This window comes from Desmodus rotundus, chromosome 6 (assembly GCF_022682495.2).
Source record: "Desmodus rotundus isolate HL8 chromosome 6, HLdesRot8A.1, whole genome shotgun sequence".
NCBI classification, from domain to species: domain Eukaryota; kingdom Metazoa; phylum Chordata; class Mammalia; order Chiroptera; family Phyllostomidae; genus Desmodus; species Desmodus rotundus.
The window spans coordinates 93,932,356-93,993,303 of record NC_071392.1 but is presented as its reverse complement, the minus strand read 5'-3'; the positions used below and the strand labels follow the sequence as shown (position 1 = coordinate 93,993,303).

Below are 60,948 nucleotides of genomic sequence, written 5' to 3'. Positions count from 1 at the left end.
GCCCACAGCGCTCATCCAGTTCTCAGAGATGCCAAAACATACACCATCACCCCCACTACCTGCAGATCTCAAGTGACCCAGTCTCTGTACTGGATGCCCCCTCATGGCAAGCCCAATGGGCTGGACTTGGGATCCGGCCTCCTGGCCTGGAACACTCGCCGCAGCCCGGCCCCACCGCCCACAGTGGGCAGCGCAGGAGGACACATGGCCATCAGGTGGGGGTGACGGATGCGGACGGGCACCAGGAGGGAAGGGGCTTGCAGAAGGCGCAGGGCGCCCTTCGGCCAGGCGCACAGCCCCCACCCGACCCAGCAGCAGGCGCACACGCTCTGGGGTCGCTCAGTTTATTGGTAAAACGGGCACTGAGCGTGGCGGAGGCTGCAGGCGGAAGCCGGGGCGGCAGGGGCGCTTTTCCTTTTGAAGAACTTCCACTGGACCTTGATGGCGAGCATCCAGTCGCTGACGGAGAGCCTCTGACAAGCGGAGGTGCAGACATGCGCCGGGCGGGGGAGCTGGGCGCCGGGGCAGGGGCGGGGTCGGGGCCGGGGCCGGGGCGGGGGTCGGGGCGCGGCGCCAACGCTGAGGGTAGCGCCGCGGGCGCCCGCGCTTCACTTGCCCGCCTTCTGCGCCTTCTGCGCTGACTTGGTGACTTTGCCGGCGCCGCCGCTCTTCTTCTCCACGTTCTTGATGACTCCCACGGCCACCGTCTGCCGCATGTCACGCACAGCAAAGCGGCCTGTAGGGAGGAAGCGTGAGGGTGGGCGGAGCTCCCAGGCCCCGCCCTGCCCGTCGGGATGCAGCGCGCATGCGCACTCACGCTGCAGCATCCTCCCTGGTCCCCTGGTCCCCTGGTCCCCGGGTCCCCGGGTCCCCCGGTCCGCGGGCCAAGGAACCTCGCGCTGGGCGCTCAGCTCCCGCATAATCATTGGGTTATCCTATGGCATCTGTGGGGCAGCCCACTGGATATCGGCAGTCAGTCCCAATTCCACCACTAGACTAGCTGTGGGCCTTGGGTGAGCCACTTAAGGACCTTCATCTGCCAAGGGAAACACTATCCCAGGCCTCCCTGGTGGGGCCACCTGAGACTAGGCCCTGGGTCTCCTACTAAGTGCTAAGCAAGCAGAAAACTAGAGGCCCCCTCCCCCACAGTGGCACCTTCTGCCTGGATCAGCTGCCTGTGGGCTGGGCCTCTCACACCCCACTCACCAAGAGGCGGGTACTGGGAGAAGCTCTCCACACACATGGGCTTCCCCGGGACCATCTCCACGATGGCCGCATCACCCGACTTCAGGGACTTGGGGTTATCCTCCAGCTTCTTGCCAGAGCGCCGGTCTATCTTCTCCTTCAGCTCAGCAAACTTGCAGGCAATGTGGGCCGTGTGGCAGTCGATGACCGGTGAGTAGCCAGCGCTGATCTGCCCAGGGTGGTTCAGAATGATGACCTGTGGGCAGAGTGACATGAGGCCATCAGTGACAGGCGGGCACCAAAGCAGGGAGGGGCTAGAGCTCACCTGTCAGGTCCCTGGGGCCCAGAGTGCTCACCAAGGAGGGAGGTCCAGCTATGAGACAACCCCCCTCCAGACTGGACCCTGAGGGCCTCACTAAGCATTTGAAATAAACAGCAATAAACAAACCACAAGAGACCATGAACAGACAGGTGCACAGTTTGAAAGGGCCAGTGGGCCACTGGTACTGTCAACCTTGGCCAGAACTAAGGCAGGTGGATGACCAAGTAGAACTTCAATTTTTATATTTCAGTTACCTATCTATAACGCCAACTTTTAAAGCCTTCCTCATGTGAAGAGGGGGTCAAAGAGGGTGCAGTGAAAATGTGGCAAGTGGAGGAATTACAGTGACGTCTCCAGCAATAAATTGATAAGCACATTTTCAGGACCCAAGTGGGACTCGGTGGGACCCTGAGTGGCAGGCCTGGGCCCACCCCGCATCCACCCTAAGTGGGGATGCTCAGCCCTGTGTGCCCCTCCCCAGGCCTCCGGGCCACACGTGTAAGTGAGGGTCTGAACTCTCCCCAGCGCCAGGCCACAGGGCATCTGGCGCTCAGCTGGCTCCAGGCAGCCACTTACTTCACAGCCGGTTACCACCCCTTCAGGAGTGGGCCCCAGTGGCCACCACACGGCCACCCACCTGGGAGGTGAACTGGGCAGCCTCCTGGGGTGGGTCGGACTTGCTGTCCCCACACACGTTGCCTCGGCGGATGTCCTTGACCGACACATTCTTCACGTTGAAGCCGACGTTGTCTCCGGGCAGGGCCTCGCTCAGCGCCTCGTGGTGCATCTCCACTGACTTCACCTCCGTGGTGATGTTCACAGGCGCAAAGGTCACCACCATGCCGGGCCGCAGGATGCCCGTCTCCACTCGGCCCACAGGCACGGTGCCAATGCCTGGGCCCAGAGGAGGGGGCGGTGAGGGGTGGGGCATGGCCGAGTAGAGGGAGGGAAGGGACAGGGAGACCCCAGGCAAGGCAGACATGTGAGAGGTTGACACAGAAGTGGGGCCTCCCCTGATTCCCCAGGAAAGGAAGAGACTTAACAAGAGAGTTTCCAGAACCTCTAGGGCAGGGAGGGTCGGGGGCAAGAAGAGGGCCATCTGGACTAGGGAGCCCTGGCCTGCCTGCTGGTGGCAGCTGTCCCTGGAGAAGGTACTGTGGGCCTCGCTCTGGGAGACCCCTCCTGGAAGACCCTTCCATGCTGCTGGCCCCGGCGAGTGTGCCACCACACCCCTCATGGGTCTGCTCACACTGCGTGGCTGCCCTGGCAGGTGTCTGGTCTCCCCCACAGTAGGGTCTCAGGACGGGGTCTGAGGTGCAGAGCTGGCCGATGTGGGCTTGGGGCCCGCAGTGGACCAGCAGGGGAGCCCTACGCCCTCGCTTACCACCAATCTTGTACACATCCTGCAGGGGCAGGCGCAGGGGCTTGTCCGTGGGGCGCGTGGGGGGCAGGATGGTGTCCAGGGCCTCCAGCAGGGACACGCCGCTGGCGTTCCCTTCCTTACGCTCCACTTTCCAGCCCTTGAACCACGGCATCTGGGCCGGAGGAAGCAGGTGCCCATAGAGACAGCCCGCCCCGGCCCCCTCACCCCAAGCCCCATCCGGGGATCCTGGTGCAGGTGCTGGACCTGAGGGGTCCCACTGCCTAAAGGCCCACTGAGGCCCTAAACAGCTGGCCCCCTCCCAGCCTACACCCCCAGCATCGCAGAGACGCTGGACAGGGAGACAAGGCTGCAGGGCCACCACCTTGGACCAGACCAGATGAGGGCTGACCTGGCCAGGACAGGGGCACGGGGTCCAGCCTCCTCCCCAGAGACCACTGTGCCCAACATCTCTAGGTGTGTCAGCACCCCCCCACCAGGGCCTCTCCTGACAGCATACCCAGCACCCTCCTGGCACCAAGCCCCCGGCCCGCCAGCCCCAGATGGACACCAGGGGCAAGGGCCTGCAGCACCCTGCCCCATGCCCATTCCCAGGGACCATGTCCTTGACAGCCCAGGTCAACAGCAGGTCAGGCACGGGGAACATGGGGAACACAGGGTGGTGTCCTGCCAGCCCCCCGGGAGGGCGGAGGCTGCAGTCAGCTCCCCAGCACTGCATGAGACCCCATGAGGAAACGTGCAGCCCACAGCGAGCACACTCGCAGCCCATCCAGATGGGGCGCCCTCCAGCTGCAGCCCAGCCACAGGGCTCTCCTGAGAGCCCCACCTGGCCCGCTGCCCGTAGTGGCCAGTGTTGGCCAGAGTGAGCGGCCACCCTTATGGGCCAGGGTCCCCTCTGGCCTGACAACGTGTAGGTACTAGGTCTTGGGTTCTACAAACAAAATCAGGGCCCACCCATCACCTCCTGCCACGTCACAGTTCCTGGACACCAGCTACCTGGGCCGCAAGCTGCCCCAGTGACCAGTGGAGAGCCGGCACTCGGCCCTCCCAGAGCCTGGCCGGCTCCAGGCTCCCAGAGGAGCCTGCAGGACACGAAAAGTGATCCTGCCACAGCACAGTGCATGGCCTGGCGGCTGCTGTCCCTGCAGCGTTGACCTGGTGGTGTGCTAGCCAGACAAGGGGCTACAGAAGCCTCTGCCAGCCCCGTGTGGACCCCAAGGACACCCACGGGGGCTGGTTCCCACGCTGGCACAGGTTAAGGGAGACTGGGAGGGCTGAGGGGAGCCTGGGCACAGGCCCTCTGACCTGCGCCCCACCCTGGCCCACCCCAACCTGAGATGGGTGGTCCGGGCCCCCAGGGAGGGTCCGAGCAGCCCCCGCCCCCGCAGGCACTCACGTTGGGCGAGGGCTCCAGCATGTTGTCGCCATGCCAGCCCGAGATTGGCACAAAGGGCACAGTGGCCGGGTTGTAGCCGATCTTCTTGATGTAGGCGCTGACCTCCTTGACGATCTCGTCATAGCGCTTCTCGCTGTAGGCGGGCTCCGTGGAGTCCATCTTGTTGACGCCCACGATGAGCTGCTTCACGCCCAGCGTGTAGGCCAGCAGTGCGTGCTCCCGAGTCTGCCCATTCTTGGAGATGCCCGCCTCGAACTCACCCACTCCCGCCGCCACGATCAGCACTGCGCAGTCCGCCTGCCCCAGGCCCCACAGGGTGAGCTCTGACCCACCTGGGGTCCAGGCCTCCTGGCTACAGACAGCGGCCTGGTGGCCACCAGGGGCTGGAACCCGGGAATCCCGACCTGAGGGGCGGCGGTGGGGGCCCCTCCACTGTCTGTCTGTCTGTCTGTCTGCCCTCATCCCGGCCCCTGATTTGTCTGACTGCAAAGGTGGCACCGACAGTGGCTGTCCTTCCCTGCACCCTCGCCTGGCTGAGGTGCTGGGACATGTTATCGGCATCTCTTTGGGCAATTCTACACCCGGTGGGGCATGTGGTCGCAGAGGCAGGGTCTCGTGCCCTGACGAGGAAGCTGGGGAGACCCGGCTGCCCCCTGATGCCTCCAGTGACCCTGCCTCCCTGGCCACCAGGGCCCCAGGGTCACCCACCTGGGACGTGCCAGTGATCATGTTTTTGATGAAGTCGCGGTGGCCCGGAGCGTCGATGATGGTGATGTAGTACTTGGTGGTCTCGAACTTCCAGAGGGAGATGTCGATGGTGATGCCACGCTCCCGCTCAGCCTTCAGCTTGTCCAGCACCCAGGCGTACTTGAAGGAGCCCTTGCCCATCTGGAGGGGTGGGGCGTGGCTCAGGGCAGGACCCGGGATGGCCAGCCTGGCCAGCAGGTACCAGGGCCGTGGAGCAGCGTGTCACAGCAGAGATGCAGGAAGCAGGTCCCAGCCCCTCTCGCTCCCCTCTGGGACCCTGGGACTCTGGACCCAGCTCTGGAACCAGGGAACCCTCAACCCTGCCCTGCCCAGGCCAGGCCATCCCAGCTCCGCTGGTCAAGCCTCCCACCGCCTCAATGGGCACAACTCAGGCATCCACCAGTAGGTGGCGCAAGGGCCTGGGACCAGCTCCGGGAGAGAAGCCGCTGCCAAACCCCTCCCCTGGCTGGGGGCTCCCCTTTATCTAAAGCAGGGCCCCCCCACATCCCTGCCTCAGCCAGAGGCCGACAACAACCCTGGGTTTCAGGCTGCCAAACCAAAACCCCGTCTTTGATTTCTTTTTAAGGGAAAAAAAGAAGTCAGATGAGGTTGCAAGGAAGGGCCTGGCTTTCCAGCTCTTTCCACCGCTGACCAGGCTCCGAGCTCCTCCTCCCTTCCCGCCCCACCTGAGGCGGGGGGGGGGGGGGGGGGGGGGGGGGGGGGGAGGTAGGCAGACGCTCTCTGCAAACACCTGTGCCCTGATCTGAGCGAGACCCCAGGCCAGAGCCAGGCTGCTGTTAGGGCAGCAGCTTCCGTCATCGCCCGGCTGATGGGAAGGGTACACAGCTCCTTTCCAGGGCTGAGTGCAGATGGGGCCCTCCCCGGAGGCTGTGCAGCCAGGAGGGACCACCCAACAGGGCCCAGGAGACCTGACCCAGAGCCCTGGATTCACCTCAGCACCCTGCCTCCCACTCCAGACCGCCAGGGAGGAGTGGCACAGCTTTGGGGCCCAGGCATGGAGGGAGGTAGCTCAGAGCACCCCCACCCCACCCTGAGGCCAGAAACGTCTCCTCCCAGGCCCTGGCCCCAGGCACCCAGTCATCCAGGCAGACGGGGGACTTCTCACAGAGCTCAGGGGTGGGGGTAAGGGGTACAGAGAACAGACCCCCACTGCATAGCCACTTCCCACCCACAGTGGCCAAAGAGCAGCTGCAACACACAGGAACACATCCCACTGGGTCCCTCTCATTACCAGCAACCAAGCCTCCGCCCCACCACCACCAAAGGGTGATACTCTGGAGAAGCAGCCTTGCCCAGCCTTGCCCGGGAAAATGGAGCTGATGGGCTGCATGCCCATCAATCAGCTATTAATAGACACCCTGAGTCCTGGCCCAGCCTCGGAACAAGGGAGGGCAGTGCCACCTCCGGCCCTGGACCTCAGCGCTGGGGACATGGGAACCCAGCCCTGGGGGGCGCGAAAGACAGACTCCGGGCTCTTGAGTCTAGGGCGGCAAAGTGATCCAGAGCTTGGTGGGCGGGGTGGACATGCCGCTCCCGGGCCTCCCCTCCCTCGGGGCCAAATCCACAGGCCGTCAGCCTCCCTGCCCAAGCACATCCTCGGGGAGCAGCCGCCTCTGCTCCCCCCACACCACTCCCACATGGGGTGCCGTAGGGCTCAGGCCCCGCTGGCTCTGGAGAAGACAAGCCAAGCCACACGGGGCCAGGGAAGGCAAGCCCAGCCTCTGAGTGGGAGCCTGTCCTCATGTCCATCCTCACACCGCCCATGGGTCGTGGGCAGAGGCCCCAGCCCCCACCCCAGGCTCACCTCGGCAGCCTCCTTCTCAAACTTCTCGATGGTCCTTTTGTCGATGCCCCCGCACTTATAGATGAGGTGGCCTGTCGTGGTGGACTTGCCTGAGTCCACATGGCCGATGACCACAATGTTGATGTGGGTCTTCTCCTTGCCCATGGCGCCCGGGCTGTGGTGAGGGGGCCGCACGACCTGGGGTGTTCTGGCTCGGGGTGGGGGAGGCTGAGCAGTGAGTCTGTGGGGTCACGGTATGGGGGTACAGGTGACAGAGAGCCTTCAAGGGCAGCCCAGCCGAGACGCAGCCCTGCCCGGACAGACAGCACATCTCTGCCCACAGACCAAACACCCGAGGCCGAGCCAAGTGCCCCGGTCCGGTAGGCAGGAAAGAGCCCCCCAGCCTGTGCCTGACCCAGCAGACCCAAGCAGCCCAATCTGCGGTTGATATCTAGGTCCAGAGAGCCCCCCCTCCATGAAAGAGTTTAACCCCCATGTGGGGACACAGAGAAACACAGACCGGGCGAACCCCGTGACCTGTCAGGAGCCTGGTGATGAGTCACCCTGCCCAGCTCTCCGGCACCCTGTTCCGGAGGCCGCTCCCTCACCCAGAGGCCTGGTCTGCACACTGCCCCCCGCGTCATCCACCCCCAGCGCAGAGCTGCCCGGGGAGGATGGTCGGAGCTCCCCACGCCCCTCCTGGAGCAGGGACGGCGCCATCTTCCTCTCATCCCTGCCTGGCAGGCACCAGGGGACACAGGCTGGCCCAGAGCTCCGGCAGCACGACGCGGTGCCCAGATCAGGGGCCCAGAATAGCCTGCCCTCCTCCCTGATCTGGGCAAGGGGGGTGGGGGTCCCTGTTCTGCCCACCGGAGGGAGAATACGGCCCAGGGGCTGCCCTCAGCCTGGTGGGGTGGGGGCACACCCCTCCCCTTTCCCTCTGGTCAGGGCCCAGAGTCAGCCCCTGCCCCATCCTGGAGGTCAATGGAGACTCCTAGGCAGCCCAAGAGGGGACGTCTGGGGGAGGGAACGCAGCACCAACAGGGACACTGGGATGTGGACACCAGGTGGACTCCGCAGGGGCAAGGGAGCGCTGCTCACCAGGGCCCCCAGGTCTCCCCGCCTCCCCCTCCCCCATCCTGCCCCAGGGGCCCTACCCCCACGAGCCCACAGCACTGACCGACGACCCTGCCCCAAACCCGCAGGGCCCCGGGCGGCCCCAAGGTCACGGTAGCTGGGCGATCGCCACCGCCCAGGAGACCGGCTGCTGCCGCTGTGTAAACAAACGCCACCGAGGAGCCCCCACCCCCGGCCGCCCGTGGGGACCGAGCCGCGGTGTTGGGGCCCGGCGCGCGGGTGGGCGGCCGGTCCCCGCAGCGAGCAGCGCAGCTTCTTCCCCAGGCGCGGGGCCCAGCGCCTCTCTGCCCCCAGGACCGGTACCCGGGCGAGGGGACCCTCTACGGAACGCTGGGGGCGGGGGCGGGCACTCGGGGACCGAGCGTCCTTACCCGGAGCCGAGGTCTCAGCCAGAGGGGCTGGCGGCGCCGGCGCGACGGTTTTATCTCTGCAGGAGGGGTCCACCTATTGACGGAGCGGGCGCAGTGCGCTGCGCCCCTGCAGTACGGCAATGCGGTACCGGCGGGCGGGGCCGGAGGCGGGGAGGAGAGGGACGCAGGGGGACAGGGACCGCGGGCGCGCGCGGGCGCGACGGCGACGCGGGAGCGGGATGCGGAGAGGGAGCGAGCTACAAAGGCTCAGGGACGAGACACACTCGTGGGGAGCGCAGGGAAAAACAGGCGGAGGCGGCGGGGGGTGGAGAGCTGGGGGCAGGGAGAGGGAGGGAGGGAGGGGCCGAGAGGGAGACAAGCGCCCGGAGAGACCCACAGCTGGAGACAGAGAACACATGAAGACGCCGGGTTCGAGCGCACGCAGAGAGAGAGAGGTGGAAAAAGGACAAGGCAGAAAGACACTTCACACACAAAAGGAGGTTCCCAGGGATGGGGCCCACAGGGACAGGGTGCAGGGACGCTGGGCAGAGGAGCAGGTCAGCCCCCCCGGGGTTGAGGGACAGCCCGAGGGGGTGGTCCCAGCTGCTGGCCTGCCCTGAGCCTCCTGGGGTCAGGCCTAGCCCTGTGTGGTTTTGAGGCATCTCCAGCATATGCCCAGGGGCACAGGCCCTCCTGGTGTGACGCTATCTTCTTGTTGGCAAGCCCCCCAACCCACTGGCCTGCCACCTGGGCTCAGCCCAGCAGGCCCCGAGGTGTGGCCCGGGAACGGTGGCCTCCAGGGTCCCCTCAGCTCAGCCAGGTGGACTGAGGTTCCACCAGCAGATCTGCTCAAACCATCCTCCCTTGGAGGCACCTGGAGAGAAGCATTTTCCACTCTGGGCCCCCCTCAGTGCAGGGACACTGAAGTGTGTCCCCAGAACACCGTCCCCCAGTATCTTAAAGGGCCACCCCGCTGTTTGCACTTGGGCGGGGCTCACCAGGGACACAGAGTCTGCCGACACAGCGGCCAGCTCCTGGAGTCCTGGGCTGTGGCCCCTTGACCTCCCTTGTTCTGGGGGTCCGAGTGCCAAGCCACAGGCTGCCCCCTTCTGAGGGAAGTGGGGGATCCCTGAGGGCACTGGGCAGACCAGGGTTATGGCCAAAATGGGTTTCAAAGAGGGGAATGGGGCAGCCCTGTGCTGTGTGGAGACCTGAGGCATCCTGGGACCTTCGCCCTGTCAGGCCAGCTCACCCTTCACCCCATGACCCTGTGGCCGGCCCACACCCATCTGGGCCTGGGGGACACCCACGTCACTCTCATCTTTGTGATGCAGGGTCCAGGAGAAGGTGGGGCAAGAAATGTGTGTGGAGTGAGTGAGAGCAGAGGCCAAGCGCCCAGCCCCTTCTGCTGGTGGGGGTGCTGTGGGGAGCCCCCAGTGGGTCAGGAAGTGAAGGGAGGCCAAGTGCATCTCCCAGACCTGTGGGAAGGTCTCTCAGGGAAGGTGGGGCCCAGGCTCCGGCTCTCCCGGGGTCTGCCCCACCCTCAGACCCACAGGCCAGGCAGATGACGGGGCACTTCCCAGCGCTGCTAATACCCTCGAACAGGAGCCAGGAAGTAAAAATAAACGCCAGGCGTGAAAGCGAGACCCGCCCCACCCCGCCCAGCTGGTCGCTATATTTAATGTGTCCCCTCCTGCCTGAAGGTTATTCGGGATTTGGGAGACGCTGGGATTGGCCGAGGTTGGGATGAGCCAGAAAGAGGGCAGGTGGCCAGGGTCCCCGGGCCAGCCACCCCAACTTCCCCTGAGAGAGCCCCAGCAACCAGATCCCTGCACTGCCTGCAGCCTCGGAGGGTATTTATCAGGCACCCTTGCACAGTGGGCTGAGCCCCACCATTCCGATGCTTTCCTGCCTGGGCTCCCCCACAGCTGTCAGCGAGTGGGAGCCAAATCGCCCTGGGGAACCCGTGCTGGGGCTGTGCTGTGCTAAAGGCCACGCTGCCCAGAGCACTGGCTGCTCCTGCTGGGAGGCAGCGTCCTCCTGAAGGCCCTGTGTGCTGACCCTAGGGAGGTGTGTGAGGTGGTTTCTTCAAAGGGCCTCCGACTCCCGCCCTCCACCCACCGCCAGGCAGCCCTGCGGGGTCCAGGAGCCCAGGCGACTCAGCCACCCGGAGGTACTCGGGCCACTCGGACTGTGACATCAGTGGCTGGGTGGTCAATTCTAACACAGCGACAGTGCTGAACAGCTGCAAGCCATCGAGCGGTGCCTAGTGACCGCAGCCGTGTCCGCCCAGCCCCAGGGAACGACCAAGTGAATTGTCCTAGCTGACCACTCACTCCCGGGCAGTACAGAATGACGACTAAATACTCAGCAACACCGCACCGTGCATGACCTACGAAACGGCCAGTCACCGAGCCTCGCTAGTTCACCGAGTGCCGGGCCGGGCTCCCCGAGACCCATGGATGGAGAGCCAGCTGAGCACAGGCAGTGCCCAAGGTCACAGAGCCAGGAGGGCAGAGTTTGCGGCCAGCTTGGGAGGTCTGAGCCAAAAGGCTGCCCAGGTCCCACCGGAGCTGCCCCGTCCCTCTTTGCCCCTTCTCCCACGTCTGAGGCCCTGGTGGCAGTGGGCCCCACAGCAGCTGGAGGGGGTGCTTTAGCTGGTGCTGCCTCACAGCAAGGCTTTCAGAGGGGCAGGAGGAAGGGGTACAGGCCCCGCCCCCTTTCTTGGGCCCCAGGCCCAGCCTGTGAGCAGCTTGGGGAGACACAGGCAGCCCCCTCTTGGGTGGCTGGGGCTGGAACCTGGGAAAGAAGATTCTGCTAAAATGAACCGCTCTCAAGCTGTCGGCCCTGGAAATAAAGCCGCCTCCCATTGGCTGCCGGTGACGTCACTGCTGGTTAAGAATAACCTGCGGCGGCATAAAAAACCACCTGTGCGTGCGCCATCCAGCGGGGACCAGGCCGGCAGGGGGCGCTGGCCAGATGACGGCCACAGGGGAGGAGACTGGGCAGGGCCGGGGCGTGGCTCAGCGGGTCTGCGGCCTCAGGCTGTCTCAGACTGACCCCGAGCCCTGGCCTCGGGCCGTGGGCTGCCCTCTGACCCCAGGGCATTGGTGTGCACTGTCCCGTGCCTGCGGAGTCAGTCTGTCTCCCAGTCCACTTGGGCAGCAGGCCCTTTGGCGACAAGCATCCCCCCACCCAGCTCTCTGGGCCCAGCACCCACAAGGGGCAAATTAAGTGGTCTCCTAGGCACACAGAACTCTTGGCTACGGAGCTTCCCCCAGAAAAGCAAGGTCATGGCCCCTAAATCAGAGAAGGGCAAGAAAGTGGGGGGCAGGGGCCAGAGTAGGGGGACAGTCTAGATTCCCAGGGCCCACCAGCCAGCCAAGTGAAAGGGGAGACGGCATGATTCGCAGAACAATCCAGGCCCCCAAACAAGCCACCCCACCAAACCCTGTGTCTAGGAGGGCACGAGGCCCCCCTGAGTCTGCCAGGGAGGCCCAGAGAGGGGGACACAGCCCCTCAGGGTGGAGGAGGGCAGCCCGGCCTGCACCACCTCCCCTCCCTGGGGCTCTTGGGCCACCAGAGCTAACTGGGGCCCACTGATACCTGCAGAGGGCAGGAGGGAGCCGTTGCCATGGTGAAGGCTCAGGCTTCTCCACAGGCTCCGCCCCCCAAGCCCTCACCTCCCAGGAGCTGGGGTGGCACCTGCGTGCAGCGGGCACCCACAGTAGAGCTTGGCCTCTGCCCTGTACTCCCACCTGCTTCTGGGGGAGGGGGCACATCATTCTGCCTACTGCAGACTGGGAGGCAGGCAGGGGCAGCCCCTGCAGTGGTCATAGAGACAGAGCAGCAGCAGGAAGCAGCAGCAGCCAGGCTTCTCCACCCCCCCCCCCCCCCCCGCCCACCACCAGGGATCCAGGTCCCCTGGGGGGCTGACCAAAAGCAGAGCCACCCTCCTGAGCCCCTGCCCTGAGTGGCTGATGGGGGAGGCCACCGTGCTCAGCCAGCCTCCCCAACCTCAAGTTCAAGGGGGCGTCCCTGGGCAGAATTGCCCTTGGGAGCCAGAAGCTCTTTAGCGACTGAGAGCCATGTTCGCACCTCCCAGCACAGCAGGGCTGCTGGGAGCCTCCTGCCTCAGGAGCAAGAGACCTCGCCGCCGGCCAGCATCTCTGGGATAAGCAGACACAGGGAGTCAACAAGACCCAGGAGGCTGGACATCGTTGGGGGGTGGGGGGAGGACAGGGCCCTGAGGGAGATCTTGTCCTCAGCCTCTGAACATCAACACTTGGTTAGTGTTTTTTAATCAACTGTATTCTTATATTTCAGGAAAGCTTTAGTTGTTATAGTTCATTTGTCCTTCCTTCCACACATTGATTTTAGGATCTACTCGTCTGTATCTTCAAAACGCTTGCTGGGATGTTCTCTGGAATTGCACTAAACCCAGACATCCATTTGGAGGGAAGGGGCATCCTTGCTGTGCTGGGTCTTCCTTTGCAAAGGCCTTCTTTGATCTCTTTCGTTAGCTTTTCATTTGGGGGCATGCGAGTTCCATACGTGTGTGCTTGGGTGTGTACCTGAGTGTTTCGTGGGCAGAGTAGCTGTTATAAACAGTGTTTTTAGAAATGTCTGCTTCTCCGTGTAGATTGCGAGTGTGCAGAAATGTGACTGGTTTCTGGGTGCTGACCTTGCATCTCGCTGTCATTCTTCAGTTAGCGGTTGTGTGGGTTCCGAGACGCCAGACCGCCATGCAGCCTGTGACCAGGGGAGCCTCGCCTGGCCCGGTCCTGGGGCAGGGCTCGGCCTTTCTCCACCCAGGCGGTGCTGGCCGCCCCTGCGCGAGGTGCCCCCCGATGCTGTCCAGTAGGCCTGAGACGTTCTCTCACTCCCTCCTTGGCTGAGACTGGTCACAGCTTTCTCCATCCCTCGCCGTCACTCACTGGGGTGTTCCTGCCACGGTGGCTTCCAAGCCCCCTCCGAACACGCCAGCAGCAGGTCACCTTGGCGCTGGTATCAGTGAGCATGTTCTCCTGCCAGCTGAGAGACGCCTGCTCTCTCATGCTGAGGAATGTGGCACTTTATCCTGAAGTTTAGTATTTTTGATGAACAGACACTTTTCGCTTTGTTGTGTGCCTGGGATTGAATGCCAGAGTGCCGGTGGTTGCTTTGGACGGCTTTTCCCAGTTCCAGCACTTGCGTCTGAGGAGAGATTTTGCCAGCTTCCTCAGCCCTTCATGCTGAGAGCCTGCACTACCTTTCGTTACATAATTCACCCCTCGCCAGACACAGCCATGTGGTACCCTCTGCGTGGCCGGCTCTGCCTCAGCCGCGGAGGGCAGAGCAGATACTATCACTGTTCCTGGAGATTCTGCTTCACCAACAAGTAAACAGATGGCATTGTTTCCAGTAATGAAAAGTGCTGTAAACAACAACTGTACCTAACTTTCACTGTGCACCTACTACATGCTAGGTACTAGTCTAAGCATTGCAATCCCCACCTCACAGATCAGGTGACCAGAGGGCAGCAGTTACGGCTGCTGCTCCCCCAGGACATCCCATGTGGCCACACAAAGTGCCTCCCGCATAGCAGGCATTTATTAACTATGACTCAGGAGTGGCATTTTTTCTCAAATGGTGACATTACCTTCAGCAGCTCCAGCTTGTGCTTGAGAGCTGGGCGGTGGCTGCCACCGGGGACGGGTCTTCCGAGGGTGACGGTACGGGGTGAGGCTGCTGTGCTCCTGGTGTGGAGCTAACCCTGACCCCGTTCTCCCTTCTCGGGGGGCAGTTCAAGGGGCCCTGGGAGCTTTGGCAGACTCTGGCCTTGCCCCCAAGTACCAGTGGCTAACAATGTGGGGAACCACAACAGCTCAAGCTACCAGGTGTGAGCCACCCCTGAGAGCCTCCAGCCCAGGTGCCAACCCCTTCCCTGTCCCATCTGGTCTCCCAGAAGTACCCTCAGGAAGGTGCCACACCACCCCCTTGGGGCCCTGCTTTCCTGGACTGATCAGTGAGAACTTGGGCAGAGGCCCAGGAATTCTGGAGGGCTTCCTGAGGGTATTGAAGATGTGGAGAGCCCCATGGGGGTTGTGGAGTCTTCTGGCAGCAGCCCCCTGAAGACCCCGCAGGCTTCCCGAGACCCTCCCAACCATGGGGGAAGAAAACTACCCAGCTAGCCAGGGCCCAGTGAGCAAACAGCAGAACTTCCGGAGCTGCTGACTCTCCCTCTGCAGGGGAAGTTGGGGCTTCTGCATGGTGAGGACGCTGGGGGTGGAGGGGCTGGTCTCCACATCCCAAAGGAAGTCCATCTCCTGATTGACGTGCCAGGGTGTGGCAGGGCCCCTGGCACCGTGGGGAAGTATTCTAGGGTCGCCCCAAACAGGGGGCCTCTGTGTCCAGCTACTGGAGAAACCCCCAAACAGAAGCTCTCCACACTCCCACTCTGCCTGTGCCCTGCCCGCCACACCCTACCCTGGCCTTGCAAGCCGCTGGAGGCAGGCTGCAGCTGAGGAACTGGGATGTGCCGTCCAGAGCCACCAGAGATGTGAAGGGGTCACGGTGGGTTTCACCAGCTGTCAAGCCTGTGAAGGGCCGGGCAGAGCGGGCCCCTGGCTGGAGCGCTCCGGGCGCAGAGCAGCCTCTGGGTCCTAGCCAGCGCCCACGTCTGGTGGGAGGGCGAGCAGACGAGCAGAAGCCCCGTCTGTGCGGGGTGAGAGTGAGAGTCGAGGCCGAGGACGGGAGCCCGGTGGAGGCCGGGCTGCGGAGCTCGGCCCAGGGCTGTAGAGCTCGTCCCAGGGCTGTGGGCGGCAACTCAAACGTGCAGGGGCCACTGTCCAGCGCCCCCGCCGCATCCGCAGGGCACGCAGGTGGACACAGGCGGGGCCAGCGGGCATCCGAGAGGACGGCCGGGCCGCGGAAGAGGGGACAGGCCCTGCTCTGGGACTGGGCAGAGGGTCACGTAACCGCTGCAGCTCCAGGCCAGGCCGGCCGCGCTGCCCGGGCCACCCCAGGTCGGGTGGATGCACCCCGGATGAACTTCCGCCCCTGCCGAAGGCCTGGCGCGGCCAGGGGGCGTGGCTGCGAGCCCTGCCCCCCGTGATGCGAGCGCAGCGCGGAGATAAAAGCTGGCCTGTTCGCGCCTGCGCACCCCTGTCTCGCTTACTCGTAGGTCGGCCTCCTGCGCTCTCCTTTGTAAATGGGCTCCGAGGCCTAGCGCCCCGCTTCCCGCCACCCGTGATCGCGCGCCGAGGTCCGCGAGGGGTCGCCGCCTAGGTGAGAGCCCCGGACGGCCGTGGGCGGCAGAGGTGGCTGATGCCCAACGCTGGGCGGACAGACCGTGGGCGGACCGGAGGACTAGACCACGGGCGGGGGCGGGGCGGCGGGCGCGGGAGGGAAAGCTCGAAGGACGGGGAGAGGGCTGCAGTGCGGTACGGGACGGGTCCTGCGGCCGAGGAAGCGGTGTGGGCTCCTTGTCCCCACGGCGCCCGGCCGATTCCCGGAGCCCCAGACGGCGGCTCCGCGCACAAAGCGCCATTGTTCCACCCGCGCAGCCAGTTTGCGCTGGTTGGAGCCGCCCTGTGAGTGGTTGGCGGTCGGCTTGGATGGGTAAACAAACCCGGTGCCACCGCCCCTCCCGGGGATTCAAGGGGGCAGACCAGGAGCCCGAGTACGGACCGCCCTTCCCGAGGGGCAACCGGTTACCAAATGGACTCCCCGGCCCCGTGTGCGCAGGTTTCCACCAGTCTACAAGCAAAAGCATGGCAGCCATCCCTTCCAGCGGCTCACTCGTGGCCACCCACGACTACTACCGGCGTGAGTAAGCCCCTGGCTGTGCCCCCGCAGAGCTGCCTAGGGCCCTGCCGGCTCCAGCCCTGGAGAAACCCTGGCTGCGTGGGGAGTGGGCTGCGGGCTGGAGCTGACTACCTCTCCCCTCCAGGCCGCCTGGGCTCCACTTCCAGCAACAGCTCCTGTGGAAGTGCCGAGTGCCCTGCAGAAGCCATCCCCCACCACCCTGGTGAGTGCAGGTCTGCTTCTCTCCCGTCCCTTTGGCCATCCGGAGGGGTCCCCAGGAATGGGCAGCAGCCTGTGACCCCACTGTGTTTCTCCCAGGTCTCCCCAAGGCTGACGCGGGTCACTGGTGGGCAAGCTTCTTTTTCGGGAAGTCCACTCTCCCATTCATGGCCACCGTGTTGGAATCCCCAGAGCAGTGAGTCCCCCTTCCTGGGGAACGTGGGAGGCGGGGCCCCCGGGGAGCCACCTCTGACCACACTCTTCCCCTGCCCCAGCTCGAAATCTCCCCAGGCCTCCAGCAGCGTGATCACCTGTGACCTGGAAGCCACAAGGAAGTCACCCAGTGGCCAGCCCAGCAAAGTCAACATCGGGCCTCCATCCTGAGTTGCCAGCAGCAGCCACCAGACTTCAGAGGCGCTAGGCTCTTTCGAGCCCCTCCCCCACCCCTCCTGCCCAGCCCCTCCCCTTCCTCACTCCTCGGGGAACACCAGGCAAGCTGTGGCAGGCAGAAGCAGTTCCAGCTGGCTTTTTTTCAGATCAAAACAGCAAAACACCAAAAAAGAAGTTGAGAGAGCCCTGCTCTTTATTACCCAAGCCACACATGAGCCTTCCCGACACCCCATAACCGCGTGCCTTGCACCAAATGGGAAATAAACAATAAGCAGCCAGCATCCCTAGTGCGCCTGAGCTGTGTGTCCCAGGCTGTGGGAGACATCGACGTCGTCCAGCTGCCACATGTCCTGGTGGGGGTGGGAGCTGGCCCCATCCCCTGGGCCTTGCTGGGAGTCTACTCTGAGGCTGACCAGGCTTCCCCTGCCCCCCAGGAACTATTCTGGTGAGGAGGGCGGGGTACCTGGGAGCAGGCGGTCCAAGAGCTGCCCCTGACGTCATGTTGTCTAGGGGGATGCAACCCCGAGATGTCACCTCTAGTCCCTTGTGGGGCCCCCCAGCCCCATATGGGCAGGTCTATGGCCCCAGGCACCCAAAAGTAAGGCTGAGGGTACGGACGAAAGGTGTTTCGGAGGGGGCCTTCCCATCATGGGCAGCTTGGCTTTGGGCGAAGTCCGACTCAGAGAGTTGGGAAGGGCGGTGGGACCATCTCCCTGGCTTGGGTCCACTGGCCTCCGGTGGCCAGGGGAGGGGAGCTCAGCAGGCCCATGAAGGAGCCCCTGCCCCCCCCCCCCACTCCGTGTGTGTCCACTGAGAGGCAGCAATGCTGCCCGCCCTGCGTGGGTCCAGGCAGGGTGGGGCAGCCTCACCCAGGCTCCCCTGTCTGCTGAGTGCTGGGGAGACCAGGCCAGGGTCTCCACCACAGACTGTCCCAGAAGGCCCAGCCCTGGTCTTAGCTGAGCTGGTGGCTGGGGGTCAGAGCCAGGGACAGTTCCACTCCCTTTGGAGAGACGTTGGCCCTGCTCCAGACTTGCAGTCAGTTGGGAGGGCCCGGCATGCTCCTGGTCCTGGGGTTTCAGAAGGGGCGGCCTAGGCCCCAGACTGCAAGGGGGTCTTCTTCCCTGGGCAGGGTGGTCCTGGCTGGATTTGGGCCTGGTGGTGGGGTGGGCGCCCCCTCAGACAGGGTTCTCGTACCTGGTGAAGCTGGAGAGCTTCTCCTGCAGGGCCTTGAAGCTGGGCCTCTGCCCTGGGTCCCTGTGCCAGCAGGAGAGCATCAGCTTGTACGTTGTGGGGGGGCACTCCAGGGGGCGGGGCATGCGGTAGCCCGCATCCACCCTCAGGAAGGCCTCGTGGTTGGACATGCCTGCGGGGATAGGGCCATATTCACCCTCTGCACACCCCCACACTCACACCTCAGGCCCTCTGGGCAGCGCCCAGGCATGCAGAAGGGTGTCCAGGTACCTGGATAGGGCACCTGCCCCCTGCTGAAAATCTCGTGGAGAAGAACCCCGAAAGACCAGACGTCAGATTTGACAGAGTAGAGGCCCTGGGAGAGTGCCTCGGGGGCCGTCCACTTGTAGGGGACGTTGCGGTCGTGGGAAAGGTAGATGTCCTCCTGCAGTGAGACACATGCTGGGGAGGACGCCTGCGTCCCCAGCACGGATGGCATGGGGAGCTCTGTGTGGTGGGCAGGTGGGAGGCCGCCCCGCACAGAGAGTGGGCACTGTCAGAACGTGGGGGACACAGGCTGGCCGTGGGCCTGGGGGTGGGCAGGAGGACAGGCAACTGGCAGCGCTCGGAAGTGGGGGTCAAGAAAAGCGTGGCTCCTCCTAAAGAGGGCCCCGATGGGGAGCCATGTAGGCCCCAGTGGGACAGTGGCCCACAGACACGTCCGTGAGTTCACACACGCCCAAACAATAGCTGGGGGGCCACCATCAGATGAACTCGGGAAAGGGGGCAGTCATGGTCAGCCCGCCCTGCAGATGGCCTGTCCCCCCACCACCCTGTGTGGCTTCCCTGCCTCCTGTGGCTCTGGGACCCCCCCGGGGCCCGGGCCCCGGCCCCGCCTGCCATGGCCCACCTTGATGAGCCGGGCCAGCCCGAAGTCCCCCACTTTGCAAACGTTGTTCTCCCCCACAAGGATGTTCCTGGCGGCCAGGTCCCGGTGGATGTAGTTCTGCGACTCCAGGTAGCACATGCCCTCAGCCACCTGCTCGGCGATGTCCAGCAGCTCCGGCACGGGTAGCTCCTCCTCGTCAGACTCTGCAGGGCAGCAGGGCCAGGCCAGTGGGCCCTCAGGGCTCCTGGCTAGACCGAGGGGCAGTTCCGCGTCAGCCCATACGTGTCTGCACACTTCCCTTTGGGGAACCTGCAGGAAGGGGGCGGGGCGCCAGGGGCAGGTGCAGAGACACCTGTCACAGTGACAACACAAACCTCGGGTCCCACGGGCCACCAGCTCTGGCACGGGGTGTGCAGACTGTCAAAGGTCTCATTCCTGAAGGGTCGTTAATGACAGGGACACTGCCTGTGACCATCCTGCTTCTGTGAGCAGGTCTGCCTTAGAGTTTCCCAAACGTGGGTGGGTGAGAGTTGACCCCCAGGCGCAACAGCCCGGGCTGGATGGTGCTCGTCTGACAAAGCCTCAGCTGTTGGAACCAGAAGTGGGGCCACCTGGGCCCCTGGGCCCCCGAGCCTGTTGGCAGCCCTGTCTGCGGGGCAGTTAGGAAGATCACGGAGCTCGTTGCAGGAGACGAGACAGCACAGGCAGCCTGGGGGTCGGGAGTCGGAAGGCTTGTCTCCTCCCGTTTGCCTGGTCTGCACGTTCTCTGGTTCCCACAGCAAACACGCTGCACTCCCCACGAGGTGTCGGTCTCACGTGTTCGCACACCGCAAAGGCCCGACAGAGATCCCTGGCTGTCCCATGCAGAGGGTGGGATGTTCCCCCCTTCCTTCCAGCAGCCTTCCCGCCACTGCCTGCTCACCTCTCAAGAGCTCCAGCAGGCTGCCCTTGGCCATGAGCTCCGTGATGATGTACACAGGGTCCCCCACAGACGCCACGGCGTACAGAGCCAGGACGTGCTTGTGCCGCAGCTTCTTCATGGCCCGGACCTCCGACTGGAATGCGTGCTGGTGCAGCAGGTCGTCTGTGGTGGGGCGGCCTCGGTGGGTGTGGCTCAACCCACCTACCCTCTGCAGACGGGGGAGCCCTCCCGGGATGCCCCGCTGCCGTGACCGGGGGCCGGGGCCCGACGCAGCCCAGTCCCCCCATGCCCCAGCACCTCCACCCGCCGATGACTCTGTGAGCCTTGACCACACCACACCCTCAGGGCCACACTGGGCCAATGCCCACCCAAGCCAGGTGTGCCCCCATGCATTCTGGGCACCTGGTTCCCGAATGGGGGACCCCAACCCTGGTGCCTCCCAAGGAGGCTGCAGATGAGCCTCTATTTCCTGCAACCCAGTGATTTTGACAGCTCTCTGTGTATGTTCAGAATGTAATGTACAAAGGGTCACAGGTTCAATTCCAAGTCAGGGCACATGCCTGGATTGCAGGCCAGGTCCCCAGTAGGGGGCGTGTGAGAGGCAACCGCACATTGATGTTTCTCTCCCTCTCGCCCTTCCCCTCTCTATGAACATCAGTAAAATGTTTTTTTAAAGAAAGTTTTCAACTCACAGGAAAACGTCACCCCTATACTGCTGGGGAACCACATGCAGCCTGTCCCCCCACCCCTGCGTAAGCGAGGTCAGGGGTCCCTGTCAGTGGGACTGGGGGGGCGGGGGGTGGGGCCTGGGGCCACTGACCTCGAGCTATCACCTTAATGGCCACTCGGACCTGGTCCTTCCAGAGCCCTTCGAACACCTCCCCGAAGTAGCCGGACCCCAGCTTCCTGCAGAGCGTGAACTCCTCCCGGGGCCGCTCCCAGTCGGCACAGTGGGGCAGGGGCTCTGGCTCATGCTAGAGGGACAGGCGGGGACACCCCATGGCCTAGCCATCCTTCGGGGATTCCCTCGGAGCCCAGTAGGGGGAGCCCGTGGCCAATCCTCCAAGGTAGGACTGCCACCGGGTGGGTCCCAGGGGCCGCCCCATTGTGTCTGCAGACACGGCGCCCTCACTGCCTGCTCTGGGCCTGTGACATGGGCCCAGCTGCCGCTGGGTCAAAAGTCCTGTGCAGCTGCGGGCGGGGGCGCACGGCCTCGTGCGAGAGAGACGCACCGGACACAGCAGGAGAGCCATGACCGCTAGCGGCCCGCAGGTGAAGGACCGACCAAGGAGGGACCACCCTCTGCCCGACCCGCCACTCCTAGTTCTGTAACCTCAGTTTCCAGGCATCCAGAGTCCCCCGAGTCCCACACCCACCCTGCGTGACCCTGCGTGATCTTGCGTGACCCTGAAGGACCGGTCACTGAGGAGAGAGGGCCCCCATTGGGTGGGGGCGGGTCTCTACCTTCCAGCAGGGCAGAGCCAGCCGCAGGCCGTGCGACAGGCTGTGTGACTGGTGGTGGTCCACGAGCCCCGCCAGGCTGGGGAAGGACACGGCCTCGTTGAGGTGCAGCCGGCCGGCGCGCCTCCAGATCTTGTAGTGCCGCACGGTCTGCCTGTCCCGCACTGGGGCACGAGGGCGCGGGCAGAGGGGGCGCGCATGAGCGGGCGGGCGGGCGTGCGCACCCCCGGCGCGCCCCCACCCGGTCTCAGAGAGCAGTGCGCAGGTCAGGGGGTACGAGTGGGCGCCACGCCCAGGAGAGAACCACAGAAACAGCTGCCGGCCACGGGGGCCCTGAGACTCCCAGGGAAGGGCTGCGGTATCCTGGATGGCACAGCCAGACGCAGGGGACAGGCCAGAGAAGCAGCAAGGAAGGGTTTGGGGGCAAAAAGACACCAAGCCAAGCCCCGAGACCCCACGGAGCCAGGACAGGGGCTGCTATACCGGAGAGGACATAGTCAGCGCCCGGCTTCTCGCTGACCCGGATCAGGAAGGCCCCCGACTCGTTGCCATCGGCCTGAAGCCGGTGCAAGGCTTCTGAGCGGGAGATGCGGCCGAAGAACCACCTGCGGACGGGTAGGGGGTGCAGAAGAAGCCCTGACCTCACACTGACTCCATTCTGACCCCTGCCCTGCCCACCCTGAGCCCGAGCTGCTCTCTGATACTGTCTCGGACCCGAGGCCCCTCCTTTGCCCACCACAGACCCCAAATGTCCCAAGTGGCTGGTTCTGGATGCCAGGAAAGGTCCTAGTGACCCAAAGAGGGGAGAGCAGGTACCTCCCACCACCCTGCCTGGACGGGGAGCCCTGTCTGCGGTCAGAGCCCCCGTCCCAGGGACCTGACATCCGTCCACAGGCCCACGCTGTTCTAGGGTGCTGTGACCACTTGTGTGACCCAGGCCACAGACGTGCCCTCACACCAGGGGCCTGAGCAGCAGCTATGCACACGTGACCGTGTTCACACCCACCCACGTGCTTGTGTACATGCATGCAAACACATGCGCACACATCCACAAACACGTCTGCACACACATGCATTCACACACATATTTGCATGCACACACGCACACACTCGCCCGTCCCAGCACACCAGCAGCCAGCACCGGACGTGGGCGAGCCTGGACTCTGGGTGTCAGAGTGGGGCCCACGATTCCCTGGGTAACCCCCACTGCCAGCGGCTCTGTCCTTTGCACCCCAACCCCCCCTCCCCACGCTGTGGAGACACGGGCCCCACACAGAAGACCGCTGTGCAGCGCAGCCCATCCTGTGCACTCGGAGGGCTCCCTGCCCGCCCTCCACCCAGGCTGCCTCCCTCCACACCGCCACCCTCGGGGCCCAGGTGTCTCCTCCAGCGGAGTCCACCCTGCGTCCGTGCCCACGGTGCTGCCTGCCATGCAGCATGAGCTTGGGCAAGGCAGGCCGATGGCGAGAGCCCCTGGGATCAGGGAGCACAGACGGGCCTCAGGGCTCCTCCTGCTAAGCACCCCTCCCAGGAACCAGCTCAAAGATCACAGTTCACTCTCCACAGGCTGCCCCCTGGGGTCCCCACATCCTGGGCGGCCCCTTGTGGTGGCTGCCACCTCCCAAAGCCCCGCAGCCAGGCACGGGCAGTGGGGAGGCCGGGAGCAGACACCTACAGCCCACGCCAGAGAAGGGCATGTCGCAACGACCTTCCTCCCTCCCCAACTAGGTCACGCATCTGGTTCCAGTTGTTTGAAGGCAGCTCCCCAAAGACCCGGCCCTGCCCCAGGTCCCACACTGACCCCACCACTGCCAGCGGGACCCGCTTCAGCCTCTTCTGTCCTCTCTGAGTCCTGGCTCCACCAGGTGCCCATGGGGGGCCCCGGGGGAGGGGCCGCATGCCTCTGCTGCCCCCACCCCCAGATGTCACCCAGCAAAAGTGCCATCACACTCCTGGGACCAAGATGGTGGGGTCCAGCCCTGAGTCCCCACCCTCCTTGAGGCCACCTCCGCACCCTGCCCCTCCCCGGAGCCTGGCCACAGGTGCGGAGCTCTGTCCCACAGCATCCCTGCCCTGAGTTCTCAGGGAGCTGCGGGGCCAGGGAGGAGGGCAGCTTGGTGGCCCACATGGACCACAGAGACACTCACGGCTCTGACTCCACTGTCTCCTCCTCAGCCAGGTAGTTGTGGGGCACGTAGCCCTCTGCCAGGGCCCCGCCCTCCGCGTCCAGCCGGGTGGCCCACCACCAATCCTCCTCCTTCCTGGTCACCTGGAACAGGTCCCCTGCCCGGAAGCTCAGCTCCTCATCCGTCCGGGCCTCAAAGTCCCAGAGTCCCACGTACCTGGGGCCCCGGGGCACCTGGTCCCGAGACACCATGGCCACTGAAGCAGCAGGACTGGGCCACCTGGCCTCCCCACCTGTCACTGTGCTGCTACAAACACCATAGCTGGGAGTGGTGGGTGGGCGGGGCCTACTCTGACAAGCCATCCTCCCCGCCCCCCACCCCGCCCAGCATCCAGCTACTTCCCAGGACTGGCTGACAGGGTGACAGGCAGCTCTCTGAGCATGGTGGGCCGGTGGGTGGTCAGCCCCAGCTCTCACCTGTTCCACTCACTCCCTCCCTGGGGCCAGGTCCATCTGGGTGCTGCTCTTGCCCACCTGCTGCGGGAAATGTGCCCTCTACGGGGGCCCCATGGTGAGGCCTGAGCTCTGAGGGAGGGACGAGGGGTGCTGCCCTGCTGGGGTCCACTGTGGTGGGACTGGAACCTCGGGAGTGAGTCTTGGAGCTGTGAGGGTGGAGACTCGGATGAGCCACTCCCTCCCTTCTCCTTCAGGGCCACTGGACCACTTGGGACAGATGGACAGCAGGCTCGGAGCAGGTTGCTGCTGGAGCCCGGCTGGAGCCGCCTCTCTTCCCTCAACGAGGCGCCTCCTGCAGCCCCACACCACCTTCACACCACAGTGCCCACACTGCACACTCCCAGACTGTGGCCACAGTGGCCACAGTGGCCACAGTGGGCAGCCCAGGACGGAGCCAGGGTGGGGCTCTGGGTGTGGGGTCAGCCTGCTGGCCCGGCCTGAGCTGTGTCCCATCGGGGGGCTGCCAGGGGCTCTGCGCCAGGCAGGAGGACGGTGAGGACAGAGGGCTGTGACTCCTGCCTGTCGGAAGTCTCCATGGAGAAGACAGTGACGGCCCTGCTCACCCCCTCCCCCCACCAGCATGTGCTGTTTAACAAGGTCACAGATGTGCTGTGCTGGGTGGCCTCACTCAGTCCTGACCTAGCCACTTGGGGAAGGGGCAGCAGGGACTGCAGAGGGGACAGGGCTCCAAGGGGCGGGGCCACTGGGCTGCTCAGTGTCTGCTGGGCCTGGGGCTCCACCCTCCATCTGCTCACCAACACCCTGCCATTCCCTCAGCCCTGGGCCTGGCCAGTGCACCCACACCCAGAGGCCCCGAGAGTCACTGGGTGCAGATGTGCCAGAATTCTGCCTGAGTCACACCAGGAAGCGAGAGTTTCGGACTGAGTGTCCTGGCTCCGCCCAGAGGCTCCAGAGAGCAAACCTGTCCAGCATGTGGTTGGTGAGATGCCCAAGATGACCCCCACGCATGCCTGCCTCTCGGGGCAGCCACCACTCCCAGCACACGCCTTCCCTCCGAGGCTGCCTGCCCAGCCCGCCCACATTCACAGCAGCTCCAACCAAAGAGGCTGAGCCGTTTCTGGTGGCCAGAGACCCTGCCCAGAGGGGGCCCTCGGTCCCCCAAAGTGGAGGAGCTCAGCTCCAGCCCTCACCTTCTGCGGCCTGCACGCCCGAGCCATCCCCTTGGCCCAGCACAGGATGGAGGGGTCAGCGACTGCAGCCTGGGGTCCTAAGAAACTCAGACCAAACCTTCCTGCCCCCACCCTCCACCCAGGCTGGGGCTCCAAGAGGTCCCTGTCCTCCCCCAGCCAGACATTTCTACCTCAACCCTGCTGGCTGTCCCCTCCGCCCTTCTCCCTGAGGGAGGAGCAGACGTGGGCTCCACGCCACCTTCCTGCTGAGTTCTGCCCTCTGCTGGGGACACAGTCATGCAGGGCAGTGGACGTCAGCCTCCCTCCTCTCTGAGCGGGTGTCTCTGTGTGTCAGCCTGTGGGCACCCAGGTGTGCGTGTCAGTCCATGAGCCCTGTGGCCAGGGGCCCTGCGGGCCAGTGGTCCCGCACCCAGGACAAATTGAGGCAAATGTTGCCCCATGGGGAGGAGTGGCCCAGCCCAGCATCCCCAGTGTCTCCAGCGTCCAGCGCCTGGGTCACGTGAGGGTGGGGTACAGGTGCCTGCGGAGCGTGCCCAGCCTCTCCCACAGCACGGCGAAGGCAGGCCGCTCCCCGGGGCTGTCCTTCCAGCAGGCCAGCATGAGCGCACAGGCCTTGGCCTGGCAGGCGTCCGGGCGTGGCAGCCAGTACCCCCTGGTGAGCTGCTGCAGCATCTCCTGGTTGCTCATTCCTGGGGCGGGGGGGGGGGGGGGGGGGGGGGGCGGCGGGCGTGGGTACCTCTCCCTGCCACTCAGGCAGCGTGGAGGCCTGGTGCCCCTCTGGGGTGAGCCCCCCCAGGTCAGGGTCCGCCCCCACAGGGGCTGCCTAGCAGCCCACCTTCGTAGGGGCCCTGGCCATAGGTGAACACCTCGTACAGCAGCACCCCGGAAGACCAGACGCCCAACTTCGGGGAGAAGATGTGATAGGTGGCGGACTAGGGCACCATCCAGTTGTGGGGGTCCTGGCGCCACAGCTCAGCCAGTGGACGTTGTCCTGGCCAGGGGGCACAGAGGAGGGGAGGGGGAAGCGGCGATGTCCTACCCGCCCGGTCCACTGCCCGTGGCGGCGTCTGCAGCCCGGCCCACACTGACCTTGAGCAGTTGGGCCAGGCTGAAGTCGGCTACCTTGCAGACCAGGTCGTCACCCACGAGCACATTCCTGGCCACCAGGTCCCGGTGCATGATGCGCTGCTCCTCCAGGTGCTCATGCCCTCGGCCACCTGGCAGGCGAAGCCCAGCAGGACCAGCGGGCTCAGGGCTCAGCCCTCGGGGCCTGTGGGGCAGCCGGCAGTCAGGGGACACGCCTCATCCAGCTCACCACCCTCTGTGCCCCAGCTTCCTCCTCTGAGATGGGGAGGCCCTGTGAGCTGCAGTGGCCGCTCAGGGCCAGCCGGCCCTTGGCACCCTGGCCTGGGTCCCCAACGGGGAGAGACAGAGAAGGGGCACCCAGGAGGGGCAGGGTCCACGCTGACCTTGCCTAGGGACCGCGCCACCCGCGCTCCACCAAGTTGAGACCAGCGCTCTGAGGGCCCCTCCACAAAGCTTCCTGCACAGGGCGCAGCCACTCCCACTTGTCCTGCTGGCGGGGCGGGGGGGGGGGGGGTACTGGGCTTCTCCCGGGACCAGGTCTCCACCCCTGTGCCTGCCCCAGCACACGCTCGGGGCTGACTCTGGCTGGAACGCGGGGTGCCAGGGGCTGACATCCCCGGACTGGCCCCACCTGCTGCCAGACCCAAGCTGGAGGCAACATCTCCCACAAACACTCCTTACCCGCCCCCCCGGTTGGGCCTTCGTAACGGCACCAGAGGAACCGGGTCACAGCCCCGGTGCTGGGGCAGGGCAGCCGCTCTGAGGCAGTGGCAGAGACTTGCGGGTCCAGCCCAGCTGTGGGTCCCAGTGTGCATCCTCCAGACCAGCATCTCTTCTCACAGCTTCCCCCCACCCAGAACTCTCAGAGAGCAGACCCAGCCGTGGGCAGGGCCCCAACCAGCGTGGAGGTTTCGCCATGGGTGGGCTCCCAGGCCCCACAGACCCCGGTGGGCAGGGACGGGTCCACCTGGGGCACGCAGGGCCACAGCAGTGGGTTCTGGATCAGCTCCCAGTGGGCCTTCTTGTAGACGAGCAGCTCCTCCAGGCTGGGGAAGGGATAGCCCTTCTGCAGGCAGAGGCTGCCGTCAGCTGTCGTGGAGAAGCGGTAGTGGCGGACTTTGGCCTGGGCCCGGACTGTGAGGGTGCGGAGATGGAGGCCAGACCAGCCTCTCCTCCAGTCCAAGGGCCACCCTCCACCACCCTCCTTGGGCCTGAGCCACTGGAGCCACTTGGAGGAGGAGGGCATGTGGGCAGCGACAGGCCAGGAGGGGCCTAGGGCTGTGTTCACAGAGCAGGGTCGGTGCCCGGTGGGTGCTGCTGACCGAGTCCTCCAGGGGGACAAGGGGGCCACGGGCTGAGGAGGTGAGCTCGTGGGGGCAGCGGCCAGCAGTGGGCACGGGGTTGGGGGCCTGAGCTCCAGAGCGGTCTGCCTGGTGGGGGCCACACAGGGTGCAGGCGGGGCCAGGGGCCCTGGGGGGGTGGGGGGGCCTGGTACCTGACAGTCAGTAGTTACCTTGGCTGCTCTCGCTGGGCCTGAGGAGGAAGGAGCCCAGGGCATCTTCCGGGGACAGGAGCAGCTGCTGGGCTTGGGTGCGGCTGAGACCACTGAAGTACCAGCTGTGAAGGGCAGGCGTGGTGATCACCGAGCCAGCCCAGCCCTGGGGGCTCCCCCATCTGACACCCCGTCTGGGCCAGCACTCCACCTGAGTCCTGGGAGGTGTGGCTACTGGCCCCACCCTATCACCTGTGTCTGTTCCCCTAGGTGCAGGTGGAGCAACTTCACACCTGAGTTAGCACCCCTCCCTGGAGCCTCCCGATACCTGGCCCAGTGGCAGGAGGTCCCTAAGAGGAGCCTCAGATGCCAAGGGACAGCCCTGTGAGACCCCATCCACCCTGGGGCCAGCGCAGGGACTGGCTCTCAGGTCACCCGGGCAGCCGAACGTGGTTCGAAGCGAGTCGGCACAAGGTGGGGGTGCCCTGAAAAGAAGGGACCAGGTGGGCAAAGCTGTGCAAGTGGGTGCTGCTGGACCCAGGGCCGAGGGCAGGGCCTGGTGGAGGGGGGAGCAACCTGTGCCCACCCTGGGGGGTGGCTGTGAACCAGTGACCAGAGCTGTGGGGCTGGACTGGGCAGGAGGGAGGAACAGTCAAAGACAGGAGGGGAGCCGGTGGGTGGAGGGGCAGAGGCCTGGGGAATGCTGGGGGACAGACTCAGCAGATGGGGAGGGTCGAGGACCCGTGGACTGATGTGGGCTTCCCGGGGGACACCTGGTGGGCAGCAAGCCCAGGGGCACCTTGAGTGGGGAGCCGAGGTGCAGCCCTGAGGCTGCCGGGCCCGCCCCCCACAACCATGGAGGCCCTGCCTTCCGGGGCTGTGGGCCCGAGGTGGGGAGCACACACACCCCAGTGTGAAGGGGCTGCAGCAGGCCTCCCAGGACAGCCAGGCCAGGTGAAAGCTGAGACCCCGCGCATTCCCTGGGGTGTGGGGCCCTGGGTGTGACAGGACTGTAGGGGGCCCTCAGCGGCTTGTGAGCGAGGAGGCTTCACCATGGGGTGAGGGGCCGGGCCCACTCAGCCAGTCTGGTGCAGGGACAGGTGTCTGGGACTAATGACCCGGTGAGTGTGGTCAGGCCTTTCATCTCCAGCCCAGCAAATAGTCATTAGCTCTTCCTCTCCGGGCCCCTCTCCTGCCCCAGCCCTGCCAGCCTCCTCCAGAGGCCCTGGCTTTGTCCAGGACAGCGGAGTGGCTGCTTGGTCCCAGGAGTGGGGGGTGGGGGCCAGACGGCACCTTCCTGTCGCTCAGGTTTCCCCCGAACCTGCAAATCCCCCAAGAGGCAGGAAGAGGCCGGAGTAAGGCCAAGACCCAGAATGTCGGCACAGACAGGCCACCCCAGGCCTGGCCCAGCGATAACTCCCGCAGTCCCTGGTCACCAGCTCCCCCACCCTCTCAGAGCACAATGGGATGTCCCAGGGCGTCCCTGCACACGGCTGTCCTCACCAGGAGCTCTGGCAGGATGAAGACTCTGTCCACCTCACTCAAACCGCAACCCAGGCCCATGCCCCCTGCCCTCCAAGCGATGACCGCTCAGCCAGTGGTGGAATGAGAGCCCCCTAGAACGTTCCTTCCAGGGCCCACCTGACCACATAGCCGGACAGAGTCCTAGCGGGACCTGCCAGGGGCGGGTGACACACCAGCCAGGTGACCAGCTGCCGGACCTGACCGTGCCCCAAGCTTCGGGCTTCTGGCTCCCAGCTCTACGGCAGCAGCACGGCCACCGAGGGCGAGATCGAACTGAATGCATGAGGACCCCAAGCGGGCCACCCCCAGGTTTGGTCCGCTTATCCCTGACCCCCAGAGCAGGCAGTACTCACGGTTGGTCTGAGAGTGTCTCGGGGGGCCTTGGCCACGTAGGCGAGGGGCATGAGCCCCACACTGGGCCAGCCAGAGAGCCTTCTGGGCAAAGATGTAGCCACCCTCCTCCTTGAGGGCAGAGCCTGTCCCCACAGCTGCCACTCAGCTCATCCGCACACGGAGCGGTGAAGTAACACAGCAGCCGGAACACCGGGCCTGGGGCCGGGGGGCGGCGGGGCGTTCCAGCTCAGCGTGGGCCTCAGGGTCCAGGAAGCGGGGGATGCTGTGGTCCGGGGTGCCTGCTGGCCAGATCTTGTCCCACAAGCAGCTCAGGAAGGCCAGCTGCTTCCTGAGAAAGGGTTGCATGCTCCAGGAGGCCCACGCAGCCCAGGGCCCTGCAGGGGAGGGAAAAACTGGAAGGGCTGATGGGTCGGCCCTCCAGGGAGCCTCGCCTGGTGGGTCCTGGCAGGTCACCCCACAGGCCCCTGCCTGGCTCCGGGCTGCTGTTCAGATGGGGCTGGGGGGCAGGGTAGCCCTCTAGCTCCCGGGACACATGATGGATGGCCGCTGCTCTCCCCAGTTGCTGGGGCATCTGGTGGGCAGGACTTGTTCCTCAGTGCACCAGCCACCTGGGGCTCGGGCAGGGGCAGTCCCAGAACTAGCGTCAGAGCGGGGCCTCAGAGAGTCCCGAGGCTGGGTGACCCACCTCTGCCCCTCCCCCAGGCCCAGGCAGAAGCATTGCTGCCCAGCCCAGGATATGAACCCAGTGCCAGCGGCATGGAAGGGCTGGGCGGTGTGCCGGGTGAAGGATACGCCCTCCGCACCCTGAAGCAAACTGCCCCCTGCCCAGGTCTCCCTGTGCTTCTGGGTTGGGCGCAGGGAGCAAACCCCAGCCAACCAGGTCCCAGAAGGGGGCCCTGGGGCGGGGTCTGTGGGTGGCCAGGTCCCAAGCAGGTAGCCTGCTCTTTCTCCCCAAGCCTGTCTCCCCCAGCTCAGCCCCTTAGGCACCCAAGGTCACCATTGACGCCAAATCCCTTACCGATGGCTGCAGGGGTGCAGCCGTTCCTTCCACCCCAAACTCAGTCTACACCCAAATGTTCGCTTCCTGTGCTGAGTGGGCCCAACACACAGGCATGAGATTGTCCCCCACAGGCCCCAGAGAGGCAGCAGGTTCTCTTCTCTGCACTGCACCTTGGGGGCACCCTGCCACACACCTGGGGAACAGCTAGTTTACAAACTGGTGAGGCAGCCACACGGTGAACTGGAGGCCCAAGGGGCCGGGTGCTTGGTGCAACTGAGATTCATCCTGTTGGGGGGGCTGTTGTTAAGACGATATTTATGAACACAGAACTAGGGGTCTGGAAGGGCCTGCAACCCCCGCCCCCCACCTGCTCCTCTGAGTGCAAGCCTGGATTTTGGCAGGCAGTTTTCCCTCCATCCAGATACAAGGCTCCTCCTCCTGGGAAGCCACACCCCGGCTCACCAGGCGCCTGGGCCTCCGCAGGCTGAGGGAGGCACAGTGCTGACGGACTGTGCTGGGCGCTCGGGGTCAAGCACTCAGAACGCTGGACGCATTCCTCCTGCAGACTGCCCATCCCCCAGAGCCTCGGGCTGGGCCTCCAGCGCTCAGCACATTCCTGCTGGCCGGGGCAGGTGGGGGTTGGGAGGTGGGGGGTGGTCTCCTGCTTCCTGTGGCCTCAAGCCCGCCCAAGCCCCACCCCAGGCCTCCTGTCAGCCCCCCCAAAAAAGCCCAAAGACCCCCATGGTGGGCTGAGGTCTTCCTCCTCCTCCAGGTGAGCAAACCAGGTTCTGTCCATCCCTCCTCAAGGTCACTGTGTCAGGAGGTAGGAACCAACCCCCAACCCAACTCAAAAAGAACGCCAGCTGGTCTGTCTCCAGGTGAGCGGACAGAGAGAGGCAGACTCCTCCTCATCTGTGGGGGCAGAGGGCTCTGCAGGGAGTACCCCAGGCACAGCCACGCCCCCACAGGCTTCTTCCTCCAGGAGCAGGGCCTCTCCCACCCTGCACTCCAGGCCCTACCTGGAGACAGTGTGGGTCGGGGTGGGGCACGGCGCCCCCGAGTGAGGCGGAGGCCCCCCATGGCTCTGTGTGTGGTCAGACAACAGTGTTCAAATCCTGCTCTGGGGCTCACTAGCCATAAGCAAAGTGCGGACCTCTCTGCCTCGATGTCCCCACCTGCAAGGACACTGAGCTCACAGCCACACGGCGAGGACTCAGACCAGGTCTGCCAGACTGAGCAGGGGCCCCTGCCATTCTGGCTGAGTACGCCCCATGGGGCACACGATGGGGCCTCTGTGCTCAGGTGCACTCCCCCCACACCAGGTCTGTGACCGCCCTTGGGGTCCAGGGTCGCTCTGCCAAGGGCAGCACAGCCTGTTGGCTGGAGGCAGAAAACAGACAGGGCTGTGCCCAGGAACGTCACTCAGAGAGGACAGGCTGACGAGGGCCGCACACAGCCCACCGACGGGTACGGTTCCCAGGCCTCCAAATGCAGGGCATCACGTACACAAGGTTCTCCCAGGAGACGGGTTCAGGACCGGGTGGTTGCCAGGGGCTAAGGGGGCAGGGGGTGGCGGGAGTGGCCACAGTGGGACGAGACGGTGCAGGGCCCCCGTGAGGCCAGGTGCCCTGCCTGGGTGGTTAGCGTCACCGCCCTGCTGTCTTACACGGAGTTTCTGCAAGAAACCGGCAAAGGGCTCCCGGGGCCCCTATAACGACTTACAACTGGGAGCGATCTGCAATGATCTCAAATTAAACGTTAAATTGTAGCCTGGCTGCTGTGGCTCAGTGGACTGAGCACCGGCCTGCAGCACCTTTCCGTCAGGTTCGACTCCTAGTGGGGCGCAGGCCTAGGTTGCAGGTCAGGTCCCCAGCAGGGGGCGCAGGAGAGGCAACCACACTTTGTTGTTTCTCTCCCTCTTTCTTCCTCCTTTCCCCTCTCTCTAAAAATGAATCAATAAAATCTAAAAGAAATTTTTAAAAGTTTAATGGTAAAAAAAACTAGCTGTAGCATGAGAAATTAAAAAAGGGGTGGGGCCAGAGAGATGGCAGAAGTCCAGGATGTGCCTGCCCCAGGAAGGGGTACTGCTGTGCGCCCCACCCCCTCTCTGCAGGTGGGCTGCAGCTCTTCCTCACCCCTCGGCCTTCAGATAACACCCCCTCCAACAGTCCAGCCCCTGCCCCAGACCCTTCAGTAACAACAGCCCTCCTTGCTGCCTGAGAGCCCGGAGGGGAGGGGTGCAGGGGGGGCTCTGGCTGCAGAGCAGACTGGGAGGGGACTCAGGGACAGGGGCCACATCCTGGAAAGGACCCCACCTCTGACCTCTGAGAGGCAGGAGACAAAGACGCACAGGGTGCCCCTGCCTCCTCTGTCCTCCTCCCTAATAAGGTGGGCAAGGTTGGGGTGTCAGACTGACCACTGCTGGGGGAGACCCGGGCTGCTGAGCACATTTCCAAGGGGCTTCCTGGGGCTGGGGACACTCCATTGGTCCAGCCCCGTTGAAGGGGCACCCGCGTGGGAGAGAAAGCCTGCAGTCCATTCACTGGGGCGACATGTGCCACTCACCTGCCAGTTCCCATGGTCCCTGTCTCTGGGAAGCTGCCCAAAGGGGTTCCCAGGGACTCTTGGCCACGGGCAGAGCAGGAGCACCCCTCGAAATTCCCCACAGGCTGCCACCACCGCCCAGAAACCCCCTCACGGCAGCGCTGCGCCCGCAAGACGACCCAGGGCCGGTGCGCGCTCAGTTTATTCCTCTGGCGGAGAGGACCCGCCTGAGCGCCTGGCTTTCGGGTGGTGGGTGGCGGCGGGAGGAAGAGAGCGACGCCCAGGGACAGCTCCTCTGAGCCGGGACCCAGTGCAGGGCCCGGGACCGGGGTTGAGCCTCGCAGTTCCTTCCTTCCGGACCCTGGGAGCACGTAGCGCGCCCCGCACCGTCTTCCGGCAGCCCCTCAAGGACCCGACGGCGCGGGGTCCCCGCGTCAAGCCGGGAGCCTCCGCCGCCCCCCGCCCCCACCCCAGGACCCTGCAGGACGTCACAAAGGCCCGCGATCCCCATGGCAACACGCTGGACGCCTCGGCGAGACGCCGGGCGCCCCCGCTCTTTGCGCAGTGGAGCCTCAGAGCGCCGCGCTTTCGGGGCGGCAGGGCGAGAGGACGCGCGGAGTGGCTAGGTGAGGGCCAGGAGACGGGAAGGGGGCCTGCGGACGAGGGGGGTGATCAGCGGGTGCAGAAGGCGGGGCCTTTGGGTAGGCGGGCCTCAGGGCGCCTGGCAACTCCGCCCAGGGGTTCACGGAGAGCTTTTCACCTGAGAGACTTGTCGACTGGAGACACCCCTGACCCGTGGCCAGATCCAGGGGTGAGAGTTCCCTCCAGAGGCCAGAGCAGGACTTAGGGCCGTAAGTCCTGGGGTCCTTGTCTGGGCTGGTAGCTCACCCCAGACACCCTCTCTGCTGTGCCAGGGCCTGGTCTGGCTCCTCGGCTCCAGGACGGTCAAGGACTGACCTTTGGGGAGGGAGGCAGCGGCCTCAACCTTACTCTGCCACTTAGCGGTGTTTTCTGAAGCCAGCTACTCTCCCTGTTGGATCTTCCTGTGACTTGTCCACCCTGGGGTTGCTGGGACACCCCAGGCTTTCCCAGGTGAAGCCGCGGGGCCCTGTGGACAGCAGGCAGAGAGGCTGGCTCCTCCTCCAAGGAGCCCCGGCTTGCATGGACAGTCCTTGTGGCCTTGTGGCCAGCCCAGCTGGGCCTGGGCCCCCAGCTGCACCTGGTGGTGGGGTACGCTGATGCCCAGACCTGGGAGCCGGGGATGGGTTGTGGCCCAGAAGGAGGATACGCTCTGGGGTTGATGGCCGGCCTCAAACCCAGGACCGAGGGCAAGCTGCAAAGCGTTGGAGCCTCTGGCTCCCCATCTGTAAGAAGCCCTGGGGCGTCTCCCTGGAGTTAGGGAGCTCCAGGCCACAGCAGAGGTTTGGTGACAGGGGCTGGCACAGCTCTTCCTCTGGGCTGAGACCTGGGGCCACCCTGCCTCCTGGCTGGGCCTGGTCACCAACTGGACCGGCTTGGGGTGAGCCTGGCCTTGGCTCCGTGCCAGCAGTGAGGTATGAGGGGGCCTGAGGGCTGTAGTGACCCCACGGGGACCCCAGGGCTGCTCAGACAGAGTCGCACTGAGGAGCAGCTTCCCCCATTTCAGACAAGGACCTGAGGCCTTTCCCAGACCTCTCAGCTGGTCAGCAGCTGGGGTTTCTGCCCGAGTTGTCCTGGCCCCAGAGCCCAGCCCTGTGTCTCCATAGCCAACCGTTAGTAGCCTTTGCCCTGAATGCCTACTTTCACTGACTCTGCAGCCTTCCCACCCTGAGAGGTCCTCCCCACGAGGCCCCCCGGGAAGGACTGAGAGCCCAGCACGGGGGGCAAAGGGACTGAAGCCACCTGCACACACAGACATTGCCCCGAGGGAGCCCGGAGTGGGGGGTGGTGGACAGCAGAGGCCAGCCCAACTGTTCCTGCTCATACCTGGTCCCCTGCCCGTCCCTGCAGACGATGGCCTTCCAGGTGACGGGCCTGGGCCCGGACAAGGTGCAGCCGAACCGTCTGCAGCCCTTCCTGGACCAGGAGGAGGTGGAGGAGGCTGAGGACGGGCAGCTGCTGGAGCCGGAGGCTTGGAGGACCTACACGGCACGCCGCAACACCCTGCGGGAGTTCCTTACCTGCGACCTGAGCTCCCACCTGCTGAAGCGCCACCATGCCCGCATGGAGCTGCTACGGAAGTGCTCCTACCACGTGGAGATCCTGCCCAAGCACCTGGCCCTGGGCGACCAGAACCCGCTGGTGCTGCCCAGCACAGTCTTCCAGCTCATCGACCCCTGGAAGTTCCAGCGCATGAAGAAGGTGGGCACCGCGCAGACCAAAATCCAGCTGCTTCTGCTCGGAGACCTGCTGGAGCAGCTGGACCAGGGCCGGGCCGAGCTGGACGCCCTGCTGGAGTCGCCAGACCCGCGGCCCTTCCTGGCGGGCTGGGCACTGGTGGAGCGGCGGCGGGCAGACCTGTCCGCCGTCATGGACAGCTTCCTGGCCTTGATGGTGCCGGGGCGTCTGCACATCAAGCACCGCCTGGTGTCCGACGTCGGCGCCACCAAGATCCCACACATCCGGCTCATGCTCAGCACCAAGATGCCTGTCATGTTCGACCGCAAGGAGTCAGTGGCCCACCAGGACTGGGTGACCCTGCGCTGGTTCGTCACCATCCAGCCGGCAGTGCCGGAGCGGTTCGAGCTGCGCTTCAAGCTGTTGGACCCGCGGACGCAGCAGGAGCACCTGCAGCGTGGACTCATCCCCGTGGCCGCCTGCAGCTTCGAGGTCCACAACCTGCTGCCCAACCGCGTCTACAAGTTCACCGTCAAGAGGGCGGAGAGCTACACGCTGGTATATGAGCCCTGGCAGGACAGCCTCACCCTGCAGACCAGGCCGCGGACCCCTGAAGGGCCTGTCCCCAGTCGGCTGGGCAAGCCGGGCCGCCCCTGATCACAGCTTCCAAGAGATGGTTTTTAGTCTTTAGCCGCTAATAAAGAGGAGTAGAAACACACTCGCAGCTGGAGAAGCAAACCTACTTCACGTCCCAGGGGCAGCGGTGGCCACAGCACGTGGCCCCTGGCTCAGCCCGGCCCACCCATCCACCCCAGGCCCTGAGCTTCTCTGGGGGTGCCCAGGCTGGGCCTTCCAGGACAGCGCACCCCTGGAGCATCAGCGCTGGCATCTGGGTGCCACCGCCAGCAATGACAGCAGCTCCCAGGGTCTCTGCCCCTTCACCCCAGCCTGTCCCCGTCACCATAACCAGCCGTGTGACCTCAGCAAGGTGCTGGCTGTTCCCCCAGGGGACCCACAGCCCCAGGTCCTGCAAGGTCAGACCTCTCATGAGGCAGGCATGCCCCAGCACTCTCGACCCCAGCTTCATCGGGATCAGGGTGCCTGAGGCCCAAAGGACGTTTTCTTTATCTTTTAAAGATTTTATTCATTTATTTTTAGAGAGGGGAAGGGAGGGAAAAGGAGAGGGAGAGAAATATCAATGTGTGGTTGCCTCTCGCACACCCTCTACTGGCCCCCAACCCAGGCATGTGCCCTGACTGGGAATCAAACCAGCGACCCTTTGGTTCGCAGGCCGACGCTCAGTCCACTGAGTCACACCAGCCAAGGCTGGACATTTTCTTTCTAAAATAGCAATAAAAGTCTTATCTTTTTTCCAAATGAAGCTGAAATTCATCAGCACCCCCATCCTGAGGTCCCAGGCATGGAGGGGTCCCAGGCATGAAAGCGTCCCAGGGACACAGGCTGTCAGGAGCTCCTGTTTGGGGGCAGCCCGCCCTGCAGCCCATGGCCCCTGCCCCTAACTCCAGGTGTCATGTGGGCGGTGACCCCCTGGATATTGCCTTGATAGTCTGTCCTTGCCCTGCGGTGTGGTCATGTGACCCAGGGGCAGATGGTAGCTTCCCTCCCTGTGCACACACTCACTTCCGGACGAAGGTGGTCACGTCGGTGCCCCTTGGTCCCACAGCCCAGCCACGTCCAGCCCCAGGGGGGCCGCGCTGTGTGCCCTGGCTGTAAGACAACAGGCCCTCCGAGAACAGTGTGGCCCGGGATGGGCGGTCAGAAACAGGGAGCCCCTCTCCCACTGACAGAGAAGTGGTTTGGTGGAAGGGTCCCTGACTCTGCCGGAAAGGCCCAGCACCCGCCCCCCAGCTGTGGACAGGGCTCTGTGAGACAGGTGGGGATTCAGCCAGGTGGGGCTCCCCCAGCCCATCTAGCCCCTTGCCGTCCTTGTGCTGGACATGCCGTCCAGGGTCAAGCCACTGTCCCGCTGTGGCCCTGCGTGGCTATGGGGTGCTCTCCTGGACGCCCTGCAGGGCTCCACCTGAGACACAGGGTGGGGGACACGGGCCAAGGATTGGGGTCACAGCAGTCAGAGAGAGGGACAGCTGCTGTGGGGTTCACCCGGGAGGTGCACACAGGCACACCAGTGGGGGCGTCCTGGTCCCAGTGTCTCCAGCTGGTGGCCTGGCCTCCTGCCCTCACCCAGACTGGCGGCTGCCCAGAGGCCGCAGGTCCAGTTCTGCCAGCAGCTCCCCGGCACCCTCTGTGCACAGCCGTTGAGGCCAGAAGGCTGGTCTGTGCCCGCCTGGCCCCAGCTGCCCTGTGACTCTGGGCTGTCCTCTGCGCCAAGCTGCCTTCCCACCCCCTGCACTCCCAAGTCCAGCCCCACTTCGCCGCCGCACCCTTGGGGCTCCAACACCCCTTCTTCTGGGAAGCCCTCCCTGGTCCCAGGCTGATGGGGCCTCAGCTCCCCACCTGGAGGCACCATGGCTGTGGCCACACAGCCCTTGTCCAGGTGGGGGCCCTCCGGCCCCCTCGAGGCCTCAGTGAACACGAGGGACCCAGAGGCCGGGGACCCTTTTCCCTTCTACTTCTCTGTCTCTCCGTGACCTCCCTGTGGCCACGCCTTCCCCTGCGCAGCCGGGCCAGGGGGTGGAGTGGGGGCACCGGGGGCTCGGCCACACACATGTGAGTAGCCCAGGTTGGCACATGTGGGGCCCAAGGTTCCAGACAGCAAAGGACCTGCTGGCAGCCTGGGGGACTTCGGACTTAGACTTTGGGTCCAGACCTGCCTAAGGTCATAGTTCAGAGAGCTGGGCAGGCCTGTGCACCTGGGCAGAGCCCTCAGCAGTGGCCTCTCCTCCCAGCTGGCCTTGCAGCTTCCTCTGGCCAGGCAGTTGGCGTTCAGCCAGGGGCTGTGTCCTCAGCTGCAGCCTCACAGCCTCAGCAGCCACTTCACAGCCCAAAGCAAGAGGACACAGCATCTGGGCCTCTCCTGATGCCCCAGACAGACCTGAAGACACCCAGAGGTGACAAAGCAGAGCAGCCTTTATAATAAAATTAATGTGCGATCATATAAGATACAAAATTGGAATGTAAAGATTTGATTTGTACAAAACACCAGTATCAGACAGACACAAACACAGCCCCGCCCCCGCCCATGGTGAGGAGCCGGGCTTCCTGGTGTAAACGACAGTTCGCAGTGTCCTCCAGCCCGTGGGGGCGGCAGAAAATTGCACTGAGACCCAGGGGCCTCGCAGGTCGAGAGGGGACTCCAGGGGGACACGGGGCTGTGGGTCCGAGTGAGCCCGCAGTGGCAGCAGAGAAGGGGCCTCTACCTAGCTGGGTCCTCTCTACCGAGGACCCCGTCCCCGCAGGACAGAAACCGGGTTTGGTCTCTTTAAAAAGAGGAAATAAAGATGAGCCCCACGGCCGGCGCCCAGTGGGGGTGGTTGGATGGCAGCAAATGCAGGTCAGCCGGGAGGGTGGGGCTGGACCCTCCTGCTTCCTCTCAAGCTCGTGCTGCCTGCTAGGGACAGCCAAGACCTCAGAAGGTGGGCACTGTGCACGGCCACAGCGGGCGTTGGGGGCTGGCAGGGACCATGGAAGGCACATGAGGTTCCACTGAGTGGGGCCGAGGCAGCTCGAGGGTGCTGGGCAGCAGAGGCGGGTCCCTCAGGAAGAGACAGCCGACCTCCTTCGGACCCGCACCTGGCCGACAGGCACCAGGCAGCCCTGGGCCTCACAGAAGTCCACAAGCCGGCGCCACAGTGGGCAGCACCGCAGGAGGAGGTGGTCTCCTGCGAGAGGGGGGCAGTCAGCGGTGCCCCGGAGTGCGGGCCGGTGGCCCACCCCCGGGGGCAGCCCTGCCCCAACCCCCGCAGCACTCACCAACAATGCAGAGCCCCTCCTGGGCCCGAGTGATGGCCACGTTCACTTGGTTGGGGTCCACGACGAAGCCCAGGAACCTCTTCAGCCAGCTCTTTGTCGGCCGTAGGTCCAGGTCGCTCTCAGGGCGGGAGCGGACGGTGCTCACCAATACATAGCGCCACTCACTCCCTGGGGACAGGGTCATGGTGAGGCCCCTCCCACCTCAGCCCTGAGCCCCGCCCAGCACCAGCCCGCAGCCTCACCCTGGCTCTTGGTGATGGAGCACACAGTCACCCCCTTGACGCCCCTCTGCGCCAGGCACTTGCTGATCTCCGCGGCCTGTGCGTTGTAGGGCGTGAGGATGGCGATGTCCTTGGGGTCCACCGTTCTGTCCAGGGTCAGCTGCTTGGCGATGCGGACCTGAGGGGCAGAGGCGCGCCAGTGAGACCAGCCCTGGTGCCTCCCTCACCCGGTGCCACCTGCTCCCTCAGCTCCTCCACCACCTCATCCAGGAAGCCCTCCAGGAGCAAGGGGCACCGCTGGACACTCACCACCTCCTCCACCTCATCCAGGTTGGCCTTGGAGTTCTCGTTCCCTTCATCCGTGGACACCAGCAGGCTCTGCTCGTGGCCCTGCACATGGCCGAAGATGACAGGGCAGCTCTCCCTGTCGACGTGGCCCAGGACGCTGGGCGGTCGCCGAAGGCCCTGCCAGGTCTTCAGCTTCTGCTGGTAGAACTCCATGGAGGGGAAGGCGCAGATATCTTTGTGCTGCGGGGAAGAACGTGAGCCAGGGGCCAGCCAAGGCAGCCCGCCTGGGCCCCAGGAGGAGGCCGGGTGGGCCGGGGGTGGGGAGCAACAGGAGGTGGGGCAGCCGGGCAGGCTCACCATGCGGTACTGCGTGTCCAGCATGTAGGCATCCCTGTGGTACCTCTCGAAGAGAGACCGGTCCAGCCCCAGGCTCTGCATGTGGTCATTCTTGACCACAGGCCGCAGCTGCTTGTGGTCTCCGAGGAGAACCACCTGGAGGGACAGATAGGTGTGGCCCTGCTACCCCAGACCCAGAGGCACCCCACGGCCGCTGCCACCCTACCTCCATCGGCCCTCCGCACGCTCCCCAGGTCCCAGGGGCTGGCCCCCCACCTGCGTCGGCAACACCTGCCTGGAGCACCTGGCTGGCACCGCCTCACCTTCTCAGCCCCCGAGAACCGCACCAGGGGGATGAGGGTCTCGGGCTCCGTGGCCATGCCCGCCTCGTCAACCAGGACCTGCCGGACGTTGAGGCCCTTGAGGCTGGCCGCAGCTGCGCACGAGCAGGTGCAGAGCACGACCCTGTGGCGGCCCAGCTCATGCTTCCGTGCCTTCGCCAGGACCTTCTTGTACCTGCGTGGGGAGGCCATCCGTCACCCAGGGACCCCCACGCCGGGAGGCAGCTCCGGGGTCCGGCCACTTACGAAGCAAGCTCCTCATCGGAGAGAATCTCCCCTCTCTGTAGCCGAGCATCGAAAGCCTTGATGTCCTGTGCACAGGGGTTGGGGGGCTGCCGGATCAGGTGGTGCAGCGTGATGCTCCTGGGGGGTGGGGGGGACCTCCGTGAAGCCCCATGCTGCCCACCGGCCCACAGCAGGACTACCGGAGAGCTCAGGCCACTCGCCTCCCCCCACAGACAGACAGATGGCTGACAGGCTGCACCTGAGGGTTGGGTTGGGCCTCCCCTCCCGAGGGGTCTTCCTGGGCAGGCCCCTGCTGCTCACACCAGGCACCGGGAACTCGGTGGCCTCTGCCTGCTCCCCATACACGCGGAGGGGCTTTAGCTCTGCTTTCCTGCTCAACAGCATGCCTGTGGGTGGGCAGGCTATGAGTGGCTGTCCCCCGGGCCTGGCACCCCTGGGCACAGCCCCCACCCGGACGGCCCAGCGCACCTGCCACGACATCCACCGACTTGTTGGAGGGGCCGCAGTACAAGATGCAGGGAGGGCTGCCGGAAGGCGGCAGCTCCTCATTTAACTTATGAAACCAGAACACGATGTGGAAGCCCACCACAGTCTTCCCCGTGCCTGTGGGCAGAGAGCGGGTGAGCGGAGCCCCCCGCCACCTGCCCAGGTGCCCCCGGCCCCTGACGTGGGCCCCACCTGGCGGGCCCTGGATGACGGTGAACTGCTTCTTCAGAGCCGCTCGGACAGCCGTGTTCTGGCTGGGGTTCAGCTTTCGGCCGCCTCCGGGCATGTCAAAGGCCTGGAGCTCCAGGAACCTGCTGGGGGTCCCTGAGGAAGGGGCCAGGCTTCCCTGAGCTCTGGTTCGGGGAAGGCCGGGGCCGGAGGCCGGGGCTCAGGGAAGCTGGAGGGCCCCCCACCTACCTCTGCGGAGGGGCTGCTGGCCAGCAGGGTGGCGGGAAGGGTGGCGGGGCAGGGGGATGGGGTGGCCCAGGGCGATGTTGATAACCAGCTGGGATGCATCCTTCAGCCCACGCACGGCTTCTTCCTTGCGGCTGGGGGCATGTGCGGGCAGAGGTGGACACCGGAACTCCCACGGGACTCTCCTGGGAGGGACCGCTGCCCCCCCCCCCCGCCACCCCCACCCAGAAGAGGGAGCCCAGTGAGTTTCTGCCCTCCCCACTCGCCAGCCCCGCCCCTGCCAGGTAGAAGCTACTCACATGTCAGGAAGCTGCTTGGGCAGCACCTCAATGGTGAATGTGGTGCCGGGTCTCAGCACCTCTTCCGGAACCTTCTCCATGGCCATGTGGTGGATGAAGAAGCGCACCTGCTTGGCGAACTCTCGCCGGTCAGCCGGGTCCTCTTTATTTGAGTCCAAGTCCTCTGTCAGCCCATGGGCCACCCAGGTGTAGGTGTCAGGGTCGATGCTCAGGACCGGGCCAAGGCTGCTGGGCCCGCGGGGCGGGATGGCCTGGGGCAGCTGGCCAGGGCTGGCTTTGGGGCATGGGTCCCCGGCAGCAGCGGCGGCAGGCACAGCCCGAAGGCCCTCGAGCCGGATGCAGAGGTAGCAGTGGTCAAAGCCGATGTCGATGCTGTGCTCGCGGAGGAAGATGGCGTCCAGGCGGAAGCTGCCGCGGAGCTGCCCCTGCTCAGTGCGTGCCGCGTCCCAGGCTATGCGCACATGCTGCAGCATGACGGCCTCACTCTCGGCCACAGCACTGGTGGCCGACTCCAGGGAGCAGAAGGGCTGCCACACACGGCAGTAGTCCTCCACGTGGCTGAAGTTGTCCCGCCCGGCCTGGGGCACCTGGCCGGAGAAGCAGTCGCCCGGCCGCTCCACATGCTCCAGGCACAGGCTGAGGCCTGGCACCACGGTCCACAGCTGCAGGGCCGGCGCCAGGACCCCCCGGTGCAGTGTGGCAGTGAGCTGTACCTGCAGTGCGTCCCCCCCGCCCAGCTCCCGGGCTACCTCCACGAAGTGCTTGCAGCCACTGCGGGACACACATCCCAGCTCCCGCTGCGGCTGCGTGGCAGTGCCCTGCTCTCGCACGAGCGCAGCCGCCTCGGGCCACCGCTGCTCCTCCACCAGTGTCAGCAGCTTCTGCCACAGGGCGGTGTCCACAGGCCAGGTGTGCGGGTCCAGCAGGACGCCGGGCAGGGGAGGGCACGGCCCATTCTCCAGCACGGAGTAGATGCGGCGTCGCCACTGCAGCCGCAGACCCGGCCGGCTGGCCAGGTCTCTCGGGTGCTCCGCCAGCTGCAGGCAGCGGTAGAACACAGGGCAGGGGTCAGGCAGCGTCTCAGGGTTGGCTGGGAAGAACAGCTTGAAGCAGCGGGCGCCCGGCTCCACATCCACCACAAAGCCCAGCTTCTGCCGCGGCTGGGCCTTGAGCTGTGTGGCCAGGTGCAGGCTGCAGGCCCGGCGCTGGTAGCTCTGGGCACGCCCGTGCTGGCGGCTGAAGTCTTGGCAGAGCCGGTCGATGTCCCTGGCAGAGTAGGAGGAGCCCCCATGGCCCAGCGCCAGCAGCATCTGCCGCTGCAGCACCACGTCCATGTACCTGCGGATGGGTGAGCTGGCCCAGGTGTACCACTCCACCTGCAGCGAGTAGTGGCTGGCTGGCTGCTGCTCCCCCTGGCTGGAACGGCCAAAGACTGAGCGGCCCAGGGCCTTGCGGAAGTCCAGGCACACAGCAGCCAGAGATGGATGCATGTCGTCCGTGGTGACGAGGTCCACCAGCAAGTCAGCGTCCTGGGCCTGGGCTGCGTGCCGGACAAGCCTCCACAGGGAGGCCAGCAGGTGCATCTGCGTGTCAGGGGGCACGTGGCCACGCAGGTGCTGTCTCAGGTGAAGCGACAGGGGCACCAGCTCCGAATGCTTCTCGCTCACGGCATCCAGCTGGCGGCTGCTGGGCGTGGGCTGCCACCGCAGCGGCGTGACCGTGCGGGTGTGCTCGTTGCCCACCAGGAACTCAGCCACCAGGCTGTTGAACTGGACCATGTACTCTTTGACCATGGCGTGGGCCACGCGGAAGCCCAGCATGCCGTCCTCATCCAGCTGCTCGTAGGGACAAGCAGCCTGCAGACGGCGCCAGCGCAGCACCCGGGCAAAATAGCACGCGGCCACAATGCAGGCATCCACGGAGTCCAGGCAGGCAGGCAGCTCCAGGCCAGCCCCCCGCTGTCCCCTGATCACCTGCTCCGCCTCCTCGTAAGACAGCTGGCGGTCGGAGCGGATCATGGAGGGCGCGAAGCGCCGGCCCTTAAGCTGGTTGCTGCCCTTCTCGAAGGTGAGGAAGAGCGAGATGGTGAAGCGGTCCTGGCCTGGGAGGAGGCTGAGCACGTCATGGCAGAGGCCAGCAGGCAGAATGGGCGTGGGCTCCCGGTTGGGGGCGTAGATCGCGATGCCCTGTCTGCGGGCCTCCACGTCCAGCGCCCCGTCCCTGGGCAGGAAGCTAGCCACATCAGCAATGTGCACGCCCACCTCGTACCTAGGGCCCAGGTCCCGCACACTGAGGGCATCGTCCAGGTTGCTGGCACCCTGAGGGTCCACAGTGAAGGTCAGGAAGCTGCGGCAGTCCTCCCGGGCACCGGGCGCCCAGCTGAGCTCCTCGCGGTACTTCTGCAGTGCCTTGGAGACCGAGGCCGGGTCTGGCGAGGGCTCCCGGAGGCCGTACTCCAGGTCCAGGATGCGGAGGCCCTGCTCCCAGGTGGTGGCCTCGGGCAGCACCTCCAGCACGATGCCTAGCGGGTAGTAGAAGCGCTCCCGCCAGACCACGATGCGCACCCAGAAGAGCCGCCGGCGGCTGTCCTGGGCCGAGAGCTGCTCGTACCCCACTTTCTGCACGCGGCCCTTTAGGAGGCGGTGGACAGGCACCTGCAACGGGTCTTTCAGGTCGGCCACAAAGATCTTGGTCACGGAGCCGTCGATGGGGGTCAGGAGACGCGGGTCCCACTCGTCCATGCGGCACACAAAGCACAGCTCGTGGCGCCGCCTCTTCAGCACGCCCAGCACACGGCCCTGCGGCCGCCCCAATGGGGCCCTCTCGCCGCCGAGGACCTTGACCAGCACCTCGTCCCCACTGAAGGCCATCCCGCAGTGCAAGCGGCCCCGGAGCTGAATGGGGCCGGGCCCCGCGGCATCCAGCGGCACCGCGGTAGCCCGCTCAAAGGTCTCCGGCAGGAAGGTGCACCTGTGGTGCAGCCCGGGCTCTGTGCGCAGCAGGTGCCGCAGCACATCCCGCGGCAGGTTCACGTACTGCCGGGCCTGCTGTGGGGACGCCGGCCTGGCCACCATGTCCAGCAGCCCGTCCTCCCGCACCGTCACCATCACCTTCCGGCTCTCGTCCAGCAGCTCCTGCAGGATGGAGTCGTCGGCATTGAGCTCCCCATCCAAGGACCAGAAGTCAGACTCGGAGTCCTCGGGGTCGTCAGCATCCTCGAGGTCCGTGGCCACCACCCCTGCCACCATGCTGGCCGAGCTCCCTGTGGACACTACATCCCCCACAGCTGGGGACCCTCCTGACCCAGACTCTGAAGCTGTGTCCCTGGTCTCTGCCCCCTGTGTGGCCTTCTCTACGGCCACCGAGGTGCTGGCTGGGAAGGCATCACCCTCGGCCACAGGCTCTCTGGCGGGGGCCACAGCTGCCCCCTCCTCTGGGACAGTGTTCCTGGACACCACTGCCCTGGCTCTCTCTGCCAGTGGGGCCACAGGTCGCCGGTGGCGGGCCCAGCGCTGCCTCTGCACCACGGCCTGCTCGATGTGCTCCAGCGATAGGTCCCCGGGGAAGACACTGCGGTGCTCCACACACTGGCGGATGAAGCTCTTCCAGAGCTTGCTGCAGGCCCCAAAGGAGCAGAGGGCCACTGCGTCACCCACAGCCACCACCTGGGACTGAGCGCGGGTCATGATGGTGTTGAGCACCCGGGCGTCGGTGAAGAACTCGAGGGCGGGGACGCCCGGGCTCTGCAGGCTGTGGCGGCTATGGACCGTGCTCAGCACCACTGCCCGAAACTCCCGGCCTGCAGGCAGGAGCACAGTCAGGCTGGGCTGGGCTGGGCTGGGGGCTGGGAAGGGTGGGTCCCAGCCCCCACCCCCACCCCCCACTCCTCACCCTGATCACATACCTGGCAGGATCTCAAAGCTGCCCACAGACACCTGGCCCAGATTCTTCCTCCTCAGCTCCTGCCTCAGCGCACTCACCTGGAGACACACGGCCACATGGGCTGGGCCTGTGGGGCGCAGGGAGGGCCCCCACAGCCACACCCAGCCCCGGCACTACACGCGGGGTCCGTGCTGTACACGCCCCTGGGAGAGGAGTTCCTCAGCCGCTCGTACAGAAAGGGAAACCAAGGCTGCAAGACCAGGAGGGGGGCCAAGTCTGGTGGGCAGTGGAGGGATCTGCCCTACGGCGGGGCTTACCTGGGCGCCGTGGGACACGACGCAGATGTGTCTCTGCTCAGGGTGGCCCCAGCAGTGGGGCCAGGTGTCATAGAGCTGCCGCACCTGCTCGATGACCTGCGCGACCTCGGCCGTGTTGAGCCAGGACGTTAGGGAGAGGTCACGCTCCGGGTCGCCCGCCACGTGGCAGAACATGAGTGGGTAGTGCTGGGGGTGGCGCGGGACCTTGCCACGGGCGTGGATGGGGGTGCCCTTGGCCATGTAGAAGTGCCGTGAGATGAAGGTGATGATGGCCTCTGTGGAGCGGTAGTTCTCGTGGAAGATGAGGCGGCTGTGCTGGGCGGCCTTGTGCGTCTGCTGCTGGTAGAGCTGGAACAGGCGGTACAGCAGCGTGTGGCCAGCCGCCTGCGCCCGGGCCACGCTGAAGAGCCGGGGCGTGACCTGCAGGTGGTCGCCCGCCAGCACCACGCGGGTGCTGGGCAGGGCGTAGCGCAGAGGGGTGAGCGCCTCGCACTCCAGCATCTGGGCGGCCTCATCGATGAGGATGTGTGAGAAGAAGCCAGCAGGCACCCTGAGCTCCCGGGCCTGAGAGGTGGTGGCCACCACGATGCGGCGCCGCTCTAGCTCGGCGCGCGTGGGAGGGCGGAAGGCCCGGCAGTCCTCGGTCAGGCAGCAGTACTGCAGCGTGACGGCGTCCGTCTGGCTCGGCGGCCGGTCGGTGTACATCACCCGCAGCGGTGTGGCCTCAGGGTGGCCGCTCGTCACATAGCTGTGGAAATGCTCCTGGATGTAGATGTCGGCCGCACTGAAGAGCAGAAGGTCATGTGGGACCTCGGCGACTGTCTGTTAAAGCACCTACTGTGTGCCCGGCCCTGCCTGGAGGCCGGGACTTCCAGCCAGGCAGACGACACAAGCCGGCCCTAACCAAGCCTGAAGCTGTGTCTCTTTGAAAACGACAGCAGACCCTTGCCTGGGAGGTGCGGGTGGGCTGTGCCATGCCCCACCCACGACCCCCCATCTGGGGCCTCTGTGGGGGCACCCACAGCCCCACACCCGGACAGCAGACTCTCGACACCCAGCACACCTAGCCTGGGACCAAAGCACAGATGTCCCCCGTCCCTTTCAGCGCGGACCTGAGAGGCTATCAGGGAGAGTCCCAAGGATCAGACCTACTGGGACTCGCCCCCGGGGCGGGGGGCACAGGGCAGCCCAGCCCAGGCTCCACCCTGCCAATGGCCAGGTTGCCCGGGCCCATCCGTTCTAGAATGAGCCTCGCATGCACTCCTTCAGTGAACCTGGGACCCAGCCAACACCCCTGGGCCCAGGCCCCCTTCTTCTTGTGGGGTGGCACCACCTCCGCAGCGCCTGCCTGGCCCAGGCAGCAGGGCCACAGCAACTCTGGGCTCACCTGTTGGTGTGCGTGCAGATGAGCACCTTGGCATGGGGCTGTCGGATGACCTCTAAGGAGGCTGTGGCCAGTGTGTAAGTCTTGCCCGTGCCGAAGGGGCCGTAGATGAGCAGAGGGGCAATGGGCCGTGTGTCCCCTGGGCTGCCACCTGCAATGAACTCGATGGCCAGCCTCTGCTTGCGGTTGCCGTGCATGGCTGGCGGGCTGGGCCTCGGGCGGGGTAGAGTGCAGGCCTGCAGGTCCGGCACCACCAGCTGCTCCTTGGGCAGCGCGTCCACCGCCTCGTGCCAGTGGCGGAAGGTCAGCGGGTCAACCTGGAACTGCACCTCTAGCATGGGGCTGGCCTCAGCGTGCAGCCCCAGGGCCGTGCAGCAGTGGGCGGGCAGCAGCAGCCACCGCACCTGCTCTGAGCCAGCCCGGGTCTCCAGCTGCACCTCAAACACCGTGTGGTCAGGTGCGGGCACAGGGGCCACCAGCGCTGTGCTGACTGCCCGGGACAGCAGAAAGCCCTGGTCCGTGTCTGGTGTCAGGGAGGTAGGGATGGGGACCTCAGCGTAGAGGGCTCCTGGTGGGGGGAAGAGCATGCCCAGGGCTGGCGTCTCAAGGGACTTCTTCAGGGACACGGAGCACCGGAGGTTCAGCCTGGTGGGGAGAACACGGGTTAGCTGACCACAGCCATGTTCTGCGGCCAGCCCCCCTCACATAGCCATCTGCCCGCCAGCCCCACGCACTTGGCCACCAGCCGCTGCTGAGCAGCCTCTTCCTCGTAGAGAAACTGGTGCATCCTCTTTCGGTAGTTAGAGCAAGAGACGGGGCCCGGAGCCGGGCCGCCACGGTGGAACTCCAGAGCCAGGTCTGGCACCTTGTACTTGGCCATCAGGGCTGCATGCTCTGCCGGGCGCTCCACACCAGGGACCACGTGGCGGTTGCCAGTGTGCCAGCGCTCCAGCTCTTCGTGGGGGCCGGGGGCCGGGGTTGCCCCTGGGCGCTGCTCCTGGCCCAGCTGCAGCTCCAGCCTCTGCAGCAGAGCTGGCCGGCGGCCGAAGTCGAACACCACCCACTGCTCGAAGGTGCCGAAGGAGGCGGTCTGCACGCGCACCCCCACCTGGAACTCAGCTGGGCTGTCCCGCACGCAGAAACGCTCGCCCTGTGCGTAGACCTGGCCCGGCTGCAGGCAGGGGGCCTCCAGCGAGAAGTCGGCTCCGGGCTCCTGCTTGAGCAGGGCCACGTGTTTCAGGGGCTCCTGCGGAGAAGCTGGTCAGTGAGGTGGCCCAGGCACACAGACCCTTCCTGGAGCCCCGGCCATCTTGGCCTCTCTGCAAGGCGTGGGGGAGGGTCCCAGGGCCTGCACAGAGGGCCCCGTGGAAGCTGAGCAAGGGGGGGGGGGGGGGTGGGCAGCATTGGGTCCTGGAGCTCATGGCGGTAACCAGCCCAGTCCCTCACTCCCTGCCAGACACCCCACAACACCACCCCACAGGGCCAGGCACACCCACCCAGGGACGCTGCGTGGGGCTGCGGCCCCAATTCCCGCCAACTTAGGGCTACATAGACCACTCACCTCAGAGTGGATAACAAACATCCATCTATGCTGCATTTTCTTCTCCTGAGCCCGATGCACCAGGGGCTGGTGGCAGGTGATGGCCACGCCATCCACGGTCTCAGCCAGCTGCACGAGGGAGCCAGGCGGTCAGCAGGATGGCCCCGGCCCCGGCCCCGGCCCGCCCCGGCCCCCTCACGAGGCCCCACTCACCACCAGGATCTCCTCGCTACTGCTCTGGTACTCGGCCAGCAGCCTCTCCCGGTAGGGCATCAGCCCCTCCTGAAAGGCCGCCTGCTCTCGCTGCTCCACCATCCGCGCCCGCCGCCTCCACTCCTGCAGCTCTTGCTCTGAATGTGCCTTCGTGCAGACGGCCCCATACTCACAGAGGTCGGGCCTGGGAGGAGGGAAGTCAGCAGGCCGCCGGGGTGAGACCCCCCAGCCCAGGCTGGCACGAGCCACCTCCGTGGACCTCCCTTGCCCCCCTAGGCAGATGGGCTGCTAGCCAGTCATACAGAGGGAACATGGAGCCCCTGGTGCTGACAGAAGGCGGGTCGTCCCCCTCCCCAAGCCCGACACCCCTGTCCCCACCTGGGGCAGAGCTCGAAGGTGGAGAGCCCGGCGGGAGGGCTGCGGTGCTCCCAGACCACGGTCTGGTCCAGGGCCACCATCCTCATGTGCTCCTGGGAGGAGCAGTGGTTCTCGAAGGCCTCCCGGGAGTGGCAGGTGACCAGGCAGGCGCTGCAGTACAGCTGGACAGCAGGAATCGGGCCTCTGCGGACCGGGGGTGCAAGCAGCTCAGGCCGACGGAGCCCGTGCAGCTGCTCGGCCTTCCACACGGCCATCTCCACAGCACTGTGGGCGAACTGGCAGCGGGACACCCCGTGCCGGCACGGCAGCCCGCGCTCCACAAACAGGCAGTAGGCCAGCAGCCGGCGGTTCTGGGGCCATGGCCGCACCTCCACCACCTGCTGCTTGTGGTGGCCCTCAGAGCTCACGTGCGCCAGGATCGAGGGGCAGGTGCCGTGCCTGGGGCAGCGCCCCTCGGGGTCCAGGGGGCAGATGCGTGGGGGGCAGTGCCGGAAGCAGTGGCAGCAGAGCAGCTGAAAGCGACCGCCAAACTCCTCACGGATGGTGTCGGCGGGGCTGCCCGGCGTGCTCAGGGCCCTGCCGCCCTGCACCCTGGCCTTCAGCCACAGCCGGTGGACGTTGTGCTCGCGTTCAAAGGTCCAGACCAGCGCCTCCTCGTGGCTTCGGGCAAAGGTGCACTGGTTTCGGTGCCGCCGGCAGCCCAGCCCATTGCTGTAGTAGCGGCAGACCTGGTACCGCGCCGGCCGCGGGAAGCTGGGCCTGCGGCCCACCCTGCGCCAGACCCCGTTCTTGGGGGCTTGCTTGAAGCGGGCCAGCAGGACCTCCCGGGAGCAGCCGTGTTCCAGCCGGTGCAGGAGGTAGGTGCTCTCGTCAAGGCGCTGGGTGCAACGGGAGCAGCCCAGGCATAGATCCAGCTGGGCGTACAGCTTGGCCAGCCGTGGCTCCATGGTGGCCATGGAGCTGGTGGGCAAAGGGCCGGGCGCCAGGGACACCATCTCTGACGCTGGCCTGGCCCTGCGGTGTGGCATTCAGGGCTCACAGGTTCCGCTGGTCCTCTGGGGCCGAAGCAGCCAAGTGCAAGGTTAGACCACCCCCACCAGCGAGTGGAGGCTCAGACGTGGGGCCTCTCCCTCAGCAAGGGGCCAAGGAAACAAAGCCGGTGGAGAATTCTGGCCACAGAACAGAAGTGGAGGGCTGTTAGGTCCACGAGGGCTGGCCCACTGACCTTGACCCAGACCAGACCCCTCCCTTTCTGAAGGGTCTCTGGGCCCCGCTCAGAAGGAACCAGCTAGCTGCAATTGGGGGGGGGGGGGCGGGATTTGCCCCAGCTATAGGAACCCTGGAGGCTCAGGGAATTATCAGCTGCACCCCTGCCCCCTCCTGGGGCCCTTGTACCCAAGGCCCTATAAGTTCCATCTCCTGGCTGGTCTGGAGGCACAGCACCCTTGTCCTGTGAAGGGACAGTTGGCTCTGGAACAGTGCTCTCCACGCCTGTCTGCAGAGGACTGGTGTCTCCCCCAGGGCAGCAAGGGAGGCAGGGAGGACCCAGTGTGCAGACCTGCGCAGGGCAGGGGCTGGGGCGGGGGGCGGGGGACAGGCAGGCCGTCTGCATCAGCTCCAGAGGGATCTGGGGTTTCCCCAGGGGGAGCCCTAAATCAGAGGAGGGAACAGGTTCCTAGCAACACTGCAGCTTCCTCCGAAGGGAACTTCGAGGGGAAACTCAGGCGACACAAAGATGAGGTTTGGAAGGAAGTAACTGGAGGTCAGCCCGGAGTCAAGCGCCCGCCGGCTCCGAAGTGGAAACTTGAGTCCGTCCCCCGCCCCCCAGAGGGGCCGGTCGAGACCCCGGGCGGATTTTCAGAAACAGGGGCAGCGGCAGCGGGTGGGGCGGGGCCAAAGCTTTGGGACCTTGTGGTTCAGGGATCACCCCGTACCCCCACCCCGCCCCCCTCCGTCCCCCTCTCCGCCCGGCACCGGCGAGGAAGCTGCGCTGCTGTCGGCGGGGATCCCGGCTGAGTCCCCATCCCCGCGGCTGCCTCGGGGTGCCCCGGCGAGGGCCCCTGCCCCCAAGCACCGCCACCCCCGCCCGGGTCCCAGCAGCCCGCCCCACCCACCGGGCGCAGGGCGCCCCCTCCGCGCCGGAGACCCCGCATCCCCGCACTTACCCCCTATCTGGCCGCGCCCGCCGCGCGATCACTTTCGATTCTGCCCCCGGGTGACTCAAACCTCTGACGCCCGAGCGCGGAAATTACCTCACTGCCCCCGCCCCGCCCCCACCCCGCCCCCCCGGAGCCGCCCCGCCCGCAGCCGCCCCGCCCGCCCCCCAGGGCCCGGGATTCGAACCCGCGCCCGAGGCGGGTGCGCCCGGGAGCCCGCGCCGGGCGGGAGGGGGCGCGGCACTAGCCGCCGCCGGTGGCTGGGTGCCCCCGGGAGGGGCGCGATCCGAGCCGGGGGGCGGCCCCCGCCGGACGGCCCCACCCCCTGGGAGGCACCAGCCAGTCTGGGCCCTGGGGGACCTGCCCTCCTACCTGGGAGTCTCCTGCTTGGGGGGGTTCTTCCTACCTGGGGAGGCCCTGAGGCTGTGTACAGCCTCAGACGCTGGGACGGTTTTCTGCACCGCAGGGAGAGCAGCGCAGCCCCGAGCAGCCTGTGAGTATGTGATGTCCCCCCACCCCGGCTTTCCTGGGCACCAGCCACCCTCACCCCGCTTGAGAAAACCGAGGGTCCTGGTCCCTGGCAAAGGCTCAGCGCCTCACTGCCGGCAAAGCACCAACCTCCACCGTTACACACAGGACCCCAGGGAGCCCCTCCCGAGAGTCACATTGTCACACGGTCCAGCCCCTTGAACCCTGAACAGGATGACCTGTGTGAACAGCAGAAACCGACCCTACACTGTGCGGCCTCCTGGCCCTGTGGGTGATGGTCCAGCAGGCCGCAGACCTGAGGCCACCTGCCCAGAGCCAGCCCTGGCTGCCGGTGCTGGTGAGGGGGGGCGCAGGCGGCACCCCTCGGGACAGCGCACAGCTGCTGGAGTGTATCCTCATGGACGAGCCTGAGCCACCACCTGCCAAGCCTGCCCCAACCCGAGATCACGAATGTTGATTGTTTCAAGCCACCAGGCTTGGGGAGGCTCCTCACACGGCCCTAGATGATGGTGACAGCCAGACGGTCCCTGGAAGAAGAAAGGCACCTGCACCCACCCAAGGTCAGCTTCCTGTTGGGAAGGACAACACAGAAGCTCCCCAGTTAGGCCAAGAACGGGGCCGGGCACACCGCCGCTCACAGTCAGGCCGGCAGCCTCCACACCCACAGCCACAGAACCAAATAGAGGGAAATACTTTGTAAATACCAGCAGCAACAAAAGAGCTAGGGATGAGCATAACAGAGACAGGCAAGGAGGCGGGAACGTTCCTGACACGCACAGCGGGGCCCCGAGACGAGGGATGAGACCCTTTGCCCTCGGCCAGGGACTCACTTCACACAGAGGTGGCGGTTCCAGGCGATGGTGTATTTTGAATAATGAGCAGTTTCTGCCCGAATGTTTGAGGGGAAAATAAAGGAGCGTATGATACATGGGTGGTACTAACTCTGTGTCTATATACTGTGAAACGAGAGTTTTCTTTTCCTGAAAGTTTGGGCCAAAAACATGGGCGTGCGTTACACGCGTGTGCATGACACGCGGCAAAATATTGCATTCCGAGATTTATTTTAGGAAGGCATTTTTCATAGACATAGTGGGGAGAAGAGATCCTAAACTCTATCTTGAACTACAAAAGACCCCAAAGAGTAGCCAAAGCAATGTGGAAGGAGGAGGAGCCGAGCTGGAGGCCTCCTACTTCCTGGATTGCTATGTTACAAAGTTATCGTCATCAGAATGGGGTGGTGCCGAACCATGGGCCCGTGGGCCGGACAGCAGAAACCAGAAATAAGCCCGCGCATCCATGGCCAACGAATTTCTGACAGGGCGCCAAGAACGCACTACGGGGAAAAGGCAGGGTCTTCCGTTGATGGTGGCGGGAGGAGGAAACGGGAACCACCACCACGCCCACCCCCATCTAACCCCACCCCCCAAACCGACTCCACACGGATCAGGCACTGGAAGGTAAGACCCGACACCACCACACTCCTAGAAGCCAACCGGGAGAAAGGTCTTTGGTGCTGGTCCAGGACGAGCTCCTGGATCCCACTCCGAAAGCACGGCAACACAGATGCGATAGAGGAGCAAGGCCACGTCGCAGGGCCATGGAGGCCACCGGTCGGCGGGACAGGCAACCTGCAAACCCTGTATCTCAGAGGGAGTAGCATCCAACGTACACAAGGGACTCATGCCACTAGGTAATGAAAAGAAACAAATCCTCAGGGAAATGCAAAGAAGCACGACAAGGAGCCCAGACTGCTGTGGTCCAGTGGGCGGGGCATCGCCCTGCAAAACGAAAGGTCTCCGTTTGATTCCTGGTCCCGGCACAGGCCTGGGTTGTGGGTTTGGTCCTCGGTCAGGGAGCATGTGAGAGGCAACTAATCGATGTTTCTCTTTCACATGGATGCTTCTCTCCCTCTCTTCCTTCCCTCTCTCTCTAAAAATAAATAAATAAAATCTTTAAAAAATAAAAACCACAATGAGATATCCCTTCACACCAGTCAGACTGGACTTCATCAAAAAAACACAAACGAGTGCTAGAGAGGATGTGGAGGATGTGGGGGACGTGGGGGACATAACGGACCCTCGTGCACTGCTGGTGCGCATGCCGGCTAGGGTAGCCTCAGTGGAAAGCCACGTGCAGGGTCCTCAAAAAAATTAGAAATACAACTACCTTAAGACCCAGCGATTCCACTCCTGAGTGTTTATCCGCATGGAATTAAAGCAAGATTCCAAGCCACCTGCAGCCCCACAGCACTGCAGTGCCCTTCCCAGAAGCCGGGGTGCGGAGGCCACCCGAAGGCCACCAGATAAGCAAGCAAACAGGGCATCACACCCACGCGCGCTGGAAGATCGCTCGACCGTGAGAAGGAAGGAAGCCCTGCCGTTTACACAGCGCAGATGGGCCTGGGTGGGCTGGGTGAGGCCCCTCAGACAGAACACACAGCCGCTGGGTGAGCAGAGGCAGTGGCGGGGGAGCGGGCTGCTGTTTCGGGACTTAAACCTGAAACGAGAAGAGCCCCCAACGATCCTGTGTTGGGAACTTCAGACTCGCTGAGAGACTGGCCCCGGGAACAGGGGTGGCAGCCAGCGCCAGGCCGCCAGTATGACGGCGTCAACCCGAGCGCTGTGCACGCCGACCTGAAGCGCTGGTGCGCCCCCGCCACTTGTCACTCAGTGGATTCAAAAAGAAAAGCAGTAACGGAGGAGACCCACCTCTCCCGCAACTCAAACAGACAGACGCTGTGCGTGCGTGGACAGGACGGTGAGTGAAGTCCTGGGGCAGACTTGGGCCGAGGGGCGGGGCAGCAGAGAGGGGCGCCCAAACACAGGCCGCAGGCACACAGCAGCTTCACACATGATGACAGATGGCACTTCGGGCCACTGGGGAGAGGCGGGGCATCCCACAGACCCTGTTAGAAGGGCTTCGTTCTAACGATTCCGTCCCAGCAATGGGCTGGCGTCTTGAACCTAACACAGAGCAGAGGGGTCTCCACCCGACACTTCACACTGAACGAAACAGCAGACCGATCAAAGACGGAAACAGAGAACAAAATCGACCACAGACGTGGCGGGAGCCATACCGGGCGTGGGGTGTGTTTCTGGGTCATCTTGGGGTGAGGCCTCGCTGAGGGTCCCCCTCCAAAGGCCCCCTTGCCCGAGCTCCGTACTCACCTCCTCCTGCTCGGTCCAGACTGTGGGCTGGTACATGAGAATCTCTCACACTGGGACCGGTGGCACCACCCAAACCGAAAGGTGTGATGGGTCGAGGTGCTTCCTCTTCTCGAGAGCCGTGGTTGAACATCTGTGGCTGGGTGTGCCAGCGCAGCCACACAGAAGCACAGCGAGCGTGTGTGGGCGAGCGGGGGAGCCCACAGCCAGACGCGCGCCCTCACGCTCAACCCTGCATCGCCACACTTTTAGGGGAACAGAAGTCAGAACCACAGGATGTTTCTCTGACCAGCAAAGGCCAGAGTCAGAAACCACCTCTGTGGATGGGCAGCCCAATCAGAAATGCCAGCGCACAGACCCTCAGCCCCGGTCAGCTTGGGGGGACACAGACCTTGGGACGGGGATCCTGCAGAGGCCGGCATGGGCCCCCCACCAGCCACGCAGGGCCTGGTCTGAGCTCAGCGGGCCACGAGCCCCGTGCCCTGCGCGCCATGTCTGCCCTGGCCTCACCTGGCACGCCCACCCTGAGGCCAGGCGTGGGGAGGCGTCTCAAATGTCCTGCAGTGAGGTTTTCCCCGAGACAACCCATGAAAGGAGAGCATCGAGGTGCACAGCAACGAGCCTGGAGTTGGAAAAGACAAGGGCCAATGCTGAAACCACAGCGCACAGCAAAGCTCAGGCACAGGAGTCCGGAGTGAGCTGTGCGGCCGGGACCGGAGGCAACTGACCTATTTCCTCTTGTTCAATGTGTTTGGTTTCGCATCGAGACTGTTCCCCTGTTCAAATAGGTATGAGGTGTGGGCAGGGCCCCACGTCACCCACAGACCCGACGCTGTTTGCACAGTGACTGTCCCCCTCCCGGCCTCAATGATCATCCAGGTGTTGGTGGCACCAGTTGGGGCACCTGCAGCGGGATCCATCCCCTGAACTCCAGGCACACACAACCCCCACCCTCCCAAAAATGGCAGGCGGGCAGGCAGCGGGGCCCAAACCCTTTGCCCACCCCTAGTCCTCCCATGCCTCCCGGTTCCATGAAATGAGACCTCTCCTCCCTGGTGCCCGGGCCCCTGGCCCTCCTCGCGCCCTCCATCCAGCTACCTGCAAGCACTGCCAGCTCGAGATCCAAATGGATCCAGGGCCCAGGTGCCCGGCGCAGACTAGGTTCCTGCTCAGCCCCGCAGCTGGGTCCCCGCGTCCCCCGCTTGGTTCACGGTGGTCCTTCCGGAGCTGTTCGGCCACGTCAGTCAGTGCAGAGGGGGTTCTGTGGGGCCATCACCCGTTATGATCGAAACAGAATATTCATGTCGTCTCAAAGCGCCTCCCCAGGATGCCTCCTTGTCAGGAAGGAAGACAGTGAGTTTCCGGTGGAGAGGCTGCGGGCTCACCCTCTCCAGCCCGTGGCGGGCTCAGTTCACAGAGCTGGGATAGGTGGACCCGCCGGGCCCACGCCCACTGAGGGCACAGCCCCCTCGGGCACTTCTAACCCAAAATGCAAAACCTCGGCCCGACCTCCAGGGAACACTGCAGGGTGACCGTCCACGGTGACCTGCCTGCTCTTCGAAATGTCCCGGCCATGAGGGCAGACAAGGCTGAGCAGCCACCCAGACTAGAGGAGACCGAGGGGCCTCCCATGAGCTGTGGGTGACGCCAACTCAGATAAAACAAGAGTGAAGTTATCAACAGTTAGCATGTGAATGGGGGCTGAGTCTCAGTAACGTCATGGACTGGGGTTGAATATCCTGCTTTAATAACCGGCTGCACCTGAGGGCACCGGGGTGGGGGGGGATGAGGGGGGTGGTAACTGTCAGACGACTCGGAAGTCAGGCTGATGATCAACCAGATGGGACCAAACGTGAGTGACCGATGAATTTGGGCATAAATAGATACATAAGTCTTTGCACTATTTTTGCAATTTTGTGTGTTTGTTTGAAATGATATCAAATTATAAAGTAAAGCCAGCATTCCGTCATCACGCCCCCCAAACCAGGCCCTCCACCCCTAGCACATGTCCCAGTGGACAGAGATTGGCCCCTCGCCCTCTGTGCTCCTCCACCCCCACCCCGAACAGCCGGAAAGGCCGGAAGTTCCCCTGTCTGGAGGCCAGGCCTCCGAGTGCCTGTGACGTGGTGCTGGTCCTCCCAGCTGGCCCTAGCAGCCTCTGGCCACCACCCACCTGAACAGAGCTTTGACGCCGGGGCCCCAACCCTCCGTGACCCTCCCCGGAGCCCACTGGGGAACCCGCCCACCCAGCTGTAAGGTCACACCCTGACCAGGAGCAGGGCGGTGACTGAGTCTCTGGGTGGGAAGAACCGAGCTTAGCCTGGGGGGAGGGGTGCAGCCATGAGGGCCTCTTAAAATCATCCCCCCCTGTGGGGTCATGGGGAGAAGGTCCGGGGGGCAGGAAGGGGCTCTGACTGCTAGTTCTGGCTGCAGGGAAGGTCCACGCCATGGGTGTGGCCAGCTGCTGTCTCCCTGTCTCCTGCACTCTGACCCCATCTGGAGCTGAGATGAGCAAAGTGAGGGGTTGGGACTGTCCCCAAACCGCTGAGGGAGCAGCCGCCCTGCTCCCACCTGCCCCACAGCTTGGTCAGACCCCTTCCCTCGTGAGGTCTGGCTGTGCCTCCCCGGTGACACCCCAGGGGCTAGTGCACCTGTGCCTTGGCAGCCCCCTGGCCCTGGCACTCTGGGTGCCCCCTCCCGAGGGCGTGGGCGCCTCTGCCGATTGACCCGTGGGCGGGCCACTCTCAAGATGGAGGGAGGGCCGGTGTGCGGGCCTTCCTGTCACGCCGGAAAGGGACCTGCCTCGGGACGGCCCAGCGTGTGTGGGCACTTGACTTCCTGCAGGAAAGATGTCTCACCACGAGTCCAGGTGACTTTGAGGGACATTTATTAGCGCTGGGGACAGTGAGACAAGGAGGGCTGAGGGTGGAAGAAGCAACCGGAGAGCCCAGGCAGGGCTGCTGCACTCAGCTCGCTGGGATGTCGGAGAAAAGGGGGCCTTGCAGGCAAAACCAGGGGGTTGGCCCGGACAAGGCTGCAAGCCTCCTGGGCCCCCCAGAGTTTAGGAGAGGCCCTGGCTGGGTGGCTCCATTGGGGGGAGCGTCATCCCCATGCGCCCAAGTCACAGGTTTGGTCCCCAGTCAAGGCACATACAGGAAGGAACCCACGAATGTGTGAATAAGTAGAACAACAAACAGATGTTCTTCTCTCTCTCTCTCTCTCTCTCTCTCTCTTTCTCTCTCTCCCTCCTACTCTCTCTCTAAAATAAAAAGTAAAAATTTAAGCCCTGACTGGGGTGGCTCAGTTGGTTGGGGGTCGTCCCACAAAGCGGAAGGTCGCTGGTTAATTCCTGGTCAGGGCGCACGCCTGGGTTTGGGCTTGCTCTGGTCGGGGTGCGCGCTGCAGCCCAACAGTGTTTCTCTCCCTCTCTTTCTCCCTCCCTTCCCCTCTGTCTATGAATAAATGAAATCTTTAAAAATAACTAAATAAAATCTAAGGTAAATAAATGAGTAGAAGTTGACAATTAAAAAGAGAGAGTTTAGGAGAGGAAATTCAGGATGCGCGCCCAAGAGGGAAGAATGGTGCGGGGCCCCTACTGGGGCTTCACCTCCCAGGTTCTTATCGGCTTCCTACAGGCGGGGATTCTGGAGGAGGCCTCAGGGGAGGGTCTCGGTAGAAAATTCATCGGTTTATGCTGATTTGAAACGAGATTGATTCCCCCGACCTCACCCCTCCTGGCTGTGCTGGCATGAAGGACACTAATTGGATTTCTGCTAGCTGTCCCCTGGACCAGGTGACTTAAGCTATTTACCCTCTGGTTGGAGACACGTAAGCCATTCACTCTTCCTGTCCTTGGTTTAGGGAAGGCATGGTTTCACGATTCACTAGGTGGCTGTGAACTGCTAGGCTGGTTAACTGTCTCAGTTTCTCTCGTCCACTGGTCCTGGCCGCCTGGCCACCGTGTGGCAGACGAAACTGCATCCCAACAAAACGGGGAGCGCCGCTCCTGCTCCAAGCCGGCGGTCTGGAGGGGCAGCAGACGTGGCTCAGGCCTGGTCCTCTGCCCTGCAGCGGACCTCTGGGCACCCCAGCCCAGCAGCCTCTGCCTTGACCCCCACCCACTCTGGCCGAGCTCAGGGCACTGTCCCCAGCGGAGCAGGATGCGAGGCGGGCCCGCAGAGCTGGAACCTGGTCTCCTTCCTAGAACGCGGAAAAGGATACAACATGGCAGGCTCCCGAAGCCAGAGGTTCAAGTCCACCTTCCTGGCCTCCAGGCCTCACCCTGCCACCTCCCAGGGAGGTCCCATCCCATCCAGGTCACCCACAGTCCAGCGCCTGCAGGACCTGTGCCCTGTGAGGGATCGGTCACTGATGGTGGGACATTTGCTGCCCATGGGCACTGGGATGGCTGGGGACGGGGACTCCTCCCCCGAGACCCAGCACATGGGGGTGCTGGACGGGATAGAGTCCAACAAGCCCAGCCTGCGGCCCGCAGGTCTTCTCAAAAGGCACCAGCACAGGGCAGGGGGGCAGCCTGTGCGGCAGACAGAGCTGGACGACCAAGTGGACGAGAAATGAGTGGCACAGAGCAGGAACTCACGAGGGGAGAACAGCAGAACTTGAAAACAGAAGAAACCATCACAGCCCTGGGGCGAGCAAACTCTCCCTTCAAAGGACATGAAAAGCACCAGTATAAAGGACATGGATCCCCCGGATGATGTGGCTCAGTGAATTGAGCGTTGGCCTGCGAACCAAAGGGTCATCAGTTCAATTCCCAGTCAGAGAACATGCCTGGGTTGCAGGCCAGGTCCCCAGTAGGGGGTGCACGAGGGGCAACCACACATTGGTGTTTCTCTCCCTTTCTTTCTCTGTCCCCTCCCCTCTCCCTAAAAAAAAAAAGGTTGATAAACTGGGTTTTCTAAGTGTCAACATTTTCTGCTGCTTCAATGCCGCTGGGGAGAAAAACGAAGAGGCAAGCCAAGGACTGAAAGAACGCGGCTGGAATGTGCACCTGATGAAGACCTGTCTGCAGATTCTTTTCAACCTTAAAACTGAATAATTTTTCAAAAGCCTAGTTTTCTTTATTTTCTAAGACTTTATTTACTTATTTTTTTCAGAGAGAGAGGGGAAGAGAGAAAGATAAAGACACACTGATGTGTGGTTGCCCCTTGCACGCCCCCTACTGGGGACCAAGACCACAACCCAGGCCTGTGTCCTGACTGGGAATCGAACCAGCGACTCTTTGCTTTGCAGTCTGGTGCTCAATTCACTGAGCCACACCCCATTTTCTTAAAATGAGCAACATAGTTGAAGAGACACTTCATGGGGGAAAACATACAAAGGGCCCAAAGACATTAAAACAGGGCCCGGCATCACCGGTCAGCAAGGACGCGCCACTCTGAACCCAACAGGGTCACTCAGTGCGTAAAGGCTGGCCGCGCCCAGGGCTGGTGAGGAGCAGCAGCCACAGGGACTCTCCCACGTCCCCAGGGGGGACGCAAAAGGTGCAGCCACTTTGGAAGACGGTTTGGTGGTTTCCGATCAAGTTAAATGAACATCTACTTAGGACCTCGCAATTGCACTCCTTTGTGTCCACCCAGGAGGAAGGAAAATGCACGTGCACTGTTCCCAGAA

General features: G+C 64.5%; 5 protein-coding genes across 12 annotated transcripts; 2 read left to right on the top strand and 3 right to left on the bottom strand.

Moving 5' to 3' along the window:
- Positions 1 to 330: 330 nt before the first annotated feature.
- Positions 331 to 8,552, bottom strand: EEF1A2 (eukaryotic translation elongation factor 1 alpha 2). Its single transcript, XM_024559464.3, has 8 exons — positions 8,344 to 8,552; positions 6,857 to 7,076; positions 4,993 to 5,172; positions 4,285 to 4,581; positions 2,892 to 3,042; positions 2,145 to 2,401; positions 1,207 to 1,441; positions 331 to 736 (listed from the first exon to the last, which is right to left on the bottom strand). The coding sequence occupies exons 2-8, from the start codon at positions 6,998 to 7,000 to the stop codon at positions 609 to 611; spliced, it is 1,392 nt and encodes a 463-aa protein (XP_024415232.3). The 5' UTR covers positions 7,001 to 7,076; positions 8,344 to 8,552; the 3' UTR covers positions 331 to 608.
- A 6,890-nt stretch (positions 8,553 to 15,442) lies between these two features.
- On the top strand, positions 15,443 to 17,000 carry PPDPF (pancreatic progenitor cell differentiation and proliferation factor). The gene is made up of 5 exons (XM_024559507.4): positions 15,443 to 15,591; positions 16,051 to 16,131; positions 16,256 to 16,333; positions 16,429 to 16,525; positions 16,605 to 17,000. The coding sequence occupies exons 2-5, from the start codon at positions 16,077 to 16,079 to the stop codon at positions 16,711 to 16,713; spliced, it is 339 nt and encodes a 112-aa protein (XP_024415275.1). The 5' UTR covers positions 15,443 to 15,591; positions 16,051 to 16,076; the 3' UTR covers positions 16,714 to 17,000.
- On the bottom strand, positions 16,890 to 26,997 carry PTK6 (protein tyrosine kinase 6). Of its 5 annotated transcripts, XM_045194765.2 has the most exons (11): positions 26,721 to 26,990; positions 26,043 to 26,223; positions 25,789 to 25,944; positions 23,309 to 23,520; positions 21,645 to 21,766; positions 21,165 to 21,325; positions 20,521 to 20,674; positions 19,701 to 19,862; positions 18,800 to 18,981; positions 18,181 to 18,334; positions 16,890 to 18,082 (listed from the first exon to the last, which is right to left on the bottom strand). In XM_045194765.2, the coding sequence occupies exons 1-11, from the start codon at positions 26,867 to 26,869 to the stop codon at positions 17,895 to 17,897; spliced, it is 1,821 nt and encodes a 606-aa protein (XP_045050700.2). In that variant the 5' UTR covers positions 26,870 to 26,990; the 3' UTR covers positions 16,890 to 17,894. The 5 variants fall into 5 exon arrangements, with proteins under 5 accessions (XP_045050700.2, XP_045050701.2, XP_045050702.2 ...); XM_045194766.2 differs by lacking the exon at positions 25,789 to 25,944 and having other exon boundaries at positions 18,181 to 18,364; positions 26,721 to 26,991; XM_045194767.2 differs by lacking the exons at positions 23,309 to 23,520; positions 25,789 to 25,944 and having other exon boundaries at positions 18,181 to 18,364; positions 25,993 to 26,223; positions 26,721 to 26,991.
- A 6,478-nt stretch (positions 26,998 to 33,475) lies between these two features.
- Positions 33,476 to 36,003, top strand: FNDC11 (fibronectin type III domain containing 11). Of its 4 annotated transcripts, none has more exons than XM_045194849.2 (2): positions 33,476 to 33,579; positions 34,943 to 36,003. In XM_045194849.2, the coding sequence occupies exon 2, from the start codon at positions 34,946 to 34,948 to the stop codon at positions 35,924 to 35,926; it is 981 nt and encodes a 326-aa protein (XP_045050784.1). In that variant the 5' UTR covers positions 33,476 to 33,579; positions 34,943 to 34,945; the 3' UTR covers positions 35,927 to 36,003. The 4 variants fall into 4 exon arrangements, with proteins under 4 accessions (XP_045050784.1, XP_024415137.1, XP_045050783.1 ...); XM_024559369.2 differs by lacking the exon at positions 33,476 to 33,579 and adding an exon at positions 33,677 to 33,804; XM_045194848.1 differs by lacking the exon at positions 33,476 to 33,579 and adding an exon at positions 33,709 to 33,764.
- Positions 36,004 to 38,299: 2,296 nt separating this feature from the next.
- Positions 38,300 to 56,874, bottom strand: HELZ2 (helicase with zinc finger 2). The gene is made up of 21 exons (XM_053926459.2): positions 56,413 to 56,874; positions 54,859 to 55,936; positions 49,506 to 50,674; positions 49,128 to 49,311; positions 48,936 to 49,043; positions 48,109 to 48,620; positions 47,378 to 48,019; positions 45,991 to 46,774; positions 45,696 to 45,771; positions 41,792 to 45,590; positions 41,496 to 41,626; positions 41,271 to 41,402; positions 41,061 to 41,195; positions 40,831 to 40,978; positions 40,593 to 40,709; positions 40,329 to 40,521; positions 40,027 to 40,161; positions 39,691 to 39,909; positions 39,403 to 39,559; positions 39,161 to 39,328; positions 38,300 to 39,069 (listed from the first exon to the last, which is right to left on the bottom strand). Exons 3-21 carry the CDS (start codon positions 50,531 to 50,533, stop codon positions 38,945 to 38,947), a joined length of 8,793 nt encoding a protein of 2,930 aa, XP_053782434.1. The 5' UTR covers positions 50,534 to 50,674; positions 54,859 to 55,936; positions 56,413 to 56,874; the 3' UTR covers positions 38,300 to 38,944.
- Positions 56,875 to 60,948: the final 4,074 nt, after the last annotated feature.

Excerpts from the sequence above, each read along its gene's own strand:
- HELZ2 (XM_053926459.2), bottom strand. The coding sequence starts at position 50,533 with ATGCCACACCGCAGGGCCAGGCCAGCGTCAGAGATGGTGTCCCTGGCG. Across the intron at positions 48,020-48,108 it reads CAGCAGCGGCTGGTGGCCAA|GCTGAACCTCCGGTGCTCCG; the intron begins GTGCGTGGGGCT and ends TCTCCCCACCAG. Across the intron at positions 39,910-40,026 it reads TGGACACGCAGTACCGCATG|CACAAAGATATCTGCGCCTT; the intron begins GTGAGCCTGCCC and ends TCTTCCCCGCAG.
- FNDC11 (XM_045194849.2), top strand. The coding sequence starts at position 34,946 with ATGGCCTTCCAGGTGACGGGCCTGGGCCCGGACAAGGTGCAGCCGAAC.
- PPDPF (XM_024559507.4), top strand. The coding sequence starts at position 16,077 with ATGGCAGCCATCCCTTCCAGCGGCTCACTCGTGGCCACCCACGACTAC. Across the intron at positions 16,132-16,255 it reads CACCCACGACTACTACCGGC|GCCGCCTGGGCTCCACTTCC; the intron begins GTGAGTAAGCCC and ends TCTCCCCTCCAG. Across the intron at positions 16,334-16,428 it reads AGCCATCCCCCACCACCCTG|GTCTCCCCAAGGCTGACGCG; the intron begins GTGAGTGCAGGT and ends TGTTTCTCCCAG.
- EEF1A2 (XM_024559464.3), bottom strand. The coding sequence starts at position 7,000 with ATGGGCAAGGAGAAGACCCACATCAACATTGTGGTCATCGGCCATGTG. Across the intron at positions 5,173-6,856 it reads TTGAGAAGGAGGCTGCCGAG|ATGGGCAAGGGCTCCTTCAA; the intron begins GTGAGCCTGGGG and ends CCACCCCTCCAG. Across the intron at positions 1,442-2,144 it reads CTGCCCAGTTCACCTCCCAG|GTCATCATTCTGAACCACCC; the intron begins GTGGGTGGCCGT and ends CTCTGCCCACAG.
- PTK6 (XM_045194765.2), bottom strand. The coding sequence starts at position 26,869 with ATGCTGGTCTGGAGGATGCACACTGGGACCCACAGCTGGGCTGGACCC. Across the intron at positions 18,982-19,700 it reads CCTGCTGGAGCTCTTGAGAG|AGTCTGACGAGGAGGAGCTA; the intron begins GTGAGCAGGCAG and ends GCTGCCCTGCAG. Across the intron at positions 18,083-18,180 it reads GGGGCAGGTGCCCTATCCAG|GCATGTCCAACCACGAGGCC; the intron begins GTACCTGGACAC and ends CTATCCCCGCAG.